At 41.5% G+C, this 72,089-nt stretch overlaps 1 pseudogene; it reads right to left on the bottom strand.

Annotated features, from left to right (window-relative positions):
• Positions 1-38,616: 38,616 nt before the first annotated feature.
• Positions 38,617-48,861, bottom strand: LOC149474294 (uncharacterized; annotated as a pseudogene).
• Positions 48,862-72,089: the final 23,228 nt, after the last annotated feature.

The raw sequence follows: 72,089 nt of genomic DNA, 5'->3' as shown, positions 1-72,089 counted from the left end.
AGGGGAAAGGGGGCAACCCTGTCTCGTACCTCTCCCAATAGACAGAGGAGCCAATTTGTATCCATGAATAGAAGCCTGGGCTGAAGGATTACAATATAGACCCCACAATAAAGTAAAAAAGGAGGACCAAACCCAAATGCACCTAACATCTGAAATAAATAGTCCCAAGACAGGCTGTCGAAAGCTTTATGGAGATCTAAAGACAATAGCAGGACTTCCCTCGACAAGGAATTGTCCCAATTAGATTGTACAGCTGACAGTAGTGCCAAAGTTTGACGAATTTGACAAAATGTATGAAGGCCCAAAGCCAAAACTTTAGTGAGAATCTTGAGAACACAATTAATCAAGGAGATAGGACGATAATTAGAGAAAGCAGTAGTATCTTTATTGGGCTTAGGAATGACACTAATGAATGCTTTATTTTCGACAGAAGGCACCACTCCCCCGTCTCATAAATAATTAAAATAATGGGCCATATGTGGAATCAGAAAGTCAGGGGAAGCTTTATAATAGGCATGAAGAAGGCGGTCTGGTCCTCAGGATTTATGTGGCGCTAAGGTTTTTAAGGCATTCTGAATCTCCTCGCAAGTGATAGGCTGATCCATTAAGTCTCTATGGGCCTCTTGAAGAGAAGGAAGAGTCACAGAACTCAGGAAACTGTTGGTAGATGAGGAGATGTACCCTCAAGGTGAATGGTAAAGATCAGTATAAAAGGAATTAAACTCTTGGAGGATCTTACTGGGATCTTGAGACAAAGCACCGGTAGTCAGTCTGATTTTAGGAAGAGCCACATGAGAATGTTTAGGAGACAGCTTGCATGCTAATAAGGTGCCTGGTCTGTCCCTCCAAGTGAAAAATGTGCGATTGTCCCAACGTAACAGCTTATCTGCCATAGTAGTAAGGCACAAATTAAGTTCCAATCGGGCCTGGTCAAATTTAACCAATAGAGCAGGAGCAATAGTTTGTTTATATTGGGCAACAAGATCAGTATACACTTGAGATTTAATCAAAATCAATTTGTTTTGAGCCTTTTTAAGTTGTGAAGACAGTTGAATAAGAAACCCCCTAAGCAAGGCTTTATGGGCTGCCCAATTAATAGCCGGAGTCGTGTCATCTGCCTTATTCATTTCAAAGTACAATTTCAAATGTGTGGAGATATCAAAACAATAAGTAATGTAATCAATCTAAAAAGTGAACGCGTATGGAGGAATATATGATCAATACTGGAATAACAGTTATGAGCCCTAGAGAAATGAGAGTAGTCTTGAGAAGTCGGGTTAGCTTCTCTCCAGGCATCGACGAGATCATAGCGATATAAAAGCTGGGCAAACTTACAGCTCTGTCTAGAAGGGGATTTAAGCATGACGGTACGGGATTGATCCAGTAGCTGATATAATGCTAGGTTAGAGTCACCAGCCAAAATAACATTGCCCTCAAGCTCTGAGGCCAAAGAGCTCAATAAAGAATGAAAGAACTCCACCTAATTGATATTTGGGGCATAGTATACCAAAAAAGTGAGCAAGTTTCCGCCCAAGTGACCTTTCACCAGAAGATAGTGTCCCTCCCAATCCCTAATATTTTTAGATTCAGTAAACGACAAACGACGGGACAAACAAAGGGCTACCCCTCATTTCAGGGTACTTCCGGACGTCCGGCGAGACGGACGTGTCTCGGCGAGCTCCTGCTCCCCCGGCCCCAATCCGCTGCCATCTGGGCGGCAGCGGACCCTGACGGGGGCCCCACGACCCTCCGGTCCCTGTTCGCCAGCCAGGGAAGGCCACTGGACCTTTCTCCCGGAGCTCCGGGACTTGCGGCCTACCCGGCACCTGAAGCCGCGGCCTCGATTTCTGGCGCGGCCGACCAGGATCGCCGGACATCAGCCCGGACTACTGCCACTCCGCTCCTCGGTCCCCGCCGATCAGGGGATCACCCCTGCGCCCCTACCGCTGCCATCAGGGCCCATCCGGGCCCCTGTGTCTGCTGCCGAGGTCCCCACCAACACCCACAGTCACTCCGTCCCTCCAGCGGAGCTCCGGCGGTTCGCAGCAGCCTGAGGCCTACCGCGGCACCCGAAGCCGCGGTGTTTCCTGCCAGCCGTGGCTGGAATCGCGGCGGGAATTGCGGCCGCGGCTGGACGCCTCCGCTGCTCCGGGAAGCTACCACCACCACCAACGGTCCTGCTAACCCAGGAGGGATCCACCTCCACCCCGACGCTCCAGGACACCAGGTACTTCACCAGGGGCGCCCACTACCCACCAGGGAGCCCAACCACCATCACACCGCCAGCCTCCAGGGACTCACTCACTCAGGGATCCCACCATCCACCTGAAACCCCAAACCACCAGGGACCCTAAGCCACTATCCCTCCAGGGATCGCTACTACCCCACCAGGGATAGCACGGCCACCATCCCACCGGGGATCCCCTGCCCACCACCCCACCTGGGATTACCAGCCAGCCACCACACCAGGGACCGCTCGCCCAGCACCCTGATTTCCGGCACGCTATTCCCTCTGGCGACGCCCCGGCGACTAATGGCCCACCACAACCCTTGAAGCCGCGGTCTCTCCTACCGGCCGCAACAGATCACGGTTGAGCACAAACCACGCAGGGCCGACGATCGCTACCGCAACGCCCCGCTCGACTCTGATGACGATCCTTCAACACCTTCAGCGCCTCACGACGCCGAGCCCTCAGCACCCGACGCCTGGCCTCAACAACCCCAGTCACCGAGCCGCCAGCATCACCAGTCGCCGTGCCTACCATCACCCCCAGCCATCGCACCCTACGACCCCTCCACTAACCGAACCACCGTACCCACTGAAGACATGCCACAGCACCCATGGTCGCCAGCTTACTGCACCCACAGACTGCTGCCAACCAGCTGCCGCCCTCCACCCTCACTCTACCCCTACAGAAGGACTCAAATGACTCTCCCATGGTAACACAGATTCCCCACACACCTTGCCCTGACCTGTATCCCTTCACCTCCCCTGACCCAACTGTCACCGCACCCACCCCAACATGCCTCCTGCACTCCTCCTCCTCATTTTCCTCTCCACCATCCCAAAAATCGCCTCCCTCTACCCGCCTACCCCCCCAAAACAGCTCTACATTGCCCCTTCACTACTCCCCTCTCCCCACTACGGCACTCACCACCTCCTCCTGCTACTCCACTCCCCCGTCGACCCACGTGCCACCACTATCAGACCCACACGCTCCTACACTTCCCATTCCCATGCCACCTTCCTCACCCTTCTCCTTCTCCTATCTGCTGGGGACATCTCCCCGAACCCTGGCCCCTCGCCACCTCACCCCTCCTCTAGGGACCCCCCTGCTCCCGCCAGCTGCCGTAACCCCCTCAACCTCATATCTGTGCCCCTTCTCCCCGCATCCATCCCCCCTCTCTCGGTTGCACTCCTGAACGCCCGCTCGGTCTGCAACAAACTTACTGCCATCCATGACCTCTTTATCTCCCGCTCCCTTAACCTCCTAGCCATCACCGAAACCTGGGTACAGGCCACTGACTCCACCTCCCCTGCGGCACTCTCCTATGGAGGTCTCGTCTGGTCCCATTCACCAAGACTGAGCGGTCACAAAGGTGGTGGGGTCGGCCTGCTCCTATCACCGCTGAGCACCTTCCAGGTCCTCCCTAATCCTCCCTCCCTAACTTTCTCCTCCTTCGAGGCTCACTGCATCCGGCTCTTCTCACCCACCCCCCTAAGGATCGCAGTGATCTACAGGCCTCCCGGATCCATACCCCGCTTCCTGGATGACTTCGCTGCCTGGCTTCCCTTCTTCCTCTCCTCTGAGCTACCAACCATCATCCTCGGGGACTTCAATATCCCCATCAATGACAACAGCCCGGCTACTTCCCAATTCCTCCACCTAACCTCCTCCTTCGCGCCCACACAGCACACTCAATCCTCCACCCACATCATTGGGAACACCCTGGACCTCGTCTTCTCCCACCTCTGTACCCTCAACCAGTTCTCTAACACCCCCTTCCCTCTCTCCGACCACCACCTCCTCACGTTCTCCATCTCCCCTTCCCCTAACTCCCCCCCCCCAGAGCGCCAAACCATCACCAGCCGCAACCTTCGCAACCTGAACCCGGCCCCCCTCCACTCAGCTGCCGACCGCCTACACGACAGCATCCTTCCACTGTCTTGTCCTGACCTAGCCACTAACACGTACAACGACTCACTATCAGCTACCCTAGACTCTCTGGCACCCCTAACCACACGCTACATCAAACCCAGACCGCTCCAACCATGGCAGAACGACCACACTAAATGCCTCAAACGTCGCAGTCGTGCGCTGGAGAGACTATGGCGCAAAACCAGGTCCCCCCGTTCATTCTCCCTCTACAAATCTGCCTTCCTCACTTACACCTCCTCCCTCCACGCCGCCAAGCAGGCTTACTTCGTAAACCTGATTAACACCCTCTCCTCCTGCCCTCGCCGACTCTTCTCCACCTTCAACTCCCTGCTCTCTCCCCCCCCTCCTCCACTCAGTACCTCACTCACCGCCCACGAGATTGCCACTCATTTCCACAATAAAATTGATGCAATCCGTCAGGACATAGTCAACTCGCAATCTACCTCCCCACCTAGCCTCCCCCCCCCTATCTCCCCCTCATCTCTTCCCTCCTCTGACCTCGCAACCGCACTGCCCCCCTCCACACCCAAGACCCCGCTTACCGTAACCCCACCAGCTCTGCACTCCTTCAGCCCCGCTACCACTGAGGAAGTCACCAGGGTCTTCTCTGAAGCCCGCCTCACTACCTGCCCCCTAGACCCTATCCCCTCTCGACTCCTCCAGTCACCCCCCTCTTCCCTCATCTGCTCCCTCACCCACATCTTCAATCTCTCCCTCTCTACCGGCGTATTCCCCTCCCCCCTAAAGCATGCGCACATCACCCCCATACTCAAAAAGCCCTCCCTGGACCCCTCTGACCCAAACAACCTCAGACCCATCTCCCTGCTGCCACTCACTTCCAAACTCCTGGAGCACTTAGTCTACAACCGCCTAAGCGCCCACCTAACTGACAACAACCTCCTTGATCCACTACAGTCCGGCTTCCGTCCCCTACACTCCACCGAAACCGCCCTCCTCAAAATCACCAACGACCTACTTACCGCCAAAGCCAAAGGCGACTACTCTGTCCTCCTCCTCCTGGACCTCTCCGCGGCCTTCGACACAGTTGACCACCCCCTCCTCCTTAATAAACTATTCTCCCTTGGCATCAGAGACACCGCTCTCTCCTGGTTCTCCTCTTACCTATCCCGACGCTCCTTCAGCGTTTCCTACAATGGTGCCACCTCCCCTTCCCTCCCCCTCTCTGTTGGGGTCCCCCAGGGCTCTGTCCTTGGACCCCTTCTCTTCTCCATCTACACCTCCTCCCTTGGCAAACTCATACACTCCCACGGCTTCAACTACCATCTCTATGCTGATGACACTCAAATTTACCTCTCCACCCCTCACCTCACCTCCACTTTCTCCGCCCGCATCACTCACCTCCTAAACGACATCTCTGACTGGATGTCGCTCCATTTCCTCAAACTCAACCTCTCCAAAACCGAGCTTCTCGTCTTCCCTCCTGCCCGCGCCCCCCCCCCATCCTATCCATCACTACTAACATCACCACCATCAATCCCGCCCCGCAAGCCAAAGTCCTTGGGGTCATTCTGGACTCTAACCTCTCCTTCCAACCTCATGTCAAATCACTGACAAACACATGCAGGCTCCACCTCCGCAATATCGCCAAAATACGCACCTTCCTTACCCCAGACACCGCTAAACTACTCGTACACTCCCTGATTATCTCACGCCTTGACTACTGCAACTCCCTCCTCACCGGCCTACCCCAGTGCAAACTCTCCCCGCTTCAGACCATCCTGAACTCAGCTGCCAGACTCATCCACCTCACCAGCCGCTCCACCTCTGCCACCCCCCTCTGCCTCTCCCTCCACTGGCTCCCTATCGCCCAACGCATCAAATTCAAACTACTCACTCTGACCTACAAAGCCATTCACAACACTGCCCCTAACTACCTCACCGACCTGATTCCCAAGTACCACCCTACCCGTACCCTTCGCTCTTCACAGGACCTCCTTCTATCTTGCTCCCTGGTCTCCTCCTCACACGCACGTCTGCAAGACTTCTCCAGGTCCTCCCCCATCCTCTGGAACTCACTACCCCAATCCATCAGACTGTCACCTTCCCTTCTCACCTTCAGGCGCTCCCTGAAAACCCACCTCTTTAGGGAAGCCTACCCCACCCTCACCTAACTGCTGCTCTCCTTCATTCCTCCTACCACTCCATCCCCCACAGCCACTTCCTCCTGTACCACTACCCCCTCCCTCCCAGATTGTAAGCTCGAAAGAGTAGGGCCCTCTTACCCCTCGTGTGCTGTTCGTAGCTGCTGTAATGTTTCATGTATTGTCCCCCCCTCTATTGTACAGCGCTGAGCAAACCCTTTGGCGCTATATAAACTCAATGTAATGTAATGTAATAATGTAATTTCTTCTCAGTGGCATTAGCAAAATAACAAAAAGGATAATCTTTGTGGACATATTGTGGGGTAAAAGAAGGGGGGAAATGTGTCTTCTGAAGGGCTACAATATCCGCACGTAATGAGCGGTATGAATTTAAGGCCTTAATACGTTTGGTAGGGGAGTTGAACCCCTGGACATTGTGAGAGAGCAATTGGATAACCCTTCTGTCAAACCATTGGGGAGACATGATCAATAACTGGCGAACTATATTCGGCAAGAGCTATCCACTCCCAGAGCACGAGAGAAATCAGGATTAACCAATAGCAAGGACGGCTGATCCTCAGAGAGAAAAAAAAAGAAAAAGGGAAAGAAAACATAGAAAAAGAAGAGAAAGAAGACATGAGTATTCAAACCCTTGTGTCAAGCAATGTCTGGTATTACACATTATAACACAAGTGAGACAGAAAAATAAAGCAGAATTGTCAGGACTAAAGCCCTGTAAAGGAAGGGGTCTACCCAGAGAACTATCTCAGGGGAGAGTCTTCCAAGTCTGGGAGGGCCCATAGACACACCCCAGCACAAAAAATAAAATCAGCATAATGCAAACATTAATATAACCGGAACCCAACAAAAACCAATATCAGCAGAAATAAAGATAACATTAGCACAAACAGCCATATATATTAAAAAAAAATGTTTTTTCTTGAAACAGCCTAACAGTGGCAGCTAATGTTCCCAAGGGAACCACTGAGAAGCCACCACATAAAAATAGGAAACATTACGAAGCCCAAAAGTCAAAAAGAAAAACCTCAAGTAGTCTTTCGATGTGATTTCATCTTCCTGGAAGTTGAAGCGGAGGACAAGAAGTAGCTCCCGATGGAGAATGAGATGAAGGACTATGGGAAATGTTACCCATTGTAGGTAAACTGAAGCCGGAAAGGGTAGACCCACCGATAGCGGATATCCCGCTGTACCAAGTGGGAAAGTAATGGCTTGAGGGATCTCTGTTTCTGGATGGTGGTCGGAGAAACATCCGCAAAATTTGTATTTTATGTCCCGCGAGTTATATCTCCGGAGTTTCTCTACCATATTTCATGACAGCTCCCTTGAACCGGAAAAAATGCGATGTGACAATAACATCTCTAGGAGCCCCCCGGTCTAGGGGGAATCAGTGCCCTATGAATACGATCAATCTCTGTATGAAGATCATCAATTTCAGGCATCGCATGAGGGATTGAGCAAGGCTAGTAAGCTCTTTGATAGTTTCCGGGAGCCCCCGAATACGGAAACTGTAACGTCTGGCCCTGTTCTCTAGATCATCAATTTTAGAGTAAGCTTCATCCAATCGATCCTGAAAATCGGTAATCATATTGGAGTTTTGGGACACATTATGGACTTTGCATCAACTTCAGATTCAATACTATCAAGACGTTGGCCCAATTCTTGAAAATCGTGTTTCAGATCCGCCGCCAATTTATTAGTAACTTTATCCAATTCTCGTTGCAACAGGTCAGCAAAATGAGCAATAAGGGTCGCATCTCCCGAATACTGCGGTGGAGCTGGAGGGAGTGTTGGCGAATTCTCAGGGCTATCAAGATCAGGTTTCATACCACTACTTTAGCTGAGAAATATAGCCACCATCTCATTATCAATAGAGAAGAAGCTTGAGAATTATGGCCAAGTGAGCAGGCCGAGGCCTGGGACACAGATACAACAGGGCTAGGAGGAGACTGGGGTGGCTGTATAGGGTCACTCACCCCTTCAGAAGAAGCCACCGTGTCTTGATCCTGGAGTGCAGCTGTAGCAGAGCCTGATTTAGCTCTCTGAGGGAGAGGAGCAGCTGTCAGAGAGGCAGTGGAGGCTGCAGGAGCCGAGCAGGACACCATTTTTGATCCCCTGCCCACCCCAGATATTGAGTGCTGGGAGCTGCTGTGGCCCCTCCCTGCTACTCATCTTAGCATGGGAAGAAAGCTCTAGGAGTACCTGGTCCTCTCCGGATGTAATTCGTGGTCCCTGCGGGGTTTGTTGCCCATCTACAGGCTCTGGAAGTGCCGGGGGAGTGTGGAGTGGTTACCGGGACATGTGTGCCAGCCGCCGGCGCATGCACACCTCTAGTTTGAATACTTTAATATGTAAATGTACTCTAACATATTGTTATTGTGTATGTGGTCTTTGTTCTTGCTGTATTTGGATAGACCTGAACAAGTTTTTTGTTGTGCTCTGTACCTATACAAACACAAACAAAAAAGTTCATAAATAAGAAAAATTAATTTACAACAAAATCATGTTATCACCCCATCAGTTTTGTTGATAAAAAAAGCCATGTGATCACTATGTCAGCATTGACATGGTGATCACATGACTTTGTTAATAAACAAGGGGTTAAAGTTATTGTCACAGTTGGGATTAGTTTTAGAGTTAATGAGTAACTTTATATCCTCCTTTTTTTTGTTTGTTTTCCCCTCTTACTGCAACCACAATCAGTGTTTATGGGGGAATGCCCCCCCCACAGAGCTATTGTGTTCTCTGGGCAAGGGCAGCTCCACGTTCCCCCTCTGGGAAAACACAATAGCCGCTGGCAATAATTGCATGTAAATATCTTACATGCTAGTTTTACCCAATTCATTCAGCCTGCCCATAAATAGTTTGTATCTCAGCGTGTCCCTGCTCAACTGGCCAAGATTCAAACCATCTATGGCCAGCTTTACCTGTACAGCTGATTGTCCTCAAAAACATACTCACAAGCCCAGAAAATCCAGAATTGTCTATTGTAACCTATAGCTCTATTGCCACATGCCGGGTCCCGCACCTCCATCTTTGATACTGATGTCACAACAGGGATGGCTGGTGTCTCTTCAAGGTTCTTGCACTCTGACAGTGTGTCTGAGATTGTCCTCTGCATGAGCAGTGAGCCTGACATTGCCCCAAATTCTGCTGGGATGCATTCCATAGGTATCCCAGAGCTTCAGGAAGTGAGAATACATCATTCTGTCTTGGGAGGGGTGATTTTTTTTTATATTCAATTCTTTTAAAGGAGAAGGGTGTAGCAAAACTAACTAAAGTAGTTAGAGATGGTGGAGGTCTGCTTTAATGCTAACAGTAGGGTTATGGTTGCCTCTAAGGTTAGGATTTCTTATCAAGTCAAGATATTTTGACACAAGAACAGATTCAGGATAGTTTAGAGAACTTTTCGTGCAACACCCATCTATGAGCTTCAGTAAATAATATTAATACTATTAAAATTACAAAACCACAGAGGAAATAGTTTTATCGCCACTTGGTTTATTGTCTTGCTAAGAAAACACAAACATATGCTTATTTAATGCTGTGGAATCCTAGGAGTATTGAAAAGTCCGCCACTTGAAATGCTTTTTTTTTGGGTAAAAGCAATTGCTACCAGAACAATATGCAACATGAGTATAAGCAATTTATAACATATAATTTACAGAATGTGGCTGCTGCGATGGTGCACTTTTGTCAGCATAATTGACATTTATATGAGATAATAGAGGATATTTAGAAAAAATGCATTTCCCACCCATTGTGAAAGAAATGTACATGTGATTCACAGATAGGATATAATCATCCCATAATGACTCTCTAACATGCTTATTATATTACAAGGATAGGGATAAAGCTCTTACAAGTAGGATACACAGATGCAATTTTGTTATTTGCATAATTATTCCTAGGGGCATACAAATAAGTATTAATGTACAAAGATGTGCAATCTTTTCAGAAAACCTTAAGTGAGATAACACCAATGCATTTATGAAAATGCTTATACACTATACTGTATACATTGTTTAGTTCACATACTGTATTTTATAGAGTGCTGGAATACTGGTAATTGCAAGAATTTTATTTGTGATATTAGTCATTTCAGTTTGATTTAAAACAAACAAAACTGAGCTTGAGTGAAAATAATAGAGATGAGCGAATTATTCAAAAATTCGGTTCGGCTGAGTCGCCGAATTCGCCGAATAAATTTGCTTCGAGCCGAATATATTCGCTGCGAATTTAACTTATAAAAAGGGTGTTTCTAGGCTTCAGAGAGCCTTTATATTAGTGCAGAACACTGTACCTTTAATTTAAATGCCCTTGGAGTCTGCTGGGGAAGAGAAATAATACTGTCAGTCAGTATGACATGCAGATGAGTGCCGTCGATCTTAGAATCACCGCACACTTCACTCATTTGGGCAGTCACGGGGCCAAAACCAGAGTGTGGAGCCACAGTGTGGCGGTGGAGGCAGCAGCAATGGGAGGCCATACAGCACCCTATGACAAAATGGAACCCACCAGCAGTGTGAGGAGACCTGAAAGTGGCACATGGCAGAGTGTGGCGATGGAGACAGCAGCAATGGGAGGCCGTACAGGGACCCATGACACACTCTGGACCTGGCAGCAGCATGAGGAGGCGGTACAGGGGCCCATGACAGATTACGGGCCTGGCAGGAGCATGAGGAGTCGGTACGGGGGCCCATGGCAGATTACGGGCCTGGCAGCAGCATGAGGAGGCGGTACAGGGGCCCATGGCAGAGTGGCGGAGCGTAAGCAGCTAAAATTGAAGGCCATACAGAGGCCTATGTTAAAAAGTCCCCCCAGCAGCAGCGTGGGGAGACGACTATCAAGAGTCCAATGGCAGAGTGGCGGAGCAGAAGCAGCTTCAATTGAAGGCCATACACAGGCCTAGGTTTAAAAGTCCCTCACAGTTAATTCCAATAATGAACTCTACTCCTCCGTGCAATCTAGTTACCAGACCCTGGGCAGGTCTGGGTCCAATTTGTGGTAGAGACTGGTTTTGTTTAGCCATGCTTGAGCGAGTAATAACAGGTCTGTGCTGCCCTTTGGTGTCTGGCTTAATGCGCACAACACTGAACGTCCCAGCGTTTGTCAACGATTTGCCGTTAAGTGATGCAAACCCGCTGAACCACATTCATGAGGAGCCGGTACAGGGGGCCATGAATCAGTATGGACCTGGCAGCAGCGTGAGCAGACGACAGAGGCACATGGCGCAGGGTGGCGGTGTAGGCAGCATTATTCTGAAGCCATACACAGGCCTAGGTTAAAAATCGGAAGCCGTCAGCAGCGTGAGCAGATGACAGAGACACATGGCGCAGGGTGGCGGTGGATGCAGCAGTATTCGGAAGCCAAACACAGGCCTCGGTTAAAAAGCGGAAGCCGTCAGCAGCGTGAGCAGACAACAGAGGCACATGGCGCAGGGTGGCGGTGGAGGCAGCAGCAATGGAAGGCCATACAGCACCCTATCACAAAATGGAACCCACCAACAGTGTAAGGAGACCTGAAAGTGGCACATGGCAGAGTCTGGCGATGAAGTCAGCAGCAATGGGAGGCCGTACAGGGACCCATGACACACTCTGGACCTGGCAGCAGCAAGAGGAGGTGGTACAGGGGCCCATGGCAGAGTGGCGAAGCGTAAGCAGCTTAAATTGAAGGCCATACAGAGGCCTATGTTAAAAAGTCCCCCCAGCAGCAGTGTGGGGAGACGACTATCAAGAGTCCAATGGCAGAGTGGCGGAGCAGAAGCAGCTTCAATTGAAGACCATACACAGGCCTAGGTTAAAAAGTCCCCCCAGCAGCAGCGTGGGGAGACGACTATCAAGAGTCCAATGGCAGAGTGGCGGAGCGGAAGCAGCTTCAATTGAAGGCCATACACAGGCCTAGGTTAAAAAGTCCCCCCAGCAGCAGTGTGGGGAGACGACTATCAAGAGTCCAATGGCTGAGTGGCGATCCGGGAAGTCAGCGTTGTGATTGCAGATGCAATGCAGAAATTCTACGAAGTAATGCCGTGGGTGCGAAGAAGATCATATACCGTCGTACTTCCATCCATAAGACGGAACAACCTGCGAACCGGGAGCTTTATTGCCCTGACCCGCTGAGCAGCTTCTGGGATACCCAAGAGGCCCATGGCAGAGTGGCGGAGCGTAAGCAGCTTCAATTAAAGGCCATACAGAGGCCTATGTTAAAAAGTCCCCCCAGCAGCAGCGTGGGGAGACGACTATCAAGAGTCCAATGGCAGAGTGGCGGAGCGGAAGCAGCTTCAATTGAAGGCCATACACAGGCCTAGGTTAAAAAGTCCCCCCAGCAGCAGTGTGGGGAGACGACTATCAAGAGTCCAATGGCTGAGTGGCGATCCGGGAAGTCAGCGTTGTGATTGCAGATGCAATGCAGAGATTCTATGAGGTGATGCCGTGGGTGCGAAGAAGATCATATACCGTCGTACTTCCATCCATAAGACGGAACAACCTGCGAACCGGGAGCTTTATTGCCCTGACCCGCTGAGCAGCTTCTGGGATACCCAAGAGTTTGGCTTCTGTGGGGAATATGGTTGAAAACTGAAACTTAAAGGCATGTTGACGGAAGGGCACCAGTGTCAGTGCTCCGGAGGGAATATAGCTTCAAAGCTGACACTTAAAGGTATATCGACGGTCAGAGACCACAGGAAGTGGAGCTTGCGTCTTAAATCGACTGAATGTGGCAGACGTGAAACGTCTACGGGCCGTTTATGAAACGGGTTGTTCCTCTTTCTGGAATAAGTGTTGGAAATGGCCACTCTTTTTGGTGTGGCGTTTTGTCTATTTAATTCCGATAACGGACTCTACTCCTCCGTGCAATCTAGTTACGAGACCCTGGGCAGGTCTGGGTCCAATTTGTGGTAGAGACTGGTTTTGTTCAGCCATGCTTGAGCGAGTAATAACAGGTCTGTGCTGCCCTTTGGTGTCTGGCTTAATGCGCACAACACTGAACGTCCCAGCATTTGTCAACGATTTGCCGTTAAGTGATGCAAACCCGCTGAACCACGTTCATGAGGAGCCGGTACAGGGGGCCATGAATCAGTATGGACCTGGCAGCAGTGTGAGGAGACCCGAAAGTGGCACATGGCGCAGGGTGGCGGTGGAGGCAGCAGTATTCGGAAGACATACACAGGACTAGTTTAAAAAGCGGAAGCCGTCAGCAGCGTGAGCAGACGACAGAGGCACATGGCGCAGGGTGGCGGTGGAGGCAGCAGTATTCGGAAGCCATACACAGGCCTAGGTTAAAAAGCGGAAGCCGTCAGCAGCGTGAGCAGACGACAGAGGCACATGGCGCAGGGTGGCGGTGGAGGCAGCAGTATTCGGAAGCCATACACAGGCCTAGGTTTAAAACTGGAACCCAGCAGCGTGAGCAGACGACAAAGAGGCACATGGCAGAGGATGGATCTGGCAGCAGTATGAGAAGGCGGTACAGGGGCCCGTGGCACAGTGTGGTGATGGGGGCTACAGCAACTGGATGCCAGAAAGTGGCCGATAGGGCTATATACTGCATGGAATTATAAAGTTGTAAAGACAGCGGCCTATAAGGCTATACACACTATAACAATCATGACTTGATTGACCTATAAGGCTATACACAGCATGAATATCATGACTTATTCTGAGAGTGTTTTGGAAGGCTATATACAAAAAGTAATTCATGAGCTGTCCGGACAGCGGACAATAAGTACATATATACAAATCAATTCATCAGCTGTCCAGCCAGCGGCCTCAAAGGCGACACATATAGAAAGCAATTCATGAGCTGTTCAGACAGCGGCCTCTAAGGCGACAGATATACAAAGCAATTCCCGAGGTGTTCAGGGAGCGGCCTGAACGGCTAGGTTATTACTAAATATATTTTTGTGGCCAAACATCGGCCTATAAATAGATGTCTACACAGTGACAAAAAATTATGTCGCCAGACAGCGGCCCCTAAGGCGACAGATATACAAAGCAATTCCCGAGGTGTTCAGTGAGCGGCTTGAACGGCTAGGTTATTACTAAATATATCTTTCTGGCCAAACATCAGCCTATAAATAGATGTCTACACAGTGACAAAAAAGTAGGTCACCTTACAGCGGCGTATCCTACAAATTGACATTATAAGAAATGGTTTAGACCAAAAAAAAAAAAAAAAAAACTTTGATGCGATGCTATACCTTAGTAGATTGTGGAAAGTCGACAAGTCAAGCGTAACTGTGTACATTACAGAAAATCTTAACAAGACAACCAAACATGTGGCCAAACCGTGACCGATACAACAAGTTAACAATGTAAGAAACAGGAGGGGGCCAAACCGTGGCCAATAAATAAACAGTCCACCTCATTGATGAGATGGACAACACGTGTCAAATAAATATTTAAAAAAATTGCTATTCCATCGGTCTGGAACTGGTCGACTATAAATAATTAAAAAGTTTAAATTCATGTGACAGTCGTCCAGCGACGTATAAATAATTTAAAAACACCAATTCATGAGGGGCCCGACCAGCAGAGTATAAGTCATTAAAAAGGTTCAATTCATGTGACGGTCGTCCAGCGAAGTATAAATAATTTAAAAACCCCAATTCATGAGGGGCCCGACCTGCAGAGTATAAGTCATTAAAAATGTGCAAAACATGAGTCGGCCGACCAGCAGCCTCTCAATAAAATATATATACAAATGTACGGATCAGGTGGAGGTCTTCCATTTGTCCCTAATAACATGTTTGGGGCATGATTCATGGCGGATTTAGTCAGTTGTGTCAGGAACTGGTGGTTTGAAATCCAGACTAATCCACGCCTGATTCATTTTCACAAACGTGAGTCTCTCCACACTTTGGGTGGACAGTCGTGTCCTCCGCGGAGTTACAATACCTCCTGCCGCACTAAACACGCGCTCCGATGCCACGCTACTGGCCCGGTATGACAGCCTTTCAAGGGCAAATTCAGTTAGTTGGGGCCAAAGGTCAAGTTTCGTTGCCCAGTAGTCAAGGGGATTGTCTACCTCGGTTGGCAGGGTGCTGTCCAAGTAGGCCCAAGCCTGTTGTTTGAGGTCCTGCTCCAGGTCCACCTGATGCTGCTGCTGCTGCGGCTGGTTAGTAGTTTCCTCACTGCGCTGGTGAAGAAAGCTACTCATCATCGACTGCAGACTGAGGCAGCCGCTGCTGGTGGAGCTGCCACTGCTCCTACCACCCCACCCCTCTCCTGCTGCCATGGCAGCGGAACGCGAGCGCACAGGGCCCACAGTGTCTGAGGATGGACGTTGGCGCACAAAGGCAGAGACCAACTGACTACATAGGTGGTTTTTATAGTACTTTATTTTGGCCTCCCTCTCAGCAGGTGTGAAAAAGGCCACCATTTTTGAACGGTAGCGAGGGTCCAACAAGGTGGACAGCCAAAAGTCATCCCTCTGTCTGATGGTTATTATTCGGCTGTCGCTACGCAAGCAACCGAGCATGCTATGGGCCATTTGTGCCAAGGAATGCGAGGGACTCCCTGCCTCCATCTCCACAGCATACTGCCACGGTGCGTCTGGGTCCTCTGTCTCCTCCTCCTCCTCTACCAGATGCTCCTGCTCCTCCACTCCTGTCCGCTGAGTGGAAAAACCACCCATTTCACTCAATAATTCCTGAGCACCAATGTCCTCCTCTACCTCCTCCTCTTCTTCCTGTCCTGCCCCCACAGGGATCATGTGGCATTGAGATCTGTGCGCCACATCTACCGCACCCTGACCAGCCATTGTTAACAGCATTTGTTCCAGGACGTGCAACAGAGGAATGACGTCGTTCATCCCATAGTCCTGCCGACTCACGAATAGCGTGGCCTCCTCAAAGGGCCTGAGCAAGCGGCAGGTGTCACGCATGAGCTGCCAATGGCTGACATCTAAGTTACACAGGGGAGTACCTTTATCCGCTTGTAACATCAGGAAATCGGTGATGGCCTTTCGCTGTTCGTAAAGGCGGTCTAACATATGTAGGGTTGAATTCCACCTTGTTGCAACGTCGCAGATCAGGCGATGCTGTGGAATTCCGTTCTGCAGCTGCAGCTCAAGGAGGGTGTGCTTTTCGGTGTAGGAATGGCTGAAATGCATGCAAAGTTTACGTGACATTTTAAGGATGTCTTGCAGTGGGATGGTGGATTGTAGGAACCGCTTGACAACCAGATTGAACACGTGAGCCATGCATGGCGCATGGCGCATGGCACAACCTTCCTTGACGCAGAGCAGACACCATGTTCTTTCCGTTGTCGGTCAACATGGTTCCGATTTTCAGTTTGCGCGGAGACAGCCATCTGTCGATTTCTCTGTTCATTACACTCAGAAGTTCCTCCCCTGTGTGACTACGTTCGCCAAGGCATACCAGGTGCAGCACAGCGTGACACCGTTGCGCCCTGCACATGTGATATGCCGGTCGGGTAATGGGACTTGGCACGGTGGTGGCGGCTGAGGACACGGCGGAAGAAGAGGTGGTAGAGGCGGACATCTTTGCTGGACCAAGGACGTGGAAACGTGGAGGCAAAAGCGGCGTGACCTGTCCAAGTTGCTGGTGCGGCTGTGCCGGCACCACGTTCACCCAGTGGGCCGTAAATGACATGTACTGTCCCTGACCGTAGTTACAGCTCCACACGTCGGCGCTGCCGTGCACTTTGGCAGAGACCGACATGCTCAAAGACTGGCCCACCATCTCTTCTACATGTGAATGCAAGGCTGGCACTGCCTTTTTGGCAAAGAAATGCCGGCTTGGCACTCTCCACCGCGGCTTGGCACAAGCCATCATTTCTCGGAAAGGTGCTGAGTCCACCACTTGGAAAGGGAGGGACTGCAGCACCAGCAACTTGGACAGGAGGACGTTCAGCTTCTGCACCGTCGGGTGCGTGCTCGCAAACTGTTGTCTCTTGGAAACGGATTCCAAGAAAGACTGCTGACGGAATCCGTGAAGAGGAGTAGCAGGAGAAGGAGCATCTGAACGAGAGGAAGATGCCAACGAGCGACAACTCCCCTCAGCAGAGGTGTTGGAGCCTTGACTGGCTGATAGAGGGCGATTGACGTCGGGTGACGGAGCAAGTAACGGAGCGGGTGATGGAGCGGGGGCTGGGGCAGTCAGAACCGCCGTATCTTTATCACGGTTTTCCCACGCCACCGAATGGCGACGCTGCATATGCTGACGCAACGCTGTAGTCCCAACATTGGCCCCCTGGCCACGCTTGACTTTCTGGCCACATAGTCGACATACGGCTACGTTTACTTCCTCGGGCGGCTTGATGAAAAATTGCCACACCGCCGAGTAGGAAACTTTGCCCCCGCTACTCCTCACTGGCTGACTGCTACTTCCTCCGTGCACACCGGCACCACTACTGGCCGTGGTGGTAGGCTGCAGTGGAGCTGGTGCTCTACTCCGTGGCCGTTTGGCTCCACTGACACTGCTGCGGCCCTGCTGCCTCCTGGGCAACCCACCGACTGTTTTGCTCGCTGGCAAGCTGGCACCCTCTTCTCCTGATGATGCGGAAGCAATAGCCTGATGACGACGAGGCTGCCAAGTGCGATCAGCCTCATCATCATCAATTAGGGTCTCCGCGTCACTACTAGCCCCCTTGGCTGCGTGTGGGTCAGGAGACAGACCTGTCTCTAGACCGGCTACCGAGCCACTCTCCTCGCCAGTACTTCTTCGCCTGGCTGCTGAAGAGGCGGATGTCTCCCCCCGTTCCTGACCGCCCTCTGTTAGCTCTTCCTCACTGTACAGTGGGGCTGAGCCCACAGCATGCGATACTTCGCTTGGTGAGGGAACAACAAAGGACAGGGGCAGGTCGAGGACACGTGATTTCAGTGGGCTTGCTCCCGGGCCATGCCAACTAACGGTTGTGTCTGACGTACCCACCGACCGTTGGCTGTAGGTGTCAGAGGTGACCTGGGAAGAGGAAGACGACCGAGTCAACCAATCGATGACGGCAGGGTTGTCGGTGGAGACACGACCGCTGGATGACACCGGGAGCACTGGCCTCTGGCTGCGACTAGTGCTGCCTCGACCCCTTCCTCTGCTGCCACGTCTGCTCGCTCCTGAAACATTGCCTCCTCTGCCACTCCTCTGCGTGTTGTCTGACATACTCTTTAATTCAATAAGCACCCCAAAAATAAAACCGGATTTAACTCTTTGAACGTACAATAGTGGTTGTGAAGCAGAAAGTCAGTTTATTTAGCACAATCGGTCAATTGCAGCTTGCCGTTGGCGGTAAACTGTACGTTTATGTCACTGGAATGCACTAATCACCCAAAAAATATTACCGCCACCCGGCGTGTATATGGATTTAACTCTTTGAACGTACAATAGTGGTTGTGAAGCAAAAAGTCAGTTTATTGTACACAATCGGTAAATTGCAGCTTGCCGTTGGCTGGAAACTGTACGTTTAGGTCACTGGAATGCACTAATCACCCAAAAAATATTACCGCCAGCCGGCGTGTAAATGGATTTAACTCTTTGAACGTACAATAGTGGTTGTGAAGCAGAAAGTCAGTTTATTGTACACAATCGGTCAATTGCAGCTTGCCATTGGCTGTAAACTGTACGTTTATGTCACTGGAATGCACTAATCACCCAAAAAATATTACCGCCAGCCGGCGTGTAAATGGATTTAACTCTTTGAACGTACAATAGTGGTTGTGAAGCAGAAAGTCAGTTTATTGTACACAATCGGTCAATTGCAGCTTGCCGTTGGCTGGAAATGTACGTTTAGGTCACTGGAATGCACTAATCACCCAAAAAATATTACCGCCAGCTGGCGTGTAAATGGATTTAACTCTTTGAACGTACAATAGTGGTTGTGAAGCAGAAAGTCAGTTTATTTAGCACAATCGGTCAATTGCAGCTTGCCGTTGGCTGGAAACTGTACGTTTATGTCACTGGAATGCACTAATCACCCAAAAAATATTACCGCCACCCGGCGTGTAAATGGATCTAACTCTTTGAACGTACAATAGTGGTTGTGAAGCAGAAAGTCAGTTTATTTAGCACAATCGGTCAATTGCAGCTTGCCGTTGGCTGGAAACTGTACGTTTATGTCACTGGAATGCACTAATCACCCAAAAAATACTACCGCCAGCCGGCGTGTAAATGGATTTAACTCTTTGAACGTACAATAGTGGTTGTGAAGCAGAAAGTCAGTTTATTTAGCACAATCGGTCAATTGCAGCTTGCCGTTGGCTGGAAACTGTACATTTATATCACTGGAATGCACTAATCACCCAAAAAATATTACCGCCACCCGGCGTGTAAATGAATTTAACTCTTTGAACGTACAATAGTGGTTGCGAAGCAGAAAGTCAGTTTATTGTACACAATCGGTCAATTGCAGCTTGCCGTTGGCTGGAAACTGTACGTTTGTGTCACTGGAATGCACTAATCACCCAAAAAATATTACCGCCAGCCGGCGTGTAAATGGATTTAACTCTTTGAACGTACAATAGTGGTTGTGAAGCAGAAAGTCAGTTTATTTTGCACAATCGGCAAACTGTGCACGACAGCCACCAAAAAAAAAAAGGGTGTATGTCACTTTAAATTTTCAATTCTTTGATAGCTGTGGCCCTAAGTAACGATTCTGTGTCCCTGAGTAACGATTCTGTGTCCCTGAGTAACGATTCTGTGTCCCTGAGTAACGTTTCTGTGTCCCTGAGTAACGATTCTGTGTCCCTGAGTAACGATTCTGTGGCCCTAAAGTCTCTGTGGCCCTAACTCTGTCCCTTAATACACACAGGTCTGTCTCTCTTGAATGACCGGAGGCTAATGGAGAATTCTAAGATGGCCGCGATTTATAGCTCCACCATTACACAGTGCTGGCTGGCTGCTGATTGGCTAATGCGATCACATGTCATGAATGCATTATGGGTCAGCGCGCCTTGTCTGCGCGCCTTCCCAGAGATCCCCGCCCCATCTTCTCTGTCCATTTTCTCCGTCGCCACACATGTTGCCGCCATTTTTGGGAAAATTCGATTCGTGCATCCGAAGTTTGCTAATCTTCTGATTCGTCGCGAATAGAATTTTTCCAAATCTTCGGAACGAATTCCACTTCGTCATGTTCGATTCGCTCATCTCTAGAAAATAACATAAAAAAAACTGTTAGCAGAAATTGTAACCTTTAATGAAAATGTACTACAAATGCATGCATATATTCTGCAAGGGACATTTTTGGTGTTTTTTGTAAAAATGTCCCAAAAGTGTTCCAAATGCTGGGCATGTGCAATACTGCACATCCCACCAAAATGTGTTTGTTGCTGTCTCTGTTCTCATGAGAGATTTCCTACTTTTGTCCCTCCAACTCCATGTACCCAGGATAGGAAGTCAGGAGAAGGCTTCTCAAATTGGACAGACATAAAAAAGCTTTTCATTGGTTCTAACTCATTTCTACTCTTTCAAAATGAAAGTTTTAGCTTAAATCAGGGTGCAATCCTTTATTGGTTCTGTTTTCCTGATATCAAACTGCTACTTTTGAAGTGTGAGACTGTGTCTGATGGTACAACTCATTCTTTAGTCTATCTTTATAAACAAATCAAATCAAACCCAAATCAAAGATTTAATGTGGATGTTCTCATCCATTGACTATAATTTGACAAATGGAGATCAGTTTTTGATTCTTTCATTTTGATATAGTCTATGAAAAGGCTTTGTGCAAGATTTGTAAGATTGGGACCCATTAAAAATGGCTTTCATTCCCATCATCCACCTCATTTATCACTATTAGCAGAGAATCTAGTGGTTAGGAAAAGTGCAGCATTTTAAAAATGATGGCTTGCAGCTTGTGTTTAAAAAAATGATATTTAGTATGTACTGTATAGACTTTGCATTTATTGTTAATGGACATTCAACACTCAGAGATACATAAACAGATCTAGTTAAAGCAAACATTATCTGTAATGAATAGGTGCTTATGGTCAGTGCAGACACATTACTTGTGGAGCCAATGTGGATGCATTTGCGCTCAATGTTTATGTATACTGTATGAACATACATATTAACACACTCTACACAAACACTGGGTTATCAAGCCATTGCTTAGGAAACTTGATTTTTTTTATGACTGGGGTTACATTATAATAACCTCTTATTTAAAATTTTTAGAATGTAGTTACTATGGTGATGCATATGGCATTATGATGTAATTTTTTTTTTTTAATTTATTACAGGTACTTATATAGTGCTGTCAATTTATGCAGTGCTTTACATATACAGTATATTGTACATTCACATCAGTCCCTAAACCTCAAGGGGTGTAGAATCTAAGGTCCCTAACTTACATTCATACATACACATACTAGGGCCAATTTATACAGGATCCAATTAACCTACCAGCATGTCTTTTGGGTGTGGGAAGAAACCAGAGTACCCGGAGGAAGCCCACACAGGCACAGGGAGAACATGCAAACTCCAGGCAGATGGTGTTGTGGTTGGGATTTGAACCAATGCCCTAGTGCTGCCAAGTGGAAGTGCTAACTAGTTAGCCACTGTGCTGCCCTGCATATAAATACTTTAAGTACATTTCTTATATATAAATCATTCCTTTATTTTTTATTGTGAACCTTAACTTTACTAGCCTCCAGAATTATGTAGATATTTATCATTTTAGGCAATGTGCATATCTATTAAAGTCCTGTACATGCACTACATTAGTGAAAAAAAGTCATGCATGATAGTGTGTTTGAGTATTTTTAAAATTGTACATGATATGGGATAAGGTATACAGAAAAGAAGCTCAAATGAAAAAAAAGAAAAATGAAAGGAAAATAAATAACACTAGCAACCATACAGAGCACTATTTTAAACCCATATATATATTTATATCTACATTCTTTCTCTTCACTTGCTATACGTTATTCATCCCTTGTTTTTGTTCTTTTATGTCCAGGAGCCAGTAGAACCTTTGCTACTAGAAGTCATATTTTAGTATGTCTTTTTCTGGATGGATGTCTATTTTGCTGTTGTCTTGCAGCAATGAACAAATGTTTTTCATAGTTGTTGTGACCCTTGAACAATGGAACCTATCACTAGAACTAGCCTTATGCTATGACTAGTATTGTTAACTAAACCATGCCATGGTTGCTGCCTTAATATAAAAGGGCAGTGTTAAGGTCATTGCCTTTAAAGGGAATGTAAAGTGGACTTGTGCATATTTCTGTGCATTTTCATTTATTCCACAGAAATAAAAATAAAAATGCTAACTTTTTTCTAGTCAAATATTAAGTATTACATATGAATATTATGTAGACTTCTATGTTGCTGCCAAATGCAATGGGGTTTATTTACTAAAAGAATAGAGGCCATTCATCTTGCAAAGTGAATGTTCATTTTGAAAAGTGTATGCTCACTTTGCGAAATACATGACAGTAAATAAGGTGAAACTGTGTTCACTTTGAATACTTAATCGTGTGTGAGGGAAAAAACAGGATTCTTGCTTGCACATGAATGGCTGATTTAAGTTTTCACAGCTTCAACTTATTTACTAAGCTCAGTGTGCATTCCCTTTGCAAAATGAAAAGTCTTTAGGCCTGTCATAAATCACCTCCCTTACCTCCATGGAGATTGCATGTTCTATCTGAGTTTGCATGAGTTTAACCCTGCTTTTCCTACAGCAGGCATGTCAAGCTCAAAATCAGCCAAAGGCTGTGATGCAGAAGGTTCAAACTTAAATAAGCTGAAACAACATTGATTTGTGCATCTGCTACGGTATACACATGTAAATAAGAATAAATTAATATTTGTGCAACACATAAATAAACCAATAATATTAATAATACTATTTTAAGGAACCATTAGTTTAAGTGTGTTTTAAAAATAAATGTTGTGTGCATTATAAATAAAAAGTATGGAAAATTTGGACAAAGAAAAATAAAGAAGGAAAAATGCAATGTCAAACTCAAGTCAAAATATTTTTCCAGGTCTTATATGCCCTTACAAAAAGAGGGAACAGTGGTCACTGGAAGAAGAAGATATGGATGGCAGAAAAACACTGGGCCAGATTGGTGCATGTATATTTGTGTACACAAACATGCACATGGTGGTCATAATAAACAGAGGTCCTTCAGGGACCTCTGTTTATTAGTTGCATATTGCAAAGTGACAAAGCACCGTGTGCAGATCTGCTTCTGCTCAGACTAGGCAGACATCTGTGGCTTATATCTGTGTTAAATAGCACTGTTATTACAGTATATTATAGGGTTCAGAATCTGTAATATTCCTGTGACAAATGTGACAAATCACAATTTGTGATTCTCTAGTCTTTGGTGCACATCGGTTTCAAATCCTTTTCAAAATAGGCATAAATATGTTATTTGCTAAACAATCCCTGGAATTTACAAAGACTGAAGCAAACAGAATCTGGAGGAGTTGTGGATGGCAACCAAACAGCTTCTATCTTTCATTTTCAAGGATTAATTGAACAGTCTGAAGATAGAAGTTGCTTGGTTATTATGCACAGCTGCTCCAACTTATGTCTACTCCAGTTTTAGTCAAATCTGCAACCGTTAAAAAAGTGAATGAACGTCCTATTATACGAGCTAGTTTGAATGTGCGAAATCATCACATTATAAAGTGCTATGCGATATGTAAACAATGCAAACAAATTATCTAGGAAATAAATAAAATTAATAAAGTGCACAAATCTCCCAATATAATTAGTAAAACACAGTAAAATAAATATTCAAAAACATAACTGAATCCTTTGATTCTCAGTGGTAAGTCGAATAGTTGGGCAGCAGTTGAAAGTTTACCCATTGTTCGTAAGAAGAAAATGGACCCGGATTTTTTACATTAAACAAGTACTCTTAGACCTGATTTTAATTAAGGGTTCTGATCTATCTGGTGGCTCCTTTTTTTTATCTGAGTGTGACTCCTTGGCAATAGAAAATACTTTTTATTCAGCACAATCTAGTGGCGTCAACATGCACTGGTGTATGAAAAGGATTCTTCTGCCTTGGCTCTGATGTTTTAAAGCACATTTATTTCTTCTTTAGCTTTTTCAACAAAGACTGCTGAATATAAACTTTTGATTCAATGATATGAATGTATATTTATTTATTACGCTTTACTACCTTTATACGTTGATTTTTGCAGTTTATTAGTATTATTTATTCATTAGGTGCTGTTTTTATGCATTATTACTTTACGTGATAATTGTGCACATTAGGATTAGCACTGTAAAATATTACTTTTTCGGACTATGTTATTTGTTGAATTATATAATTTATTTATGTTTTTAACTTTGTTGATTATTTAAAATGAAAATTATAATTTATCTGGTTTGTCTGAAGCTCTAATTATTTCCTTCTCTACTAAAATGTGTTTTTGATTTTGTGTTCCTATTGAAAATCTTTGCCAGCACCAACTTGTTCTGATATAAATATGGACAACAACAAAATTCTGACAGAGGCTCTTACATTTCCCCATGCTATCCAAAACAAAATAAATGCTTTTGGTTGGATTTGAGTTTTAAGATTCTGGTTAGATGATGAGTACATTTGTATGTTGAATGTGGGGGTTGGTTCACTAAAGACAAATGGGCTGTTCACTTTGCAAGGGATGTTGCACTTTGCAACTGCTCTAGATCTTAGTGAATGTTGTGAAGTTTTAATTTGCAAAGGATACCTAATCATGTACAAAGAAAACATAGAACACAGCATTTTTATAGCACATGATTGGAATATTAAAGTTAGCAGAGTGTCACTTTATGGACTAAACTTAGGGGAAAATTTCCTTGCAAAGTGAACAGCCTTTTTGCTTTTATTAAATCAAGCCGTATTTTTTTTTAACACTATTTATTGTGAAAGTGAGCAATGAACAGAAGAGTATATCACAATACAAAGACTTACAGGCCAGAATGTATAACACGCCATAAAGGAAGAAAAACAAGAAAACAATAAACAGAAAATAAAAAATGGCATGTCTGAATCTGTGCAAATAAAAGATACAAGCAGCTCAGCATAAACATACACCAAAATATGAAATGTGGCTATCCTTCCAGTCACAAAGTTTCACAACCCCTGATATTTATTGGTCAGTGGTAATGGTAAGATTAGAGGAGCACAAAATATTTCACACATTGTTGTATTTACATGGGCACCCCCCGGTGTTCATACAAAACCTTCACATACAGCAGTATTTGGTTGACGGCATGGAACCACTGTGAAAAACAAGGGGGAGAGGGTTGTATCCATCTATATGGCAATTTGTTTGTGAGATAGAAACAAGGTCTCTCACAGGAACATTCTGGTGTATCTAGGCCATTGTTCCTCATCTAACAATCCCAGAAGACACATTTCTGGCTTAACCATCACCAGCATAGAGAAAATAAATCTGTAACATGAGACCAATAAGGTACAATAGATGGGCATGACCAAATGAAATAGTTGAATTTGGCCCCCATTTGTCCATAGCGCAGACAAGTAGAGCTGGGGATCCAATGTATAATATACAATTGTATCAGTTTGTTGTTAACTGTCAGAGAGGCCATTAAATGGGATGCACAGGCCTCTTCCCAATCTTCATTTGTTAAATCTGGACAAATCTCTTACCATCGTGCCATAGCCAAGAGTGGTGCTATACATATTTTAAGATTTAGTAGGTGGGTATATAGAGCAGAGATGAATCCCTTTAGGCCCTGCGATCAGAGTATCCCAATTAAGGGGAATGTAGAAATAGAGGAGTTATGGTTGCCAAATTGAGTTTGAAGTGTGTGTCTTAGTTGTAGATAACGCACTATGGGCTATATCAAAACGTCTGCATATATAATCAAATAACTGTATGATGTCATTAGCGTATACATATTCCAGAATACAGTATCCTGTATCTCTACAAAGTATGGAAAGGCAGGGTTGTCCGATAAATGAGATTCCAAAGGAGTGTCTGTGTATTTAGTTAGTTTCCTAGTTTCTCTCCAAACTGACCTAGCAAGAACTACCAGGAAATTCGATATCTGTAGAACCAAAAGAATATGTGCTTCTGCCCCAGTGGTAGATCAGTGGACACCCAGGGATGGAGGTGTTTCCATTTCCTGGCAAAATAGTACAGGTAAATCTGTCAAAGCCATACCGACATCAGTGTCAGAACCAGGGGTATATCTACCATGAGGCAAACAAGGCGTTTGCCTAGGGCGGCAATTTTTAAGGGGGCACCGATGCCCCCCCAGAAGAAGGGACCTGTTGAGCAGTGGCGGACAGAGCCATGCAGGGCCGCCATCAGAGTGGTATCATCTATACTCCTGTAGGTGGCCCAGACAGCAGGAGGATCGGTGGGAGAGCAATTTCAGCAGGATGCACTGTGTATATCTCCCTCCAGCAGCTGAAAGTCAATTTGAGGTTTCTTCCCCTCTCCCTCCCACCGGCTTTCTGCTGCTTGAGGGAGAGACAGAGCTGGCCAGATGAAGGGGGTGCCCTGGTGCTCCTGAGTGGCCGCTCTTGGCTGAGCTCCTTCCCCTGCCCCTCACTCAGAGCCAGACCAGGGGACAGCCTGGAGCAGGGAGAGGAGAAGTAGTGGAGATGAAAGAGCCAGGAGGAGGTGAACTGTGTTGTGTTCTCTGGGCTCTCCCTCCTGTTGTCCATCCAGCACATGATACACGATTACTGACAGATCATATGGGACTGCACAAATGTATGATTAATAACCCCTGCCCACATTTCCTGCTTTCCAGATATTACCAACTCTTGGAGGAGGTGGTGGTGGTGGGGGAATCATACTGTGTGTGTGTGCAGTCCCATACAATCTGAAAGAGAGAAGAGAGAGAGAGGAAATAGAGAGAAGGAAGAGAGAAAGAGAGAGGGAAGAGAGAGAGAGGAGAGAGGGGGAAGAGAGAAAAAGAGAGAGGGAATAGAGAGAGGGGGGAAGAAAGCGAGGGAAGAGAGAGGGAGGGAAGAGAGAGAGAGGGAAGAGAGAAAGAGATAATAGAGAGAGGGGAGAAAGGGAAGAGAAAGGGAGGGAAGAGAGAGAGAAGAGAGAGAGAGAGAAGATAGAGAGAGAAAGAGAGGGATGAGAGAAAGAGAGAGGGAAGAGATAGAGGGGGGGAGAGAGAGGGAAGAGAGAGAGAGGGGGGGTAGAGAAAGAGAGGGAAGAAAGAGAAAGGGAGAGGGAAGAGAGAGAAAAAATGGAGAGAGAGAGAGAAAGAAGGAAGAGAGAGGGGAGAGAGAGAAGAGTGAGAGAAAGAAAGAGGGAGAGAGGTAGAAAGAGAGAGGGAAAGAGAGAAGAGCAAGAGAGAGAGCGAGAGATAATCTTATATACATACATACACTTATTGAACTCTCTTGCTCTCTCATTGGGGGGGTGCAACATTTTTGTGTTGCCTAGGGCAGCACAAAATCTAAATACACCACTGGTCAGGACTTATGACTGGTGGTCATCATCAGGTGTCTCCCAGCAGCTGGGCTGTTGAAGTAATTAGGCTGCACCTGACGTTGGCTGCTGGGAGGTATATAATCCTGCCCATAACTGAGGTTCAGTGCTTCAGTATTCTTGCTGCAAGCCATGTCCCTGCCTGAGCTTGATCCTTGTTACTGATCCTTGTACCTTGCCCTGAAACCTGCTCCTGTGACCTGCTGCCTGTATCCTGCTTCCTGCTCCCAGTACCTTGCATTGTTTATGATTTACTAATGTTGGAAGTCTGTTATTTGTCTCAGTAAACTTATTTTAACCTTATTCAGTCTGGTTCTTGATGCCTTAAGGTGCAACCCACTGATCTGATCACCCTTGCTGGATGCCTGCATCCCTGACAATCAGTCTTAGGTCTCTGTAAGGTAGAGAGTGCCAGTTTATGCCTGGAATTCCCACAGACAAATGTGGTAAACAAGGAATTCAGTGTTTTGAAAACTCTCTTATGGACAATTACTGGTGAGTGCATTAGAATATACAGACACTTGGGCAAAAGAATCATCTTAATCAAATTGATCCAGCCTGCTACTTATAATGGAAGTTTAGACCATATAGTCAATGTTTGTTGTACATATTTCAAAAGGGGAGACACATTAGCTTCTAAAGCTGCAGAGGGTGTCACCATTATTATGATTCCTAAACATTTAAAAGCTGAGACCACATTAAGTGGCAACACTGAAATGGTAGAGTCTGAGGGCTGGGGACAGAGAGACATTAAGGCCAATGCCTGCCACTTTAGACCAAATGAGCTACCAACACAGTCAATTATGTGCATAGCAGCATCTAATAAAGTAATAGAGTCTGGATGTATAGGATAATGTCATCTGCATAAAGTCCAAATTTATCAGTGGTGTTGCCTATAGTAATACCCGGAATTACGGGGATTGTCTTAAATGTAAGGCTGGGGGCTCTGTTGCAATCACAAACAGAAACAGGGACAATGGACACCCCTGTCTTGTACCCCTATGTAAAGTCAACAAAGGAAAGAGAGTACCATGCACCAATAGTAATGGAGAAAAAGATATTGAGTAGACTTTTTAGGCACAAAAGGTAAAATCAATGTTCCTTCGTTCACATCTCACCTCTAAAATATGTCTTGTATATAGTTAAGATTACATTGTAAACTTAAACCACAGCTGATTTCGCACAACCAACCAACCATAACAAACTGGTTCCAACAGGAGTGTTGAATACAGATGGGGAGGACAGTATATTCCTTTCAGAAGGTAGGGAATATTCAAGCTGTGCAACAGACGCCCAACATGTTTCGTGACTGAAGTCGCTTCTTCAGGGGATAGCAATGCATCTGAGAATGAAAAACAAACTTAAGCAATATGCATATATATGAATTTAGACAAAAATACAGCATAGGAAACATTTATAAACACTTACATAATTAGCCAGTGTGCATTGTGTGACAATAGACTTCCCAGCGCAAATAGAACCAGGTTCCTCCAGACCAACAAGGAAGGGTAGCATCCACTGTCGGGTGTGGGGGTGTATAAACCAGACTATGAGCAGGTGAAAACCCCCCACAAAACTCCCCAGATGATCAGCAGGTAAATATTGTCAATCAGAAGTGCAGGTTGGTGGTCTACAACCTTCGTATAATAGTCCAGCCACATCAGGGTTACTAATGCCTAAAAAACCCCCCATAATATATAAATATAAATTGGCTAGTATCCCACTGAAACACGGGTACTACGGCATGGGCCCAAATTCATAAGAAGAATTTACCTCTGTGCTTGAAAAGATGTATCAATCATGGAGACCAATATGTAGATTTACTGTGGTAAGGCATTTGATCCACATTGTTTCTCTGCAGAGGATTTTTTTATCCCAATTGCCTCCATGTGGGTTTTTCGTAACTACCTCCAATACAATGAATCTGGCATGCGTAGTATAAAATTTGTGATAGAGTCCCAAATGATGGCGAATGGGGGTAAGCATTTTGGCATTGAATGAGTAATAGACATGATCATGTATTCTCTGGTTAAACTGACGTATGGTTTTACCTACATAGTAAGCCCCACAAGTGCATGTCATGAGATATTACTCCCCTAGTTGTACAGTTAGCATGACATTTTGGAATCAAAATCTCTTCATTAGGTAAAGTAAAATGTACGCCAGTCTGTACCCAAGGACAATATGTGCATTTACCGCAGGCAAATATGCCTTTTGGAAGTGTAGAAAAATCAGTTCTTGGTACGTAGTGGCTTGATATCACTTTATCTTTGATAGAGATTTCTTTTCAAAACACCAACTCAGGATAATCTTTGATATACTTATGTAATATAGAATCCTCCCACAGGAGGTGCCAATGATGTTGTAATACTTCACATAATTCCTGATGTTGTGCATAATATTGTGTTATAAATCTGACAGTTGGATGTTCCGCCTTGGATTTGAGTGTGGGTATAATAAGGTTGTTCTATGCTTGGCCAATGCCTTATTGTAAGCTTTACGTAACAGAGTCCTACTATAACCCCGCGTGAGGAGACGATGTCTTAAGAGACTGGCTTGATATTTAAAGTCCTCTAAATACGTAAAATTATGCTGTAGGCGAATGTGTTGTGCAAAAGGTATGCTTTTTACCAAAGCTGAAGGATGAAAGCTATTCACGTGAAGTATGGTATTTCCAGCTGTTTCTTTCCGAAACAATTTAGTGGCCAGACAGCTGGTAGTATCTTTACAAATTTGTAAATCAAGAAAAGTGATAGTGTTCCTGTGCCAATTCATTGTAAATGTCAGGTTAAAGTAGTTCCTATTCAGTAATTAATACCAAATTAAAAAAGAAGAAAAAAGCGCCACTTACAAAAAACACCAAAGTGTCAGCAGCAGATCCCACCCAAAATAAATTTTGGCAACAATAATCCAAATTAAAAGGTATGCGCTAATAACAAACTTATACAAAAGTGTATGTCATCATCCAAAAAACATTAGTGTTTTAAATAAATTAGAGTGTCCAAACATAAATTAGTGTCCAAAAAAATATATATATCTTCAGTGACTTGAACCAATTGTGAGAAATCCACCACCAAAGGAGATTAAATGAACTCACCAGAGCTAATGGCTGGTCAGATTATAAACCAGCAACAGCGCTTGTGCTCTGGGAGCAATGAACCCGATGTCCAAATAGATATGGTGATGTTTCAGATACTTCCAGATAATAATCACAGCCAAACAACTTTGCAGCCCAAGCTCTTATGATGAACTTCTCCACTCTGTCTCATACCTCCATGAGAGCATGCTGACACTTTGGTGTTTTTTGTAAGTGGCGCTTTTTTCTTCTTTTTTAATTTGGTATTGGTTGTAACTTTTTTGAAGTGATTAAGAAGAGCTGCCATGGATATCTTTGGGTATATGGAAAAAAGAAAGGTGGATTTAGTTGAAGTATTTAACCCTATAGGGGGAAAAAATGGAGTGAAATTGGAAGATAATTTTAAAAATTTAAAGCACTTGTTAGAAAAACAGATTCGTATTTGGTGGGATGTGAACACTTTGGAATTATATTTAAAAGAGAAAATTACACCTAGAAGACTTAGATGGGATATACCTGCTAATGATGGATTAGAGGATAAGGATTTGATGGAAGAATGGTTTTGTTTTTTCAACCACTGTGAGAGTAAACTTTTGGAGTTAATCATAAAAAGGAGACAGGTGAAATTGAGGAAAGTAGAATCAAAGATTAAAGAACTTAAAGATATTATGTTGCCCTTTGTGGACACTACTGAATATAAAGAGAGATCAGATGTAGTTCAACAATACATTACAAAAATTGATCAAGATACTAAAAATAAAAAAGTAAAAAAATATAACAGAGATACAGATGACTATAAAAGTAATAAAGTTTACAAATGGCAAGAAAATTTGAGTATTGAAGAAGTTGATTCTCGACAATCTACACCAGAAAAAGTCACAGTCAATACAAATTCGGTTAAGAAAAAAACTCCCAATGCTCCCCAAGAAAAACAAAAGATAAAATTTCATGAAAATGATATGAATACCCTCGAATTGAATAATCCCACTCATAGACCTTATTATGAAGGAAAAGGAAGGGTATATAGAGGGACCTTCAATTATAGGAGAGCGGGGAGAGCTAGAGGTAATTGGTTTCAGAGAGGAGGTTTTCAGGGTAATTTTTTCAATAGAGGGGGTTTTCAGGACCCGAGCAGAGGATGGGACCCAGAGATGAGATATTACAATCCCAATTACAGGGGATGGAATCAAAGAGGTACATATGGTATGAAAAACAATGGAGGAGGTATAGAGGAAAAAGAGGAGGTAAACGAAAACGAAAAGAAAAGGAAAAGAGATCTATAGGCACTGGAATTTTTAATTTAAGTGATGTTTGTTTTACTGAAAAAGAGCTAAAAGTTTTAGATTTAGGGCTAAAATATATACCCAGAAAAAATGTAAGTAAATTCGATGTTTTTATCGATCTGCAAAAGTTCGTTAGAAAGTTGAATATAAAAAAAAAATTTTGAGAAAAATAAAGATAATAAGAAAGAAGGGATCAGTAAAGTACCTGCAAAGGTCTACATGCATAGTAATCTGAAGAATTCTTCTACGTTTAATCCCAAAAATACAGGGAATGAATATTTAGATGTTTTTAAAAAAATGGTTGAGACTGAAATTAAAGATATGAATCTTAAAAAGAGATATTATACTTCAAAAGAACTCGGACAAGGTATTAAAGATTTAGAAAAAAGAAAAGAGATTGTTATTAGAGGGGCTGATAAGGGTGGTAGCATTGTTATCTTAAATAAAAAAGATTATGAACTTGAGATGGATAGATTTCTTAAAGTTGAAGATACATATAAAATTCTTGCATCAAACCCTACTAAAAGATTGAAGGGTGAATTAAAACTGCTGATTAATAAAGGTAAAGACTTAGGAGTCTTAAACGAGAAAGAGGCGAGATATTTATGTATTAATAATCCAAGAATTCCTACTATATACTACCTACCCAAATTACATAAAAATAAAAAAACACCCCCTGGTAGACCCATTGTGAGTGGGATTAATTCTATTTTCTCTCGAGTCGGAGAATACATAGATTCATTTTTACAACCGATAGTGAAGAACAATCGTTCCTTTTTAAGGGATAGTGGAGAACTTATTGGTATTTTGGCGAGTTTAGAGAATATTGAAGGTTGCTACTTGGTCACTATTGATGTTGAGTCCTTATATACCAGCATTAAACAAGATGATGGTTTGAAAGCAGTTAAATGGGCATTGAAACATAAATCACATATTAAAAGAACTCAAAGAGCATTTATTTGGGAATTACTAGAATTTGTGATGTCGAATAACTTCTTCTGGTATAATAATACTTTTTTTCAGCAATGTAGGGGCGTTGCTATGGGTGCTAAGTATGCTCCCAGTGTAGCTAATATCGTTATGGATAAATGGGAAGAAGAATGTATATTTGAAAAATGGCCACAGGTGGCGCTGTATAGGCGCTACATAGACGATATTATAGTAATTTGGAGGGGTTCTGAAATAGATCTTGAAGGATTTTCAAACTATATTAATGAAAACCATTATGGGTTGAAGTTTACTGTTACTAAAGATTTTGAAAAGGTTAATTTTTTGAATTTGATCTTATATAAATATGATGGACAGATTTATACTAAAACTTTTTTTAAAGATATTGATAAAAATAGCTATATCCCGGTTTCAAGTGGACATCATCCTAAATGGCTATATAATACCCCAAGAAGTCAGTTTACAAGAATTAAAAGGAATTGCAGTTTAAGGAAAGATTTTGTTGATCAAACTGATGTATTGATCGATCGGTTTATTGAGAAAGGATATAAAAAACCTTTTTTGTCAACAGAAAGGGAAATGATTGATAAAAAGGATAGAAGTACTTTTCTGTCTAATAGAAAGATAAAGAATAACAACTTTGATATGGCTTTTATTACCAACTTTAATAATCAGTATAAAGAGATTGAGGGTATTTTCAAGAAATATTGGCCGATTTTGTTAAAAGATGAGGTATTGAAAAAGATCATCCCAAAAAAACCTAAATTTATTGATAAGAAAAATCGATCTATAAGGACGAAATTAGTGCATAATGTTTTAGATCCACCAAAAGAGGTGGATTTTTTTCCCGATTTGAAGGGATTTGTTCATTGTAACAGGTGTAAAGCATGTAGAACGATAAATAGATTGAATAAAATAAAGAGGAAGAAATTTATTTCAAATATAACTAAGAAAGAATATAAGATCGAACAACTTATTTCGTGTAATTCCTCTCATGTGATTTATGTTTTGGAATGCCCGTGTCATTTTCAGTACGTTGGAAGAACAGGGAGACAGTTGAAGACTAGGATAAATGAACATTTGAACAATATAAAGAGAGGGTTTGACAAACATAGTGTTTCAAGACATTTTAAATTAAGACACAATAGTGATCCGAGTTTAGCGACATTTTATGGAATTGAGAGAGTAAAAAGTCATTGGAGGGGTTCAGATCTGATTAAAGAAATATCAAAAAAGGAGACTTTTTGGATATATGAATTGGAGTCTTTAGTACCAAGAGGTTTAAACATAGATATTGATTTAAATTGTTTTTTGACTAATTTTTAAGATAAATATTTTAAAATATTGATTACATGTAGTGATCGTTATATATAGTTTATTTTAATTTGGTTTATATTTTTATAAAAAAAAAAAAAAAAAATTATTTTTTAATTTTTTTGTGTATGAGAAGAGTTGTGCTTTAAGTTCTGTGCATGGCCCTTTAAGGGTTTTTCTGTGGTTTGAAGAGCCATGCACAGGATGGTATATATTGCTTTTCTGCATATATTTATGTTTTTATATTTATATTTTTTTGTGGGTGATTTTGAAGGAGAACGGTATTGTGCTGATTCAAACCTGCAGGGTATATATATTTAGCTTTTTTGTTTATATAATAGAGTATATGTATAATTAAATTGGGAAACACCTGTTCTAGCCGGCGTGATTAAGGAGACTAGGAACGCAGTGATTGGCTGGGTGTTAAAACTATGTAGATGAAGGGTGGTATTTATATGAGCTGTCTGACGTTCCCATCTGTACCGCCCCTTGATGACGTCGGTGTGTCGAAACCGGTTGGGCGTAGCCTATTTGATGTGGATGTTAGAGAGCCTTGCTGGTCTGTGCTGTATGGGAGAGATCTGCGGTGAGCGTTAACTGTATCTCAACCCTTTTTTGCGATTGAAGCTGGTGTCTGTTGGACACCTTGTTTGTGAGTTTCCTTATACCTTTTTTATTAAAGAGATAAATGAAAAAAACGTATTGCACCATTATGTTCTCTTTTTTGTCCCTGAGTGTACTGCATGCTCTCATGGAGGTATGAGACAGAGTGGAGAAGTTCATCATAAGAGCTTGGGCTGCAAAGTTGTTTGGCTGTGATTATTATCTGGAAGTATCTGAAACATCACCATATCTATTTGGACATCGGGTTCATTGCTCCCAGAGCACAAGCGCTGTTGCTGGTTTATAATCTGACCAGCCATTAGCTCTGGTGAGTTCATTTAATCTCCTTTGGTGGTGGATTTTGGTGGAAGATATATATATTTTTTTGGACACTAATTTATGTTTGGACACTCTAATTTATTTAAAACACTAATGTTTTTTGGATGATGACATACACTTTTGTATAAGTTTGTTATTAGCGCATACCTTTTAATTTGGCCTATTCAGTAATTGCATAAATTCTTCCAGAATATCAGAGGTATTGGTCCAAATGACAAATACATTGTCTCTATACCTGAACCAGCAAAGGGCATGGTAAAGGTATTTGGCGAGGATGTCATCGGAGAATATATAACGATCCCCCCAGGTAAAGATTGACAAGTGCCCATGGCAATGCCCTGTACCTGGAGGTAATGGGAGCCCATTAAGGTAAACCAGTTGTGGGTCAGAATATAATACAACAAATCCAAAACAAAATTACACAGCATCCATTGTGTGCGATCTTGCTCCATCAAGAAGGAACACACTACTGCTACTCCCTGATCATGTGGAATGCTAGAATAAAGAGCTTCCGCATCAATGGTCTCAAGAAGGGCATCAGGGGGCACAGATAGACCATCAATGGTTTAAGTTGATCAAAAGTATCTTTAACATACAATGGAAGTTGTGTGATGTGGCATACAAAAAAAATCAACAAACTTACTTGCATTCTCAGTTTGAAAACCAATACCCTAAATGATGGGCCTTCCCTGTGGGGTGGATATATTTTTATGGATCTTGGGCAAGGAATAGAACGTAGCTTCTCTAGGAAATTGAGTACTCAAAAATTCATACTTGTCTTTATCAATTATGGCATCAAGGAATGCCCCATTGATAAGATCTTTAAATTCAGTACTATATCTGTGTGTTACATTAGCTGGAATTCGCTTATACCATTGAGGATTATTCAAAGTTTTGAGACACATCTGCTTGTATTGATCTTGTGACATAACAACAATATTTCCCCCCTTATTGGATGATTTAATAACTAAATTAGTTCTGCTTTTTAATTGATTTAAAGATTTTCTATGTACAGACAAAATATTGGTATCCTTGGTCACTGTGGTCATATGTTTAACCTCACTGATAGTTGCCACAAAAACAGCCCAAACATGTGGATTTGTAGTTGGTTCTGGAAAGTTTTGAGATTTCAGTTTGAAACGTGTGGGAAGGTAAAATTAACAAAATTAGTGACATTGTCAGATTCCTCATTTTGATAATTCTCATCAAGTAGTAGCATTAAGTCCCGCAAATTACTAAAGTCTTGCATAGTAAAATGTTTAATTTGTTCCATAAGTTCCTTTTTCTGTCTAGTTCTAGTTTGATCTATATCAAAGATATATTTGTAAGTGAGTTTCCTCGTGAACAAATATAAATCCTCGATAGTCTCATATTTGTCAAACTTAGCAGTAGGGCAGAAGCTTAATCCCATACTCAGTACTGCTAATTCATTCTCAGGGAGTTGTTCAGTAGTCAGATTTATGACAGTTAATGTGTTGCCATGAACATGTTGTGGAGCATAACTGGTCCTGGTGAAGGTGATGCGTACTACATAATCGTCGAGAGTTCTGTGTCTGTCTCTTACATTGGACTGGTTTGGTAATGTAGCCCTGTTTTGGGGGGGGGGTTATGTGAAATGGCCCACACCAAACAAGCTATGGCACTAACCTGTATATGAGTAGGCAATCCTGAGCCTTCGCTATATGGAAGAGGGGGTTGTGATAATACAAATGGCAGTGCCTCCACCTAGAATAGGGATCCTGCAATTGAGGAGACTCACCCCTTTCTAGGAATGTAACAGGTAGACAACTTAAAGTAACTATACATAGCAGTATTAATGCACCCAGCTTATATTTCTAACATGAAAACATGTCACCACACCTGTATGAGATTAATGCAGTTTATATAAAGCAGCCACATAAAACAGGATGCATAAGAATAACATTCAGGAATTACAATTTAGCATAAATTGGGAGGTTGCAATTATACCCGGGTATATGTGCATGTAGTAAACAGAATACCTCCAACCATGGGTTATAGCGCTGTCCGGTTGCAGGGGCCCCTGGAGAGGTGAGAGTCAATAAGATGCACGCTTCCACTTTAGATGCTGTGATGGCGTCCAAGTAACATGCGGATGATTGCACTGCTTGTCTGAAGATCAGCGATGCATCACCTAAAAGGATAAAATGCGCTATCTATCCTCACTCTTAGTCCCTATCCCTAAACTGGGCTGTCACTGCAACAGGGCCTCTATCTGTCTAAGTGGCCGTCGGATGCCTAACCTACCTCTAGCCTAATCTATCCAACGCTCCCTATGCTAATCCTAGCTAAAGGGAGATCCAGACCAATAAGGCTCTTTAAGCAAAGAGGCTGCAAAGATACACTGAAATTAACAGAAAGGTCACCTGACAGTCTTATGCAGGTGAAAACACTGATCTATATATATATATATATATATATATATATATATATAACTATAAGGATTCTGCAGTGTGTAAATAGAATAATGATAATGAACCACAAATCTCTCTCTTACAGAGATATTAGGGTTCCTATACAGAAGTTGAAATATAACAGAGGCAGACCTAATCTGCTTCAGTAACAACTAAATAGATAGCAGCCTTGTTAATCTGGATCAGTACTCACAGAATCCCCATACAGTTCTCCCCAGATACATAGCACATGGCAGGCTGGTACCCTCTGCCTGATACTTCCTAGAAAACAACTATATAACATCCTGGGGTTTCTTGACCTCCTTGTAGGGGCAGGAAGCACACCTAGGGACTTGTCTGTAATGGGACCTCTATGGTAGTGGCTGTATATGGATGTAAACAAACCACAACTAGTGTATAAAATAACAGTTCCCTACAGTAATAAAAAATTATTGGTGTTAGGGGGCATTGAACTTTGTGAATGAGGAAGTTGCCTTAATGTCATGTTTCTAGATGGAGGTATTGATAAGTGATCTTGTGAAGTAGTGACAGGTGTGTGCATCATGTGTAAGGCCTGTACCGCTACAGGACCCATATAGGATGACCCATTGGAGTGAATATTCCCAGAATCTGTGGAATTATGTGTGTTCTGTGAAAGTGTTCCCACATCAGTGGTAAATGTGGTGAATAGATTAGAACATATTTTAGGTACATTGGAGTTGTGAATAGAACCCCCACCAAAATGAAAGTGTTCCCACATCTGTGGTAAATATGGGGAATAGATTAGAAAGTATTTTAGGTACATTGGAGTTGTGAATAGAACCCCCACAAAAATTCTGTCGCTTACGTGGTCCACTGTATATGTTGGATGATGGTGTAGATATATGTGACCTTGAAGGTTGTGGATGAGAAGAGGAGATAGATGAATCAGATTTGGTCTCGTCATCCTGTACATAATTACCATTGGTCACCAAGGTTGATTTTCTTTAATTGTTACCCCTAGTCCCAAAGGGGGTGGGGGTGGGGGTTAGCCATCTATAAGCAAATCCCTCTGCAAAGGCAGCCCTATCTTTAGAAATTTTGTCTTGTTTCTTACTTATAATGTCCCTATTGATTTTAGCTAGATAATCCTTTAAATCCTGCCATTTGGTGTCATATAAAGGGTTATTTTTTATCATTTCATATTGTGAATGTAATGATATTAGTTCCTGATCCACCATATTTACTTCAGTCTTATAGTGGGTATTCAATGAATTCATAAGTTCTATACTACATTATGTGAGGACGTGTTCCCAGGACATCTTAAATTCCTGGGAGATGTTTTTAACAGTGGGGTACAGTTGGACCTTTAAGCCCAATGGGCTAATGTTATCAGTGATGTAAAGGTTAAAGAATTCGATGTGCCAATACAGATTGGATTTTTTCTTAAGTATTTTCAACTTATTTTCATAAAATATTGATTCAAATTATCTTCATCCTTATTAGTGCCATTACATGCTATATGTACGTATATCACTTATAAACCCAGACCAAGCTGTGCCTACAAAGTCTATATTGTTACATTATCCAAGAGGGCCGATATTACACAAATGGGTAAACTGTCCCAGAAACCCAGATATCAACAAGTATAAGTAATTATCGGTATACACACCCTACATTGGAATAAAAATATGGGTGCTTCCACCTTAATGCAAATATATTTTCTGAATAGAAAAATGGGACGACCATCGGGTGGTAGGAGGTCATGACTCAACGTATGGCCTTTGTGCTCCTGGGGATGGTGGTGGCTGCTGTACCAGTTTGCCCATGGGTTGGGGAGCATTGGATCTTCCTGGATCCTTTTTTCTCTCTATCTGTGCGTGCACAGGTGGTCCCGCAGTCGTGAATTGTCAGAATGGGCTCTGCACGTGCGCGGGCCTACTGCACGTGCATGGACTCTCCTGGCCAAGCTGGGTTTGCTTCACATGCCAAGCGGCGTTGGCATGCCCGGTCAGGGTGTATATAAGCGGCGTGTGCCAGTGTACTGCCTTGTGGGACTCCTCTACTGCCGAGCTGACCTCATTGGTGACTCCACAGACTTTGTGCTTCTTTGTGGTTACAGGTAGATTACATCCCTTTGGGGTGATAAATACTATAGAGGGTTTGACTTATGAACATAGAGGGGAGTCACACTAATGGGGGCACCTTGTTTTCTACTTTTTTCTTTTAGGCCAACTAGTCTCTATACCTAATATTGGAGACAACCCATTGTGGGCTAAGTCAGAGCTGTTTGCCTTTTACTCCCTAGTGAGGGATTGCATACATATTGGTCTCAATGATTGATACATACATCTTTTCAAGAGGTAAATTCTTCTTATGAATTTGGGCCCATGCCGTAATACCCACATTTCAGTGGGATACTATCCGATTTATATTTATATATTATGGTCTTTTTTAGGCATTAGTAACCCTGATGTGGCTGAACTATTATATGGAGGTTGTAGACCAACAACTGTCACTTCTGATTGACAATATTTACCTGCTGATCATCTGGGGAGTTTCGTGTACCCTTCCTTGTTGGCCTGGAGGAACCTGGTTCTGTTTGCGCTGGGAAGTAATTGTCACACAATGCACACTGGATAATTATGTAAGTGTTTATAAATGTTTCTTATGCTGTATTTTTGTGCCTAAAAAGTCCACTCAATATCTTTTTCTTCATTAATTATTTTATTATAATAAATTACAATTTAATAGGGATGGGGCACTATGGTATAAGTTGGGTCATGACCTCCTATCAACCGATGGTCATCCCATTTTTCTCTTCAGAAAATATACCATGCACCAATAGTTTGAAGGTGGGATGGGCATACAGAATGGAGACCCAGCACCTTAGAGTATATCCAAAGCCAAAACAGTGCAAAGCTGCTTGTAAGAAAGGCCACTAAATATACCCTGTTCCAAATTATTATGCAAATGATATTTTTCTCATTTACCTAAATAAATGATGTAAATAACAGTCAGCATAATTCTCATGTTATCAACTATTAAGAGTACAATTCAAATTGTATTGAACAAACCTCCTAATGATAACAGTTTTTTTTTTAAACATAAAAAAACTTACAATGCACTGTTCCAAATTATTATGCACAGTAAGTTTCAAAACACTTTATAGGTTGTAAATAACTGAAAATTGTCATTTGTTGTGTTTGCAGCATATTTACTGAAATCAAAAGCTATTTCAATCAAGCTTTTAACGACATTTTAACTTTTTAAACATTTTAACAGGTCACATTACATTTTAACATAGGACCCCTTATTTGATAGCAGCTTCACAAGTCTTGCATCCATTGAACTTGTAAGTTTTTGGAAAGTTTCTGCTTGAATTTGTTTGCAAGATGTCAGAATAGCCTCCCAGAGCTGCTGTTTGAATGTAAACTGCCTCCCACCCTCGTAGATCTTTTGCTTGAGGATGCTCCAAAGGTTCTCAATAGGATTGAGGTCAGGGGATGATGGAGGCCACACCATGACTTTCTCTCCTTTTATCCCCATAGCAGCCATTGATGCAGAGGTATTCTTTGCAGCATGAGATGGTGCATTGTCATGCATGAAGATGATTTTATTACGGAATGCATAGTTCTTCCTTCTGTACCAGGGAAGAAAGTGGTGAGTCATAAACTGCACATACTTTGCAGAGGTCATCTTTACACCTTCGGGGACCCTAAAGGGGCCAACCAGCTCTGTTCCCATGATTCTGGTCCAAAACATGACTCCACCACCGCCTTGCTGACGTCGCAGCCTTGTTGAAACAGGGTGGCCGTCCACCAACCATCCACTACTCCATCCATCTGGACCATCCAGGGTTGCACGGCACTCATCAGTGAACAGGACTGTTTGAAAATTAGTCTTCATGTATTTTTCTGCCCAATGCAGACGTTTCTGCTTGTGAGCATTGGTTAGTGGTGGCCGAATAGAAGGTTTATGCACAGTTGCAAGACTCTGGAGGACTCTAAACCTTGATGTCCGTAGGACTCCAGAGGCACCAGCAGCTTCAATTATCTGTTTGCTGCTATACAATGGTATTTTAGCAGCTGCTCTCTTGATCCGATACATGGATCTGGCAGAAATCTTCCTCAATGTGACTTTATCTGCACGAAACTGTCTGTGCTCTGAATCAGCCACAAATCTATTAATAGTGCAATGATCACACTTAAGTTTTCATGAAATATATAATGTTTTCATACCTTGTCCAAGGCATTGAACTATTTCACTCTTTTCGGCAGCAGAGAGATCCTTTTTCTTCCCCATATTGCTTGAAAATGGTGCTCTGCTTAATAATGTGGAACACCCTCCTTTAGTAGCTTTTACTTAAATTGGGTTCACCTGCCAATCTAATTATCACAAGTGTCCAATATTGTTTTCAGTGATCAAAAGAGCCCTGAGACACAATGCCATCCATGAGTTAAACTGAAAAACAAAATATTTAAACTTTGTGACACTTAAATAGAATTTGCATAATAATTTGGAACATGGTGTAGAGTCAAAAGCCTTGGTGGTGTCTATCAAGCTACAATCTGCATCCTCCAGATATTTATGTAAGTAGATATAGCAGGCATAAAGCCAGTTTGGTCTTGATGAATTATGGATGTGTTTATTTCATTTAGTCTAAGAGCTAAGACTTTAGCCAGGATTATGTAATATACATTCAATGGAAATACTGGCCTATAGGAGGCACAATCCAGTGGGTCTTTGGCTGGCTTGGGCAATAAAATAACCATAGTAAAATACATTGATGGGGGCAAAGTATGTTGTTTATAAGCTTCCATACACCTTAGCTAGAACCAGGGCAAGAATATCAATATATCTAGAGTACACTTCCAGAGGTATGCTGTCTGGGCCTGAGGCTTTTCCCATTGTTAAGGAGGTAATAGCGTCTTTTACCTCATCCTCAGATATGTCCTTGTCAAGGAGAGTTACATGGTCATCAGAGAGGGTAGGGACACCAGATCTGAAAGGTAGTCCTCAATATCATCATTAGTGCATTGCAAAGTGGACATGTACATGTCACTGTAAACTGCATGGAAACTGCCCATTATTTCCCCAAGTGAAGAAACTGTCACTCCTTCTGTGTTTCTAACCCAAGTAATTGTTGTACTTGAAGATTGTTGTTTGGCCAGGGATGCTAGCAGTTTACTAGACTGGTTCCCCTGCTCAAAGTTATTCTGGTGATAGAAAAATAATTTGTGCTTGGCATGGTATAACAGCTGATCAGAATAATAATGAGACAGATGTTCCCAATGTATACGGTTATTGACAGAGGTATGTGAAATAAATGAGGATGCTGCCTGTTTAAGAGCCTCAGACAATGCCTCCTCACCCTGCCTTGATGACCATTTAATAAAGGCAATAGTTGATTTAAGTGCGCCTCTTAAATAGGCCTTAAGGGTGTCCCTAAACATCCTGCTAGCAGGTGAATCCTCATGTGCTTCCAGAAACACCATAAGTTGATCAGGAATGCACTCACTGTATCTAATCTGGAACGACCAAAAGGGGTGGATTTTCCAGATAGGCTTAGCGCCAATAGGGCCAAACATCAGGGAGACAAAAACCAGAAATGATCTGACACTCCCCTGGGGAGGTAAATTACTGAATTAATTAAAGCCAAAAATGTATCATTACCCAGGGCTAGGTCTATGCGGGAGAATCTGCCTCTTCCTGGGGCAGACAAGGAGTACAGTATAACCTGGTATAGGGGTGATGGAAGTGCCATAGGTCAAATCAGCCCAGTTCATAAAGGAGGTGAATGAACGTTGTAGGGTTGGAGGAGTGACCCAATATGAAGTCCACGTACCTGTCCAAGACCGGATACAGCATCAGATTAAAATCTCCCATGCATAACACATATGATTCTGGGTACTGTGCAACGAAGTGAACCGCCTCTCTCACCACCATTAAAATGGCAGGAGGGGGGTTATATATGCATATAATGACAAACGGTTTAGAATATAGTTTAGCATATACAAAGATAAATCTGCCGTCCGAATCAGTACAGATGGAAATGCACTTCCAAGAAACAAAGTGATGTACCATCAGGGATACTCCCCTAGAAAATGAGGTGTGCCAGGAGTGAGAGGACCATTGGTAGCAGGGTTTACACAAATATGGAACAGTGTCTTTAGTGAGACAACAAACAACAAACAAACTAAAGTCGCCGTGATTGTCTAATCACAATAAATACCTGAGTACGCTTTAGGGGAGTGCCTAGCCCACATGGAAGAAAAATATATTTGAAATATATTTTTAAAATATTCTTACTAAATATATTGACGTATATTTGAAATGCTACAATTTTGGCCATATTCAATATATTTCAAAATATATTTCAATAAATATATACATATACTGCATGTTGAAATGTGTTTTTATTACAAAATATATGAAAAATATTTTTTAAAATACATTTCAAATATACTGTAGGTCTTTAAAAATACAAATCTACATTTTTGAAATGCATTTACAAATATATGTAAAAATATATGTTAAAATTACCTTTTTATATGTTAAACAAATCTGAAGAATATATTTAAAAAAAAAAAATTTAAAAATATAAATTTTTTAAATAGATTTTTCAGATTTTTTTTAACTTATAAAAGTAATTTTAACATATTGTTCATATATTTTGTATTAAAAATGCATTTCAACATGCAGTATCTGTATATATATATATATATATATATATATATATACAGTATGTATATATATATATATATATATATATATATATTTTTTTTTTTTAAATATATTGAATATGGCCAAAATTTTAGCATTTCAAATATATGTCAATATATTTGGGAAGAATATTTTTAAGTTAAACTTCAAATATATTTTTCTTCCATATCGGAGACCATGGACATTCCATTACAATACATTACAGATCTCCGCCATTACCATATAAGTATAGATGGAATTTTGTAAGTGATGAGCAAACTGTTGGCGCTATTTAAAACCTGTATAATAATAATAATAATATTAATAATGTAATAGATGGGAGTACAAAGGGGAGATAGACAATTAATGGGACATCTGGACCAGTGTACTGCAAACATTGAGACAGGTATTGTGCTGTAAGATCAAACCATAATCTCTTGGTCAGGAAAACCTCAGAACAATGAAACAAATTAACCACAGTAAAACAATCAGCAAACAATATGGCACTGCCCTCCCACTGCACATGCATCTATGCAAGAAATTCGTAGAGAATATAACCTCAGTACTCCCTTAGTAAGAAGCAGTCTTCGAGATCTGAGGCATAGTAAGAGAGTCAACTACACAGTTCCAACTTGTTTGAGAAAGGTGTTAAATAGTAAAGACAGGACAATACAATATGCTATTAGTTCAGATAAGGTTTATGAAGCTAAAGGCTGCAGTGGGTTGCTGGGGCTGGAAATAACAACACTGGCATAAACCTCAGAGAGGGTCCAGACCTAGTCAAGTCCAGAAGACCACTCAAAATGAAAAGGTAGAAGTCAAGTAGAATCAGTAGGGCAGGCATATGCCGTTCACCATAAAGCTGCTCAGGACAGGGGGAGCATGTTAAGCAGGAGCTGACACAGTCTATTTTAGGCAAAACACAGGATTTGAAAGGTAAAGCTGAACCCCCTTCAAGGTCCCAAAAAGTCCCATCAACCATGAATGAGTTTTGGAGATAAGGGTATGCAGTCAGACAATCGGTAACAGCATACTAAAGATTACGATAATATAATCACGGGGGCCTTCAAGGGCAGTGCCTGCCCTGAAAACGGAGCCAGTCCTCGACTTGATCCCGCATGGTCAAAAAGAGAACTTTCCTGGTATCAGCAACCAAAAGATGTGCAGGATAGGCCATGGAGTAGATGATATTCTTATCTCCCAGCTTCCACTTGATTTCTGTGAAGATGGCATGCTGTTTCTGCAGTTCCACTGAGAAATCAGGGAGAATTGACACTATAACATTTTCATAGCAGATTTAACTTTCTGGCTGGATTTACGCAGAATAGGTCCTGGTCTTTACAATTTAGAAAATGCACCAGCAACGTTATAGGGGGGTTCACCTGGTTGTGGGAGTTTCACTGGGATCCTGTGGAGGCAGAGGAGAAGGTGGTATCATCAAATATACAGTGAATCCATTGTTCCACAAAGTCCCCTGAAATTTTGGCCCTCTGCTCTCTCAGGGAGACTGTTGTTTCTTTTTATGCACTTCTCCAGATCATCTGCATTTTTGATGAAGGAAATAGATCTGTTTCTCAGCTGCAGAGACCTTACAGGGGATAGGGGGTAGCTAAACTTTGTTGCAGATATTCAATGTTCTGTCTTCACCCAGTCTCTGATATTTTGCATATCATGTCTGAGAAGACCTACATTAATTCATATCTCCTCCATATTCCCCATTAAAGCTGTGTTACTGGAAGTGATTGCTTCCAAAAGATGTGCATTTACCTGCTTCAGGGTCATTTTCTCTGGTTTATCGGCCTGAGAGGATGCCACTCTAGGAGTATCTGCAGCCACGTGACATTCACTTCTAGTGTGTGGAGGACTGCAGGTGCCATATTGCTTTTCAGAGTGGTCGACTGCTTGTCGGTTGTGTGCGGGAGACTTCCCGGTTCCGATCTGGAGGCTCAGAGTGGCTGGTAAATAGCAGGATATGGACAGATTCTAGAGGCTCTCCCGGAGCTTCTGCTAAGAAAAGCCAGCCATCATAGTGGAAAAGCTGTGTCTCTTTAAGATATGTTGCTCCTATTGGGTGTTGATTATACAGTTCAGTAACAGTTGTTCTACTGTGTCCTGACTGTCTCCAAATACCAACTACTGGACAATTAATGTAAGGTAATACAGCAGGTATACCTATATTCATACATTCATATTGCAAAAAGAATAACTAAAATAAAAATCCATCATAATGTGTGTAGAAACGTAGTTACATATTTGTAAATCTATGATAAAAAAGATTATCAGGTACAAATCTTCAAATACTGAGATAAATTAATATTTTAACTAAAGTCTAAATATAGCTGTAAAACTATTCCCCAAAATGACATATTTAGATTTCAATCTGTTCAGAATAAGCACAGTAGTAAATAATACATTCTAGAACAAAAATAGGTTAAATTAGTGTACCATCAAATTCACGTAAACAGGAAGCTCTCTGATGGCACAGCAAAGATCAATTAATCCTGCAACTTGGCATCTGGAGCCCACAACTGCCAAGCTTGCCTCAGTAGTCAGTTTCATTCCAGAGCCAGACAACAGAGGATGATGAGCAGGAGCATGTTCTGCATCACCAGCAATGGGAACAATCCAAGCCAAATGAATATTACAATTGCATGCATGTGCTAATATGCTGTGAACCTCTATCATTATAAAACCGTCAAACAAATTAAAAATCAGTCCTATTTTGCCGAATAATGAAACTTTAAGGTTTCAATGTTTTGATCCTTGCAGCTTGGGACTAAACCTATTTATTTACCATATGCTGTTCAAATAAAATGAAATCCTTCACATCTCATTCATTTTTAAATACATTTAGTAGCTTGACAGATCTTCTAATCACTCAGCTATATGGTTTGTGCTGCTATTGAAAGGCAGAAAATAAAGCACAGAGTGATCAAAGATCACATCTTGAAGATCTGTGGCACTGAGGACAGATGATGATTGTTATTGGCTGAATTTTAAAAATATGTTGCATTGAAAGAAACTCCTACTGAGAAAAATGCAACGGCTGTCATTCCCGGCATTGTCTTATGAAAATGCAAGCTGCCTGACTATCACACAGATCCAATGATTTCAGTATATTTTTAGACAATGATCTAAAGCTGGGGTGTACACATTTTCTAAGCAAAGGGTTTTGCAGTCCTTCAGACTTTAGGGCCGACTGTTGCCAGTGGGTGTAGAAAACTGCAAGTGTAGTGCAAGTAAATAATGCCTCAGGCTTCGTAGTTGGTGGAAATAAAAATTTCATAGATCCTATGATTAGTAGGAGGAGGAATAGTGACCCATCACCATTGTCAGTGTAAGAAATAGTGCCCCATCTTTGGTTACTGGTGGGAGGAATAGTGTTCCATCATTTATCTCATTGGGAGGAATTACCCCATTGTTGGTGTCAGTGGAAAAAATAGTGCCCATTGTTTGTGTAAGTAGAAGGAATAGGGCACCAGTGTCTCATCGTTGGTGCCAGTGATCTAGAGCACGCATGAATATAAAGAGTTCTAAGTTCATTCTAATTTCACTGGCTGAAAACTTGTTTTGGAACATTAAGAAAAGTAGTATTGATACCATCTTGATCTTCATGACAGCCAAGCGACTTGAATATTTAGAAGGATATCAACATTAAATATCAATACAGTTGTATAACTGCCTATATTTCAGTAGGTGTGTTTATTCTATCCGACATCTTGAAACTGAAGGAAAACTAAGCTTAAATTGTAACTCCAGGTTTGATGAGAAAAAATCATTCTTCTCTGGCTGATCTACGTAGACTGCAAGGATTTTAACAAACTTTATTGAAAACTGTTACCTCATTCTAAAAAAATAGCTGTTTGTGTGTCCCTGTGCAAAGTGTGAAGTTATAAGTGGAAGTGACTTTATAATCATTTATCAGTTGCTGCACTTGCATGATTCTAATAAAGAAAGTGGCAGGGTCTGAATTTCTTTAGATGTGATTTCCCTTTGGAAGTATCTCACCAAAAATTAAATTTTTGTTGTAGAGGATGCGTAAAATCTGACTTTTTATCTTTAAACGAGAAATTCATTAAGTCAATCACACAAGCAGGAAATTACATTTCTGGGGGGCGTTCCATACACTATGTGTGCACAGAATGTTTCCAGGTTTTCATATTGCATCATATTTTACAGAAATCTATAATACTGTAGATTAAAAAGGAAACATCATTTTTAATAACATTAAATGACAATATGAATGGTGTTAAATTAATACTCATACCCATATTTACCCCCCTTCACCTACCCCCACCCCAACCCCTTCCTTTGTCTTCTCGATCCTTGTTCTTCCTTTGTTAATCTATCTAACTGTTTCCCCTCCTTATGGTGTTCCTCTTTCTTTCTTTCATTTCCAAACTCTTGTTTAATTTCTTCTTTTTTTTTTTCCCCTACACTCCAACCGCTTCAAAAAATCTTTTTGATTTTTTTAAATTATACCATCCTTTCCAGGCCTTCTTACATTTTTCCATTTTATCCTCGTCTATATGATATAATTCTTCCATGTATATACTCAACTCTATCCATCCAATCTTTTATTTTTGGGGACTCTGGTATTTGCCAATATTTAGGAATAAGGCTTTTGGCCACATTTAAAAGATGGAACAATATCATATTTTTATATTGCTTCACTGAAAGCTCTAATTTATAAAATAGGCAAACCCACGGGTCTGTCGGTACACTAATCTTCTATATATTTCATTATCTCCCTCCAAAATTCCTGTATTTAGGGACAGTCCCACCATATATGTGCCATTGTACCCTTACTCCCACATCCCCTCTAGCACTGGGATGAGACCTCTGACCTTAGTTTATGCATCACATTGGGTGTAATATACCATCTTACTAGACATTTATAATTCATTACCACTATATTCATATTCACCGCCCCATGTATTAAAGTAAACAATTTATTTTTTTGTTGCTCATTCAATTTTGTTCCAAGCATCATTTCCCACTTTTCCAAAAAAAAATGGGATACTGGTCCCTCTATTTCAGTGAGGATTCTATAAATCCTTGAAGTAATATGTTTCTGTACTCTATTTGTACTCAGCAATTGCTCTAAATGATACATTTCTTCTTCATTCCTTACTGGTTGTGGGAGCTTTGCAACAAAATGTCTTATTTGACCATACCGCCACTCATCCAGTGAAGAAAATATTACCTTCTTATTCTTCAAGTCATGTAAAGAACATAAAACCCCTTTATCCACATTATCTTTTAAACGTACGTTTCTATCAATTATCCATTTCCCTGAAATATTATCATTCCCAGGTGGGAAAAACCTAGTTCCTGCCAACTGTATTGACGGTGAATTAAACTTTCAATCCTTCTGCTTGTGCATTTCATCCCAAATCCTAAATGCATTCCATGTCAAAGTGCTTGTGTCCTCATCCCAAGTGCAAAATTCCTGTGGTATCCAAATAAACATTTCTAGTGGTGCCTTAATAGGTGAGCTCTCCATTTTTACCCAACTTTTCCCCTGTGCATTATATATCCAATCTACAATTCGAGATAGTAGCACCAAATTATGATATCTCCTAAAATCTGGCATATGTAATCCCCCTTTTTTTGTTACTGCATAAGGCTTCATATTTTTGTTAGTCCATACATATCTAAGTGTCTTTTTTTTTTAGAAACCTAAAAAAAGACCCTGGAAGTGGTATTGGAAGAATATTAAATGATATAAAACTTTTGGTACTATGATCATCTTAATTATATTTATCCAACCTATCCATGCCATGACAGCTTTCCCATAGAGGTTTTCCTCAATTCATCCTTTATCGCATTTATTAATAAGATATAATTTGCATGATATAGATATCTCATAGGCAATGTTAATTTTATTCCCAAATACTTTAATTCTTTTTCTCTCAATTTAAAGGGGAATTATTTATGTAAAATTTGTTTCTCAGCCTTTGAAACATTTTTATTTAAAATGTTTTTCAAGTTGGATAGCTCTCCATATTCTTCCAATTTTCTCATTAAGTTTGGTAGTGTTAATCTGGGGTTTGCGATATAGAACAGCATATTGTCTGCATATGCTGCCACTTTATGTTCAATGGGTAGCACAGTGGCTAAATGGTTAGCACTTTCACCTGGCAGTACTAGGGTCGTTGGTTCGAATCCCAACAACAGCACCACCTGCCTGGAGTTTGCATGTTCTCCCTGTGCCAGTGTGGGTTTCCTCTAGGTACTCTGGTTTCCTACCACACTCCAAAGACTTGCTGGTAGGTTAATTGGATCCTGTCTAAATTGGCCCTTATGTGTATGAATGTAAGTTAGGGACCTTAGATTGTACACTCCTTGAGGGTTAGCGACAGATGTGAATGTACAATATATATGTAAAGTGCTGCATAAATTGACGGTGCTATATAAGTACCTGAAATAAATAAATAATGTGCCCTGTCCACATTCCCCTGACATCTACACTATTTCTAACAGTTGCTAATAGTGGTTCCAAAGAAATGACAAACAACAACGGGAACAGGGGACATCCCTGTCTGGTACCATTATACATCCTATAGAATTCTGATAGTGAGCTGTTTACCTTCACTGCAGCTGAGGGACTCTCACTCTTTATAACTCTTTTATTCACTGCATCATTCTAGGCCCAATTCCTAATGTTCGGAAGGGTTTGAAATTCTATTCAGACACTTCTACAAAAAAGGTTGCTGTGTCAAACAGCATAGCCACAATAACGTTTATGAATATGTTTAAAAACACCTGAAACCTGCCAACTGGACAATAAAGAAACAGCAGCACAATTGTTTTCTGATTTTGTTGCCATGTTCTGAATCAGCATATGTGCACTGCAGCAGACCCCTAGTGGATTCTAACGCTGCTCACCTCATTTCCAATGTGAACCCTGCTGTGTAGGATATTACAAGAAGTTCTTATAAAGATTTTTTCAAGAACAACTGATCAATAATGACCTAAAGTTGTTGACAGAAATCTTAGCAAACAAACTCTCCTAGCAGTTATATTCATAAAGACCGCATAGGGTTTATTCCTTGCAGACAAGGACATGACCAAATGAGGAGTGCAGTGAATGTTATCTCTCTTCTCCACTTTTATTGGGATGGCAAATATCACCAGGAGGGTTTTCTATTCTCTATAGATCTGAAAAAAGCTTTTGACCCAGTCCCATGGTTTATGTAAACTCTCACCTTGTAAAAAAACTTATTTAGTTTAAAATAGAAGTGAAACTCAAAACATTTATGTTTTATTTAGATAAAAAATGAAAAACCATTACATGTGATCACATTCCCTCTGTTCTCAGATACATAAATGCTGGAGGAGGAAACAGCAGCACACTGATCTTCCCAGTGAAAGGCTGTGCAGGGGGGAGGGAGGGGTGTCAGGACAAGTCTGATCATTGGAGGCACAGCTAGAAAAGTAACCACATTATGCTCTCCTCTATCACCTTTAATTTTTGTTATACTGATTGAGACCTTAATGATAGCAATTGGACTTGATCTTAATGTAAAAGGAGGGTCTTGTGGGACAATGACCCACAAATGTGCCTTTTTTGTTAATTAATTGCTTTTAGTTCCCCACTCATATTCACTCCTAATATCATTTACCTCCTGAGAGAATTTAGAACAATTTCCAGTCTCACAGTTAATGAGATCAAATTTGTAGCTCTTAATGTGACTGGCTTTACATCCGTAAGACAGCCATTGATGGATCAAATCTTGACTGGATCAGCAGGGGCTAACCAAGATTCACTCCATCTATGGGCAGGCTGGTTGAAATGAAGTTGACTCATGGTCTGACTTAAGTACCGCCATCCTTTTGGATTCTTTGCATTCAATTACTGCCAGTGGACACAGCAGCCAGCAGTAATCATTGTTTTTGGCCAGTAGAAAATGTTCTCCGATGGCAGAACACAATATCATTGCGGGCAGGATTCCCCCATTAACACTGACTCGTGGTTGCAGGAAAGAAAACTGCATCATCTATGGCTTGCCTTACTCTCCCATCTTAAAGCAGTTATAAACTTTGTTTTTAAATAATTGCTGACAGTCAGGATATTTATGACGGAAGAAACCCTGTCAGTCTATTCTGCCATAAATGCTTCCCCCTGCCTGTCAGCCATCATGTACACATGCAGATCAGCGACTATTTACGTCCCCTTATCTGTGCCACTGTGATGTGATGTGCATGTGCAGAAGTGAAGTAATAGCAGCCTGACCATTCAAGTAGCTGAAGGCACTGAACCTGGGAGCTGGCAAAGAAAAAATTGCCAGGGACCTGCCGGATCAGTCACAGCACAGTGCTGGAGGGTGCAGATTGACAGGTATGTCTGCCATAATGTGCTAGCATGCTGTGCATATGAGCACGTTATGGCATAACCCACCTAGGGCCCATAAAGAGAAGAAAGGATAGTGGACTCATGTCTTCAGTCGCACAGCTAAATCAGCTGAACTATTCACTCCTGAAAGCAAAATTAGAAGAACTTCAAAAATGGTCATTATATGATCTATCTTAGATAGGCAAGATCAAGATGGCCCTGCTGCCCACAATTGTATATTTGTTCATTCTTTATCTATCACGATCAACTGCTCTAACTTATGGGAAATGTAATCAAGGTTAGTTTGTTATGTTTGGGGTGGTAAATGGTATATGCTGCCAGAGAAAATATTATTTTCCTCAAGATCTCACAGAGGTTTTGGGCTCCCAAACCTTACACTATATTGTCTGGCTGCTTGACTGACTCAACTGTCCATCGTACATTCTCAATGTAAGAAATCTGCTATATTGAAGACAGGCAGTTTGTCCCTATTCTATTGATTATCTTGTACTTGCTTCAATGCTCTCATATTATTTAGCAGTGTGGGACAGGTTGTGACATAGTAGGAACCTTACCTCATCGATGGCACATCTTTTTCCTCCTGGTCTTGATGCAAAAGCTTTTTGATGTTAGTTAGACAAGAGATTATATAGAATTTAGCATTATTTTACCACCAAGGGACCTTTCATACTGCAGCATTGCTGAGATAAAATCTAAAAAGGTATAGGACCTGTCAGGAATGGACTTGCCAATAGTGGTGGGACTCACCTGCCTTGTGGGCTGCAGTACCAGGGCTGGCCAGCGGGTCCTCTCAACAACCAGAGGTTCACTTCGGCAATTAGCCATCACCTGGGGCTGATTGCAGGTGTATTTAAGTAATGGCCAGATCTGCAGTCTGTGCCTTGGTGTGTGTTTTTCCATGGATCCCTGTATCTTGTAACCTGCATTCCTGTTCCTGTTCCTGTTTCTGCCTGACTTGTTGCCGACCCTGCCTGATCCTGACCTCTGCTGACTTCTCCCATTTTGATCCCTGGCTTGTGACCCTGACCATTCTCTCCACCTGCTCCTCCTGTACCTACCTGCCCGATAGTTATCGACCCGGCCTGCCTGACTACGTTGTGCTCTATATGTGTATGTACCTGTGTATCTATACCAGTTTAGGTTTGGGTTTGTTTCACCTTGTTGTATGTATTTGTGTTAGCTTGGGGTTTGGTGCACTGCGTTTATGTTTGTATTGTTAGTCTTTAATAAATTGTCTTATTTATACCATATCTGAAGCTTGCGTTTCCCTGTGTCAGTCCACACACTTCTGGTCACACCTGCATCCCTGACAGGACCATTGGGCTCAATATCTTCATATATCTATACCCCCTTAATAGACAGTGTAACTGAGTACTGTTAGAGGCTTCAGAGTCTTAATTTCTGTTATTTTCCCTTATCTTTTTTCTCTGTATACACTACTTTTATGATCTCCTCAAAACTGACTGATGGGGGAATCGAGCAATGTTCTTTCTTTTGACATGTGTTGAAGGAAAGAAAATTGCATAATGTATTGGGCTGTACAGGAGACTTTTTTTGTTGGTGCCTAGCAGGGAGGATTGGGGTTGGTAAAGTGGTGGGTCTTGGCTGGTGGTAGTGGTACCAGCAACCATGAGCATATAGCAGAGTGGAAAATGCAGATGGCATAATCTCTACTTACCTGGTTAGTTTTGTGCCCCTGTATGCCTTATGTTGGTGGCAGCAAATAGGCTAAAGCCAATCTCCAGGGAAATAAAAAATTTGCTCTTGTAGGGTTAACTATTAATTTTGTCTTGGGAATGATGAAAAAGATGATATATTTACTATGGTCCTCACTTCTCAAGGCTACCTCCTGTTCATGCAACCAGCAGTCCTTATGAGCCTTATTGTTGAACTGGACTGTGATTGACTTCGTAAAACATTGTCATTGAGTACACTTTATATTCCTTCTGGGATTCTCTGTAATATCTTGTCTGCTTAAAATTGGCTTATGTATTTATTTCATTTGGATGACTGTACACCTTTCATGTGTGTAGTGCACTACAATACATGTGTGTTAGCAAGGTGCATTGAGCTGTCATTAAGAATGAATGGCACCACAACGCACCAAGAAAAGCATTAGCTCTTTTCACATGCTGCACCTCGTGTGCAATGACATGCATCCCCACACCAATGTGAATAGGGAAATGTTTTTTAATTAGTATATAATTTTTCTATTTATTATTATTATTATTTTTTTTTTTTTTACTACTGGATAATGCCTTTAGTGAAATATCAGCAGTATAAACAGTCCCCTGATATTTTACTTTTGAAATATAGAAAGAGATTTGAAGACAGTTCTCAGTCTCCTACTATTCTGCAGCTGAAGCAGCATTCAATCACTGAGCAGAAAGTTCTCTGTACAGAGCGCTTCCTGTTCATTCACAAAAGAAAAGATAGTAAACATCAATGGTCACTCATGTTTACCTTCTCAGTATTTATGAATGAACACTGGATGACTAATATTGATCACCAGATGTTTTTTCAGGACGGGCATAGGATTGGTAAATATTACATCCTGAACATCTGATCTGTCCTTCTGGGTGCTAGCACTCACCTGTACAGCTCACTGTTGCTGCCACTATAAATAGAAGGAAAGGAGCAGGAGGACTGGACAGCACAGCAAAGACAAGGGGCTGTGCTAGGGATACATAATCAGAATGTTTGCCTCCTTTCACTGAATTCTTCACAGTTGACTCTGGCCACTCCCCATTGCAACCGGCTGCCTCCCCTGCTACAGGCGAAGAGAGAAATTATGGGGTCAGAGGGCATGGGGGAGATTGGGCTGTACAGGAGACTTTTTTTATTGGTGCCTAGCGGGGAGGATTGGAGTTGGTAAAGTGGTAGGTCTTGGCTGGTGGTAGTGGTACCAGCAACCATGAGCATATAGCAGAGTGGAAAATGCAGATGGCATAATCTCTACTTACCTGGTTAGTTTTGTGCCCCTGTATGCCTTATGTTGGTGGCAGCAAATAGGCTAAAGCCAATCTCCAGGGAAATAAAAAATTTGCTCTTGTAGGGTTAACTATTAATTTTGTCTTGGGAATGATGAAAAAGATGATATATTTACTATGGTCCTCACTTCTCAAGGCTACCTCCTGTTCATGCAACCAGCAGTCCTGAATTCTTTGTGTGGATACAGAGGGATCACTTACAACCTGGGAGTATAGGAAAGTAGAGGACACCACTGGCTGGCGGGGGACAAAGAAATAAGGTAAATACAGGTATATTATCTTAATCAGCATTACCTAAGCTAAATGAGAAGTTAACTCTTGCAGTTGGGAGGGGACCTCAAAGTGGGAGACAAACGTTTTTCTTCTCTGGAGTTGTATTTGCTGCAGAACAGAGAATTTGGTTGATTTATGCAGCATCATATTGTCAGTCCAATAATCTTTCAGTGGTTATGACAAGAATATAGTTACACCATTTGACTTTAATAGCCAAGTGTGCAACTGTTTTAGCCTTTACTATGTCCTCCATGTGTGTCTATATTCTAGAACTCTTTCAATGTATATTGTTACTAACCCATTTTCCATAAATCTATCAGTTTTAGCCTTAATGGCTACTACTTTGATTGAGGTAGGCTTGTTGCATAATACCAATTTTCATGTAAAAAATCTTCTAGTGCATGGAGAACAAAATGCTTTATTCATGAATCTTGGTGTCAGTCTTTCAAGAGTGCTTGTGTGCTGGAAAGTTTCAACTTATATTCTTATTCATATCTTCTGAGATATAATCAGATCTTCTAAAACATTTTGTCAAACTTTTCCCTCATAGACAGCAATTTAGAGATTGCCTGGTAGGAACCTTAAGTCAGATGAAGGGAGAATTGCCCAAGTATTTGACTGTTCATTTCACTACAGTCAGATACATCTGTATACATGGATGATTTTAGCCATATGTCTTATTTTTCTTTCACAGTTAAATAACTTCAGTTACATTAAAATCTATATCTGATGTATAGAAGATTGTGTGTTACTGGAATAAATATTCAATAGAACTGAAGACAAACATGAGAAGTAATTCTGACTTGATTCATCATTCATCTGGAATGGTACACTAGTAAATAAATACATATTATTTACAAAATAACCACCACTTTTTTAGTCCATGATTGTTAGGTTTTTAGTCAACATCATGAATATAAAAAGCTAAATTTGAGGCAGATATAAAAAGAAATCATGATCTAAAGAAAACCTTCTAAAAGTGATATGGAAGTTGCCCTTGATGTCTAGTGAAAATGCTAGTTGCCTTGCAGTCAGCAATAGGTATGCAGAACAAACTTTTTCATATTCAGGAACATTTATAGAAATAAAAACAGAAAAAGCTATGCAACTATCTCTTTTATGTTAGAACAAGGTCAATAATGGTTGGATCCATGCCTCTCCCTACATGGTCTTTTATCCAACAGTAAATTTATATTTTTAGATAAATCTGTCAGAAGTCTCCAAATCTGTATTGATAGCAGGTCCCTTCAGCCCTCTTCACAGCAGCACTCTGATTGGTCGAGGCAGCACTGTAAGCCAGTGTGGCTTTGTTGCATTTCAGAATGATGTCTGTGCTAACAATAGCTTTCTTAAAGGAGAAGAGAGCACAGAGACTATCTTAACAATGTGTTGCTGTTCTTTTATTGTCCAATTACAGGGAAGGGTTGTTCCTAGACCAGGTTGTATTGCTCGTTGGCAGTGTAATTTTCAGGAAGGTCTCAAAGACAGTTGACTTTGGCAGGTATGTCTGCACCACCAGAATAGTGGAGAAACATTACAAATCAGTTGGCAGGAAAGACAGTCCATCTTTGTTTTTGCCTATTTCCTCAGAGTTAAACTTTAAAGGAATTCTGTCAAATGGAGAAATACCTCTGATCTGTTCTGAACTTCACTGTCAAGATGAACCTTTCAGGGCTGTCAAGTTGGTTATTTGGCTTCAGTGAGTTCTGACACCAAAAGTTGTATAACTGTTTAGACCTAAAAGCTAATCAGTCATTTAGGATGTATTTTGGAATCGAAGACCAGAGAAGAGATCAAAAGGTATTTTTAGTGTCACAAATTCCCTTTAATTGTATACATTGGCTAACCTGAAGGGGCAATGCTAATTGTTTTTAATGAAAGTAAAACAATTCCATCTTTATAAAAAATGAAACCAGCTGCATTTTGGAGATATAAATTAAGTGATACTTATCACAAGTGTAAGCAAATATGAATGTACTAACCTAGACTAGAAACATTTTCTTCACTTTCATTACATTTTAATATTTCTATTTTTGTCACTACAGTTCAAAGAAAAGTTAATTTATTATGAAAATCAATTTTGTGTGCTAGATCTGTACTACATATAGGACTGTGTTAGAGAAAGACGTAATATGTATAAAATTAATTAATTTAGATTGAAGGATTTTCTTTTTCCATGGATTTAATCAATGGTCTTGCTGCCTAAACCATGTTCTTTGGCCTTGTTCAGTCCTGCAATGGAGGTTATTTACTAAAAACTGCAACTGCAGCTCCGCACAGAAACCAGTCAGCTTCAAGGTTTTATTGTCAGAGCTTCATTGAACAAGCTGAAGTTAGAAGGCTACAGAAGGTGAAGAGTAACTTACTACCTTTTCCAAGACTCCTTCAATCCTAATATAATCCCTATGATTTATCTTCTCTCCAGGTGTAAAAAGCATGTGACATTGCACCCGCTGTACATCTGTGTGCTGGTGTAGGTTGCAGTAGTCTGCAGAGTTACCAGGTTTGTAATGTTCCTAGATAAAGCAAATCAGGGATTATTACATGAATGATTGAATAAAGCAGTAGTGAGTAAACTTATAAAGGGCTGTGAGGATATTTAAAGTATGTCTCAAACTTAAACTTTTGAAAATTAAGCAAAGGGAAATCTTCCAAAATGAAAACTTGTCTGAGTGACAGCTGTTTAAGAAAAAATGTTCCTCTCACTTTCTGTTGTGGCTACAGGGAAAGAAGTGAAGAAAAATCTTCCATATAAAATATAGATGGCTAAAAAACAACAGGTGTTTTAACTAATCTATGCTCTATTACAATTGAAAACTAAAATGTTGGGCTTTAGATACAGTATACTGTACTTTAAATGCCAAGGTAGTAATTTTTGAGGCAACAATATTGATAGTGATCTCTGTGCTGTCTAAGCATGTCCTATATTACTTTCTGGTGTTTTATGGTGTTTGACCATACCTAGTCACAGTGTCTTATTATCTCAAGTATCACATTTGCAATATTCAAAAATCTTATGTAGCAGGTTCACAGTCTGTTTTTTTTTTTGTACTACATCTACAGTCTCTATATTCTATAGCATGTCTATAGTTCTGTAACATTTACAGTATCATTTGTTTTATCTCCTACAATCTCTTAGAGTAGGTGCTAAATGTAACATGTGGTCCTTAGGTGATATCAGAGAATGCATACGTTCACCCACTGGTGTGTAGTTTACAATCCAAACTGAAAGGGGCAAACAATGATATGTAAAAAAACATTTTTTTTTATATGCAACTGTAAGCCGTGTACTGGGGTGGACTCCCCAGGATACAGTGAAGTCACGAACGAGGAAAGCAACCCCAACACCAGCTTTTGCCACTACAGAATTTTATTTAGATGTGGCAAATAAACACAACCACAAATGCTGGAAACATACAATAAATTTACATACACCCAGCCCAAAGGCTGAGACCCTTGTGCAGCACAGCACGGCGCCTTCTGATGGATGAAGGTAGAAAGTGAAGTAATTTACCTACTGGTGGACACAAATAAGCTGCCACACCTTACCTGTTATTACCCTATAAGAGCAGGAATCAGTGTATGGGTGTACGGTATGGGCTAGCCTGTGGTGCAGCACAACAGCTTACAATCTTACACAAATCTACAGTATTCCCTCTTCCATAACTGGTCCTGTAGCACGTGCCTGAGTATTCCTTCTGAGCAAAATGCCATACTGGCTTGAGTTTGTAGGATTTTATCAGCTCTCCAATGTGAAATGTCATTTTAAGTTGTGGAGTCCTTCCAATGATCAGTAACAACACTTGTGGCCTGACACAAACAGAGACCCTAACTAACTAACTACAGGCCTGGACTCAGTCTCAAGGCGCCAACACTGAAATGAGGTGCGTGTACGATCTTACCGACCCGGCTCTGCTTTTCATCCGCTGGTGACTCTGAACAGAACAAATGTCTCTCCAACAAGCATGTGGTCTAGCCATATATGTTGCTTAGTTCCTCTGCTCTCATCAACCTTCCTGGCAGTAATCTCATCAGCTTCCTGGCAGCAATCTCATCAGCATTCCTGGCAGCAATCTCTGGTTACGGAGGGATGCTCTCACACCTGGATGTCATCAGATTCTCAGCCCACACGGCCCCCCTCATTCACCATTCTCCAGAACATGGCTGCTCTCTCTCCTCTGTGTGAAAACTCCACCTCTTCATGAATATAGAAATCTCTATGCAGTCTGAGGACATGTTAGAAAAACAGTGACATCTTGTGGCTAAACTGCAGAATGTCAGTCAAAACATTTAATTTACTCCACACAAGCAGTATTCAAACAATGAGAGATGTTTCCCCATCTCACACAACCTTGCATTAAACAACTGGATCACTGGTTGCAGAACAATCTAAAAAAATATATGTTGCTGGTGCCTAGTCTCTATCCACTTTCTAGGCCACTTTCCAGGCCCTATTTCACAGTACCCCAATAACCAAATATTTATTTTGCTCTTATACTCTAAGATGTCAGTCAGTTAATAAAGTTGCAATGGTTTGTGGCTTATCATAGGATCTGCCCAACACAATAACTTTTCAGGATATTTCTCATGGAATATGCAACACTTTTAGTCTAAAACAAACACAGTATGTTGTAAGTGTAGTCGCTCCTCACTGATCATTCTTCAGTCCTGTACTCTGATATGTCTCTAATCTCCCCTCAGCCACCATTGTGTGTCTCACTTCTGGTTTCCAGGCCTCATTCTTAGAACAACATATTCAGGGGTGTCTTATCCACTGCATTGTCTAAAGCTGGTATTACTGTTGGGAATAAAAGTGAACTACTCTCATATTTTAAAACCTCAACCATTTTTCATAAAAAAAATTTTAAACTTACATTAGCATCCACTGTTGGTCTGCAAAGCTTTTCTAAATATACTGTCTCTCTTTGGCAGTCAGCCATTGCTTCCATCGCCTACAACTGAAAGTTTTAAAGTTATGAATACCACACCAGGGTTAGAAGAAAATATTATCATTCTTAATAGAGTCGTACTAAATGGCCATACTTCATTCCCTATTACCCCAGGGTGCTACTACTAATCAGTATTTTCTTATGATAAATATAAAAATATAAATAGTAAATAAACACACACACTTTTTTAACAAGTTTTTAATTTAAATAAATAAAAATGTCCCACCATGAAAATCCATCTTCAATCATGGTATACGATGAAGAAATTAGCGAGCGCTCAAGATTAAGATGGAGTCAGCAGCAAAGGCACTAAAAAGGAACCCAAAAGACCTTCAATAACATATATGACTAATAAGTGCAGCGCTAAAGGGTTAATGATGTGCCAGATATATGAAATAAATTAAATGCAAAAACAATAAATGTATAAAGTCCTTCGTAAAGGCACTAGGCACTGTAGGTTAAGTGCTACTATAAAAAGTCAATACACGCAAAATAAAAGTTCATGTTGGTGAAAATCTGACATCAGTCAGATAATGGTGCTTCGTGAAGATCCCGTGCCCAAGTGATTTCAAATGAATTCCATGCAATATTAATCCGTTCAGAAAAGTGCAGGGGATATGATAAAAATGTGCACTCACCAGATGCGCATAATAAATGTGGAATTTGTATTAATTGGTGGTATGATCTGCCAGAGGTACCCTTTAAGGTGGATCAGATGTGCAGCCTGGAAAGAATCTTCCCCCTGTGTATCTGGGGCTGCCCTGCAGCCATCCTCCAAATGGGAACCTGAACGTTATTAGCTCAAGGTCTTGCATAGGAGGAAGATCAAAAACAGCAGTGTTTTTATTGTCAACGTTTTGCTCAGTCCATCTTTCTGAAGACACTTGATCTTGGATAGAACATATGTTCAGGAGTAATGAAGCTAACCTTATCCTTGGTTAGCTTCAATACTTCTGAAGATATGTTCTATCCAAGATCAAGTATCTTGAGAAAGATGGACTGAGCAAAACATTGACAATAAAAACACTGTTGTTTTTGATCCTCCTATGCAAGACCCTGAGCTAATAACTTTCAGGATTCCATTTGGAGGATGGCTGCAGGGCAGCCCCAGATACACAGGTGGAAGATTCTTTCCAGGCTGCACATCTGATCCACCTTAAAGGGTACCTCTGGCAGATCATACCACCAATTAATACAAATTCCACATTTATTATGCACATCTGGTGAGTTCACATTTTTATCATATCCCCTGCACTTTTCTGAATGGATTAATATTGCATGCAATTCATTTGAAATCACTTGGGCACGGGATCTTCACGAAGCACCATTATCTGACTGATGTCAGATTTTCACCAACATGAACTTTTATTTTGCGTGTATTGACTTTTTATAGTAGCACTTAACCTACAGTGCCTAGTGTATTTACAAAGGACTTTATACATTTATTGCTTTTGCATTTAATTTATTTCATATATTTGGCACATAATTAACCCTTAAGCGCTGCACTTATTGATCATACATCCTCAACCATGTCATCCAGTGATGCAGACTCACTCCAGTAAATAGAACTACTCTAACCGGCCCACCAAAAGAAAAAAATCCACTGACTGCGGACACATTCCACTCCCAATTACTACTTGATGCAAATGACAGCTCCGGGTCCCCACCATGGAATGTATGCAATGAGGTGGGGTATGCTGGGTGACATCACTGACCACATATAATTGTAAACATATTTGGTTAATGACACGATGGATCATTGACACAATGGAATGGAATATGAGGGCGGGGTGGCACATCGTTTGTTTAGTTTTTTTTTTTTTTTGCATGGGGTGCTCCTTGAACCTCATCAAAGATAAGGGTCTGGGAAGTAATTTTAGGGGCAACACCACATTATTTTGTGTGTGTGTGTGTGTGTGTGTGTGTGTGTGTGTGTGATCTGCCATTACCATCTTTACCAAGTGTCTAGAATAGAGGGTAGGAATAGATGACAGGAAATCTCCAGTTTACAAACAGAACAAAGCAGCTGGGAGCTGTTATCTACTGTAAGTTTAAACACCATTTTTAATGTCTTAACAATAAAGGATATGAAATGAACTGCATTTACAAAGTGAAGTCAAATGTCTGACTGTTAGAAACATAAAGCCAGTATACATCACCTACAGTTAGCAATGAAAAAATAGTTTTCACATTTGTCTACATAAATGAGTGACTAGAAAACAAGGCTGTTGTAGTTATTACTGCATAAACTGTAGTCATAATCAAATTCTGGAAAGATTCCTCCAGGATAAAAGAATAGGGAGGAAGGAATGAGTTTGCACCCAAGGGAGATACAGAAATGCAAATATAGACAGTACATTAAGAATCCAAAGTGCACCTGACACAAAGGATATTAAAACAATAGCAAATTAAGGTGAGTATGATTAACCAATCAGATTCTAGCTCAGGTTATTCCAATTAATCTCTTAGAGGGTTTTGTAATGCCAGGGAAGGGCAAGCCTAAGAGGCAATGGAGGGGATCTAGAGGGAGCAAAATCCCCAATAACTGTTTGACAACCACAGTTACTGCATGCCTGAAGGGGCCTAACTGGGTACAGCTCCAAAAAATATGGAACAGATTGCTTGTTTCCAACCCGCGTCTCCAACACAACTTTGACACCTCTGGTTTAAATGCATGGAGCCTCTCAAGGGTCCAATGGACATGTGCATTTTGTTTTGTTACTAATCGATTTGCAGATGAAAATGTTATTTACGGAGATTCTAATGTATACAAATCTCCCCTCTGGTTTAAGCACCTCAGGAAATCAATAGACATGCATTTCATTACAAATCAATTTTATAGTTGAAAATTATATTTTTGGTGCTTCGGATATATAAAAATCTCCTTAAGGACATTATAATGAATGTCAAAAAATCTGAAAAAATGGATTCTAAAATTGAAAAATGAATTTGAAATTGTCACAGTCAGGCAGTTCAGTTCCACAGTCTAATGCAATTCTTAGGTTTGAAAAATTAGGGGCAGACGAATTTTGCATTAATAATTTCATTGGGTCCAAAAATATCAAATGCTTATGAATAGTTTTGATATATGAATATCAAATCCACCTTAATTATAAAAACCAAAAACTAATATATAGCAATCTTTTGTAACTTTTTTGAATCTACCTGGGCAAACAAATATACAAAAGAATGCTAAATATAACAAAATAAATTCTGACAACATCCAAAATGAAATATATGTTCTTGGGTCCATGGTAGCATGTGAACATAAGATAGACTGCAATTTCTGGGTTGTACAGAATGTTGGTTAGAAATGAACATGCTGGAGCAAGGGAACACTTCTGTTGACATCTTTTCCAGCTCATACCAGCAAAGCCCATGGGATAAAGAAGCTGTTAAGATGTACAGAGTAAATATATCCCAGGGGCGGACTGAAAACTCATGGGGCCCCCGGGCAATAGGGGATCATGGGGCCCCTGTGTCTTCGCCCACACTCAAACCACACCCAAAAAAGCCTTTGAAAGGTACCAGGGGCATCTCATGGGGCCCCCTACTGACCCCGGGCCCTCGGGCAGTGCCCGAGTTCCCAAATGGTCAGTCTGCCCCTGATATATCCTATCTCAATCTCCATCCAATGATTCTATGGGATGTTGGTGGACCAAGAAGTAGGTATATTTTATTTTCTGTGATTGCCAGCTTTGCTATAATAGGCTGTATACATTGTAAACATGCCACTTCATAGTCAGGTTCAAGTGCATCTCCCAGGCATGTTATTTAAAGAAATTTTGTATGTATTATTTAAATCCCTTCTCCTCATAAACAGAATTTTTTCAATTTTTTTTTGCATTGGTGCATATTCCCCAAGGCTATACCTAGCCCCCGATGTCATTTTTTTAATATTCTCTTCCCTATTAGCCTACAAATTACTGTTGTTTAACATTTGGCTCCTATTGACTTCTGAAGGGTTCAGATTTGGCACCACAAGCTTCATTTGCAAACTTATCTTGAAAGTTTGCAAACTTATCTTGACACAAACATTTGTCATCACTAATCTTCGGCATCAACTCTGCCAGGGGAATGTCTGACTTTAATGTGGACAAGATGGTGCTGAGGCCGAGTCCCTTCTTGTATAAGGTAGTACCCAATTTACATTGCAGTTCCTGACTGTGTTTGCTTGACCAGAGCAGTAATGGCCTTATAAGGCAAAAAAAAAAAAACATTACAAAGTGGAAGAGGAAGAAGAGGAAGAGCTGACAACACCAGCTGAGCACTCTAGAAGACGTTTGGGGAAGCTCTGTGCATAGAGCTGTTAAGTAGAACATGTTTTTTTTTTCTAGAAAATACAAAAATAATAGACATAAAGAAAACAGAAATAAAAAAACAACCTTTACAACCTCTTTAAAGTGAAACATTAAACAATCCCAATTGAAATAAATAAATGCCTTGGGGTGCCCTAATCCTGCTTGTAAAGGAGCGCATCTTTGGAATGTAAAGTAAGTGCTGCAACAGCACTGACATTTGCAAAGGAAAAAAGTTGTAAAATTGCAATCAAATGACTTTTTACAGCTGTCTTTGAGAGCATCTTTGTTTTAAAAAAAAAAGCACACAGACTCCTCCAATGGTCTGTTGTGTATCCTGTGGATATTTGGAAAGGTTTTTCTTTTAAGAAGCCAGCAATGAATGTCATTTGCTGGCAAATTAAACTGTACCATTTTTGCTTTGTAAATTTAATTTTTGCTGTAGTATATCCTACAGCAAGAATGAAAAAAAGTATAGATTCTCCCCCTAAAATATGCATTGGACTCTTTGGGGTTGATTTACTAAAACTGGAGTGTGAAAAATCTGGTGCAGCTCTGCAAAGAAATCAGTCGCCTTTTTTTTTAACAAGCTGAAGTTAAAAGGTTTTGGCTACCATGCATAGATGCACCCGATTTTGCACTCTCCAGTTTTAGTAAATCAACCCCTTTTTGTCTGGTATGGATTTTGAGGGGGTAGTTCACACAAAAAAACAAGAAAAACGCATGAGGTCCACTTAAAACTCCATACCAGACCAATAGTCATACTGGTCAGGAAAGGGGGTAACAAACATGCACCATCCCTCCTGAATCATTCCAGGCCACATGTCCTCATGCTGTTAAAAAAAAACAACCCAGTGAAAGTAAATAATCCCAATGGTAGCACTAGCTAAGTGACATCAACCCGAACTGGCATTATCTATACAAAAGAAGGAACTGGGCTAGTGGTGACATCATTGACCAAATATAGCCTTTGCAAAGCCATACAAAGCAGTGTGCTGGAGCTGACAGGGGAGAGAACTGTATTGTTTACATACAGTTTTCTCCCCCTATTGGTAATACTCGGCGATCATCGGGTGCTGGCGAGTAATCACTGGTCGGGACCCATTGATTGACAGTCGAGGCCGCGAATAACAGCTCGTGTGCGCCCCCTACCCGGAAATACAAAATCACACACACACACTCACACATATATATATATATATATATATATATATATATATATATATACATGATTTTGCGCACCCCTGCCTCCCTGTAGCAGTATTTCTTCTATAGGACGGCGGGAAAGCTGTTAATTACTTTTTCCCAGGATGTGTACTGAATCCTTAGTAAATGTCTCTGTAAGCCCTATTAGAATAAGTAGTGTCACAGAAATCAGCTGTCCCCTATATATACATATAGTATATATACTATATACAGTAGTACTCCTTGTTACTCATGAAATAATGAAATAAGCAAGAAAAAAAGTTCAGAAATAAATTAAACATCTCCCAGTGGTAATCCAACATCAATCACATTCTCCAGAAATGTAAATCCTTGTTAGTCACAATCCACCAACTGACAGCTTCTTGACTGGGAATCCTGGGTGACATCATTAACCAAATATGGTCATGACCTTATCTGGCCAATGGCATCATCCAGGATCATATTCACAGTTGTTTTGTTTATAAACAGAAACAAACTAACCAAGGAACTGCTACGTAGTGATGGTAGCACTACTGCCATGCTAGCACTGATTAGCATCAGTAGTGCTAGGGAGACCCCATGACATTTTTTTCTTGAAAAGACGGTACATATTACACAAAAACGGTACTGTCACAAACAGAATTTCCCACTTAAAGTTCATAAAAATCCCTATACAAGCATGAAGCCAGGATGAGAGGATACAAATTTGCAAGCACCCCTTCTGAACCATGCAAGCACACATGCTCTTAACATTGGGAGGGGACCAGGGGCGGACTGACTATTTGGGAACTCAGGCACTGTCTGAGGGCCCAGGGTCAGTAGGGGGCCCCATGAGATGCCCCTTTTACCTTTCATTGGCTTTTTGGGCGTGGTTTGAGTGTGGGCAAAGACATGGGGGCCCCATGATCCCCTATTGCCCGGGTCCCATAAGTTGTCAGTCCACCCCTGGAGGGGACCTTTCAAGATGTAACTGCAAAGGCTTCCCCTGCTTTGCGAGAAACAAAACTTTGCCACTTCGGTGATTGAGGATATGAATACTCTATTGCAGTGGTTCTTAACCTTGTTGGAGGTACTGAACCCCACCAGTTTCATATGCGCATTCACCGAACCCTTCTTAATTGGAAAAATAAAATATGATTTTTAAAATTCAAAACATAGGTATATATTTATACATAGGTGCACAAAATGAACAAAACCGTTAAGAACAAAGAACAAAATCATTAAAACATGATTTTCACACAAAAACAAAAACATAATAATGAATATTTACTGCACGAATCATATGAGTCGGGTGTGGGTCTTCACCTCTGCCGAACCCACGAGACTGACTCACTGAACCCCTGGGGTTCGATCGAACCCAGGTTAAGAACCACTGTTTTATAGTAATTCATCCCCCATAGTAATTCATCCCCCATATAGTAATTCATCCCCCATATAGTAATTCATCCCCCATAGTAATTCATCCCCCCTATAGTAATTCATCCCCCATATAGTAATTCATCCCCCATAGTAATTCATCCCCCATATAGTAATTCATCCCCCATAGTAATTCATCCCCCATATAGTAATTCATCCCCCATAGTAATTCATCCCCCCTATAGTAATTCATCCCCCATAGTAATTCATCCCCCATAGTAATTCATCCCCCATATAGTAATTCATCCCCCATAGTAATTCATCCCCCATATAGTAATTCATCCCCCATAGTAATTCATCCCTCATAGTAATTCATCCCCCATATAGTAATTCATCCCCCATATAGTAATTCATCCCCCATAGTAATTCATCCCCCATAGTAATTCATCCCCCATATAGTAATTCATCCCCCATATAGTCATTCATCCCCCATAGTAATACATCCCCCATATAGTAATTCATCCCCCATATAGTAATTCATCCCCCATAGTAATTCATCGCCCATAGTAATTCATCCCCCATAGTAATACATCCCCCATATAGTAATTCATCCCCCATATAGTAATTCATCCCCCATAGTAATACATCCCCCATATAGTAATTCATCCCCCATATAGTAATTCATCCCCCATAGTAATTCATCCCCCATATAGTAATTCATCCCCCATATAGTAATTCATCCCCCATAGTAATACATCCCCCATATAGTAATTCATCCCCCATATAGTAATTCATCCCCCATAGTAATTCATCCCCCATAGTAATTCATCCCCCATAGTAATACATCCCCCATATAGTAATTCATCCCCCATATAGTAATTCATCCCCCATAGTAATACATCCCCCATATAGTAATTCATCCCCCATATAGTAATTCATCCCCCATAGTAATTCATCCCCCATATAGTAATTCATCCCCCATAGTAATACATCCCCCATATAGTAATTCATCCCCCATATAGTAATTCATCCCCCATAGTAATTCATCCCCCATAGTAATTCATCCCCCATATAGTAATTCATCCCCCATATAGTGATTCATCCCCCATATTAATTCATCCCTTATACAGTAGTAGTAAGTAAGTAGCAAGTAGTAAGCCAAGTCCCCCCTGTGTCAATTCACTTATCTTTGCTCCGCGCGTTCCTCTCGCCGTATTCCCGCGCCGTTCCGGTCTTCAGGGCGGACTGTGAGAGGAGCCTAGCTCCTCTTACGTTCGTCACGCTGCCCCGCCTACACACATCCTGACAGCCAATCACTGGCTATCAAGATGTGAGTGGCAGCGAGACTGGCCAATCATTGCATTTGAGCGCGCTGCCCTGGCTGTTTTTTTTTTTGGATCACGCTGCAGAGTCCCTGCCGCCTGAGAGGAGGGAGGGGAGCGGGCGCCCGGCACACAAGAGCCGCATTAAAGCGTGTAAAGAGCCGCATGTGGCTCGCGAGCCGCGGCTTGCCGACCACTGGGCTAAGCGATGTTGCGTGACCACCTGCAGCCAATGATGGACAAGCGGGGCATGTCATCACGAATCATATGAGTCGGGTGTGGGTCTTCACCTCCGCCGAACCCGCGAGACTGACTCACCGAACCCCTGGGGTTCGATCAAACCCAGGTTAAGAACCACTGCTCTATTGTATTGCTAGCAATTCTTTTACTGCAGGACATCACACTGATACAGTATATGGAAATATAATTTTGGCTTTCATCATATACTGTAGTTCAGCTAATTTTTCAGTTCCCTGAATATTATTTTGTGGTCTACCTTTTTAGCTCATGGAAAAAAAATGTGTATTACAGACATTACAGACAACATGAATATTTTGACTTGCCTTTTGCTGTTACTAATAAAGTACTTTCATTGCAGAGAGGCAAACTCTGCTTCCTGTGCTGTTTGCCCTGAAGAAATAGGAAGCAAGGGGGAAGCGACATAGAATCAGGGAAGAACCAAAATTGCAACTCAAGTTTGTCTCAGGCTGGAGAGAGTGTCCATAAATAACACTGTGGTCAATCACACTTAACATTGTCATTTTTTGCTTTCTGCTTAAACCAGCCTTGAAATTTACTGTTGGCTTTTTGATAAGAGGCATCTGTGCTTTCTGGATGTTTGCTCTTTAAGCTGTAAAACTTTCCATATGATTTGAATAAGTCTTACCAGCTTCCAATAAAAGGAAGAAATATCAAAACCAATTGCCATGCAGCAAGCATGCTATGTCTAATCTGCAAAGATATGAATACACAGCATTACCTTCTGTTTCTCAAAGGGGGAAGAGCAAATGATATTTCACAAGAGACTACATTGAGAGACTTCTGTTCCTAAATTAAATATGCATGTTCCTACTGAAGCCATATTGTGGCTGTATAATATTACAGATGTGCAAAAATCTAAATGTCAGACTATTGTTTTTTCCCTAATACTTAGTTCCATGGATCAAGTGATATCTAATGCAATAATTCTGCATCTAAGTGCTACTATTTATTATAAAATGTCATATACAGAATGCAAACTATAAACAAGCTGATTTGTTAGAGAAAAGTTAAAGACAATTGTAAGGTTTCCAAATAAATTCCATCTTTCTCCTAATTTTAAACAGATCATATTAAAATTGAACTCTACTTTTTTCCTAAAGTTTTTGTTGTTATTTTTTGAGTATGGCGAAGAGTCAGAATTTCTGTCACATTTCAGTTTCTATTTGTGTCCCCACTTGAGAGGTTTCAATTCACTTTATACTCTGAAGACATATAAGGAAGTAAATAGATGTATCTTAAAAATGAGGGGGGACACATATTTAACATGCCTCATTGACTAGGTGGTGTGGTTGAAATTGTTTTACTCTGTGTCAGGTGCCTGATATTTTCAAGGCTAAAATCCAATTTCGGTTCATGTTCATGCAGATGATTGGCAAAGCTTGGAAGAAGAATTATTTCTGTAGACAAAACCAGATCCAAAACTAGGTCCAGAATCAATGAATGAGAAAGTAGACTCAAAACTGTGTGTAACAATATATAAATACTCAGCTACAGGTTATCTCTGGTTTATACATTTCCTTCAGGGAGTGACATGGGCCTTTTGAACATTCAAATGTGGTCTGATCGTGGCCCTATCTACTAATCCTTGCTTACCTCTTTTTTTCCCTTTCCCTAACATGCTGTCTTCTACATTTTCTTCTTAATTTTTTTCTGGGTGAACCCTGAAAAGACCAGCCAACATACAATTGTATATTCTATTTTGTTCTGTTCCTCTCAATACTAATAGTATTTATCTTTGTTTTTCCCTGGCCCGCATCCCAGTGGGTCACATTGCTTTTCAATATTAAGATGCTTTCCAATCACTAACATAACCCCAAACCAAACCGATTAAAACCATCATACTTTAAAAGTAAAAAAAATATTGTCTTTATCCCAAAACAGAATTGTCACTATGACAGTGAAAATGTTTGCTGATTTTTTTTTTTTTGCAGATTGACCACTTGCCAACCAGCCACAGTGCATATACTGCAGCAGGACAGCACTGCTGCGCAAAATCACATATATATGCGTGATTTTACATTTCGGGTAGTCAGTCCCCCCCCAGTGTCAGAATGTCCGCTGCAGTCCCACAGTCCCACCATAAGTCGCTGATCGCCACCATAAATCATTCATCACTGCGATTATTAGTATGAAAAAAAAAGATCCCAGTATATATATATCGCCATTTGTAGACACTGTAATTTTCACGTAAACCAATTAATTTACACATATTGAGATTTTTTTTAGCAAAGACATGTTGCAGAATACATTTTGGCCTAAATTTATGATGAAATCAAATTTTAAAATTTTTTTACTGGACATGTTTTTTAGCAAAAAAGCTCAAAATATTGTTTTTTTTTCTCAAAAATGTTGGTCTCTTTTTTTTATAGCGCAAAAAATAAAAAACACACAGGCAATCAAATACCACCATTTGTAGTATATACAGTCATGGCCGAAATTGTTGGCACCCTTGATATTTTTCCTGAAAATCAAGTATTTCACACAAAAAAGGTATTGCATTAACACATGTTTTGCTATACACATGTTTATTCCCTTTGTATGTATTGGAACAAATATAAAACAGAGGCAGAAAAGCAAATATGACATAATGTCACACAAAACCCCAAAAATGGGCTGGACAAAAGTATTGGCACCCTTAACTTAATATTTGGTTGCACACCCTTTGGAAAACATAACTGAAATCAGTCGCTTCCTATAACCATCAATAAGCTTCTGACACCTCTCACCCGGAATTTTGGACCACTCTTCCTTTGCAAACAGCTCCAGGTCTCTCTTATTGGAA

The sequence above is a fragment of the Staurois parvus genome, unplaced genomic scaffold, assembly GCF_062004578.1.
Source record: "Staurois parvus isolate SC_StPar_1 unplaced genomic scaffold, SC_StPar_1.0 ptg000007l, whole genome shotgun sequence".
NCBI lineage: Eukaryota > Metazoa > Chordata > Amphibia > Anura > Ranidae > Staurois > Staurois parvus.
The sequence above is the reverse complement of the archived record's forward strand: the minus strand, read 5'-3'. Positions and strand labels throughout refer to the sequence as shown.